General features: G+C 41.0%; 1 protein-coding gene across 4 annotated transcripts; it reads right to left on the minus strand.

Annotated features, from left to right (window-relative positions):
• Window positions 1-23,633: 23,633 nt before the first annotated feature.
• TPBG (trophoblast glycoprotein) lies at window positions 23,634-59,335 on the minus strand. Of its 4 annotated transcripts, XR_005604211.1 has the most exons (4): window positions 59,273-59,335; window positions 58,714-59,073; window positions 52,759-52,819; window positions 23,634-24,183 (listed from the first exon to the last, which is right to left on the minus strand). XR_005604211.1 is itself a non-coding variant. In XM_039569274.1 (2 exons), exon 2 carries the CDS (start codon window positions 57,851-57,853, stop codon window positions 56,732-56,734), a length of 1,122 nt encoding a protein of 373 aa, XP_039425208.1. In that variant the 5' UTR covers window positions 57,854-58,008; window positions 58,714-58,730; the 3' UTR covers window positions 53,667-56,731. The 4 variants fall into 4 exon arrangements, 2 of the variants coding, with proteins under 2 accessions (XP_039425208.1, XP_039425207.1); XR_005604212.1 differs by lacking the exons at window positions 23,634-24,183; window positions 58,714-59,073; window positions 59,273-59,335 and adding an exon at window positions 58,416-58,707 and having other exon boundaries at window positions 49,445-52,819; XM_039569274.1 differs by lacking the exons at window positions 23,634-24,183; window positions 52,759-52,819; window positions 59,273-59,335 and adding an exon at window positions 53,667-58,008 and having other exon boundaries at window positions 58,714-58,730.
• Window positions 59,336-60,948: the final 1,613 nt, after the last annotated feature.

A 60,948-nucleotide genomic window follows, 5' to 3' on the forward strand; every position in this document is an offset into this window, starting at 1 on the left:
TGATTGCAGCTGTATACTCACAGAATTTTGTTCCTTTTCCCTTGATAGCCATCTGAGGTGATTACACTGATACCTGTTGGGGGATCCTAATTCCACAATAATATCAGTGGCAAATTTGCCACCCCACTGCTTAGTTCTTAACCATAGTCTTAAACTTCTCAGTGCACTGGAAAATGTTATGAGGCAACTGCTGGGTTACTGTAAGTTTGGCACACAGCATTCGCCAAAAAGCAGGGCTATAAAAGAGGCTTTAAAGGACCTTACAAGAACAGGTATCCCCAGTGAAATGGCATTGCTCATACTCATTATGAACTTTGGAGTCTTTCCAGAAACCTAAAGATAACCATGTTGATTTGGACTGTAGAATACCCTCCAGTTCCCAGCGCACATGGATATCTGTAGCACAAGTGACAACATGGCATCTGATGGATGGGTATGGAGACTGAGTACACTGCTGATGTCTAAAGTGCTTGCTGTTTGCAACAATCTTTTCATTTTCAGGCTACATTTCTTTGGGATCCAATTGTACTTGTTCTTTCACCTAGACAGCCCTCCTGCCTCCTTGATGTTTACAACCAGGTATTTATATACACCTGATGCCTGTTCTCTCAGCCTTCATTCTTCTTGTGTAAGCAAGGCAAGCAGTTTTAGGGTCTCCTCCTATGAAGACTTTCCACAATTCTTTACCCTGCAGTAGCTGCTATGTACCTTTTACAGGTTGAGATTCTCTTTCTGGGGCAGAAATTACCAGCACTGCTTGCTATATTCCCTGTCAGTCATCGCTTGTTCTTTTCAGGTGCATTAATATTTCATGTTGTGCTTGATGCATCAATATATCTGTTCTATATTGCAGATGTATTGTGAGACTGACTGTACCAAACTGGGAGCTTTCAGCCATTCTTTGCTCAACTGTTAAGTCCTCTTGCCTTTTGTGTACTTTGGTTTAAGGTTGAAGCAATGTTGATTACTCCACATAATTCCATGACCCCTGGGGGCTCACTGGGGAATCAAAATGAGCAAGAAGTGAGATAAGACCAGAGGATGTCACATGTCCTGATAAAGTAAGCCATGATGGAGATCATCTATTACAGTAGGTTATCCTCTTCAAGCAGGGCTAGAAGGGTACATGCACTCAGAGCCTCAGGTGTCCTGCTTCATCCAGGTACCTCAGCTGAAACATCTAAATAGGCCATTCTAAACTACGAGGCTGTAAGCTCTAGGAACTGAACTAAGGATGTCTACCCTGTCACCCAGTCACAGTGGAGCAGGAAGGTGTGCTGGAGAGAGGGGAGAACAGCTGGGTGCAGTGTCAGCTTCAATTACCCCAGCCAGAATCAGCACTGAATTTCTGATAGAGCCTTTAATGTGCCTGCTGTCATCATCATTGATAAGTGAAGAAGTTAGTCCTTCAGCTCAAGTGATAGACGTGTCCTTTATGGGACTGAGACCTCAGTAACCAATCCTGGCCAAAAACCCTGCCAGAGGGAACGTTAGCCTTGGCTGCAGAAAACAAGCAGTTGCCTTTGAAAATTCAGTATAACCCTCTCTTGGTGTTATAGAGACAGCAGTGTGTGAGTGAGTGATGTGTGTGAGTTATTGATTTATCCTTCAACTTCTGTCCTCGTTTTATTCACATAACTTTATATCACAGGTTTTATGACTGATAGAAAAATATGATTCTATTTCCAGGTGCAGGAAAAGTTTCTTGTGCCAATTTCCCTAAAGGAGATGAGTGATTAGTGACATGATCCCTTTGTCCTCCCCATCATCTCTGATCACCTGTATCATCCAGAATCTGCTTTTGCCCCCCAATCAGAGAATCAGAGCAGTCTCAACAGAAGTACAGATGCTGAGTAGCAAATAAACATTACTGTTGTTCATGGGTGAAGAAGAGTATTTGTATGAAGACCAGCCACACTCCAAATATCTGTTCAGACAGACATTGGCTTTTATGAATGGTTGTAAGTAAGAATGCTGGTCAAACTGAAAAACAGCTGCCTCAAATATGAACAAATACCACATTAGGTCAGTTCTGTTACTCACATGAGTTTCTATCACACTTGATCTGAAACATTGAGAATATATTCCCTAGCTGTTATTTCCAATCTCCTGTTTGCTGATGGACTCCTCTTCTGCATGATGGCTTGCTATGGATTATCACTGAAATATAATGACACATTTCTGAAGCATATTGCATTCTCATAAGAAAACAAAATAGAAAAATATTGTTTGTACCTATATCCTACTTCTTCTGTCAGTCACTAAAATTGATAGACTCTCTTCTGTTTCTTTCTTTTCATTCATAATTTTGTTTTCTCAAATAATTGATTTATCATGTATCTAATGATTCTTTTCTGGTTTTCAGCTTGAAAAATATCAATGCCCTGGCTCATTGCTGTAGTATTTGTCATCAGAATAACACCATAAATCATTTTGAGCTTAAGATCAGACAGGGAAGGTGGAGAAAGGTCTGGATGATTTAATGAGGTGCAGAAGACATCTGAAAAATTTTCTGCTTTTGAGAAAGATTTTAAGTAGCCAATAGTAATAAGGCTTTACTGGAATTAGGGTTTCTCTAGAAGTTGGATACTGCAAAATGTGGTGTTGTTAGAACAACAGTTCACATGGGGTTTTGTGTGGAGAACTTTGGAGGTATCTTTTGATGGATTTGAGTACTGTATTGCCAAGACAATCTTATATTAGTGTTAACATTGGTGTTCATGTAAAAATTCAATGGCTACAAGTGTCGTTAAGTGAAATATTCAACCAAAGACCTCCTGGAAAGATGCCTTTGGTGATGTGGAATTAAAAATATGGCTTAGCACAGGGAGAGGGGAGGAGAGCCACAGGGAAATGCCACAAGAGACAGCTTGGACATGGGTTGGACCAGGTAGAGACAAATGGGTTAATAGAGTTTCTGTCTGGCCAGGGGTCCAAGGCTTCTGCTCTGACAACCAGGAGCTGGAGATGTGGACATGGAGTGAAGCAGAGAGATCAAAGGTACAGTTTGTCTGTAATTATATGCCTGTCCAGGGTATATTTGCAATCCTCCTGCTCTGGCTGTTGTCATACAATCCCAGTTCTGCCCCATGGAGGTACCATTACAAGATATGAACATACAAAAGTTGATTAAGGAAAGTGAGCAATGATTGTCACTTTCCAGGGAAGTTTGGACACTTTGGTATGTAGTATGAAGTTCATGGCCATGAAAAATAATGCACACATTAATTGCAAAACAGGTTTTGATATATCTATACCTAGATATACATATCATATATATCTATATCAAGATGATCTTTCAAATATAACTTTTTTTTATGTCCAAGAAGCACAATAAATAAAACAACACAAAAGCCATATTGTTTTTTGCACGATAAATAATGTCAGCAATTTCAGATTCTCCCATTTTAAAAAGAGTGATATATGGAAAAAACACTTTGGCCCAAATTAACCTTTATTATAAAATAATATTTACCAATTCTATTTTTGTAAGCAGTACTTGCTTGGTCTATAAGATCAGGTGATCATCTGGTCTCCTTCATATCTGTACTGCTGTAAAATGTCCTTCGTGATAAAGGTACCACTGCAAACAAAATCTTATCCAGTCTTGGAATGTGCTACTTAGCTGGTCTCCAACATACTAGAACATGTCATTTACTAGGTTTGGACTGTTATCCATATTCTCGGATACAGTTAGAGAATTTCTTCAAATACATTTTAAAATCTATTTTACTGACACTATCATAAGAAAAAAACCACTAACATTGTCTTTTTAAACTAAGAACTTAAATATTACGTACTTTAAAAAACATGAAGTGCCATTTAACTTCAAAGTTACAGTTAAAGATGCTCAGGTTTCCAAGTTAGGTAATGCTGCCAAATTTTGCTAGATCAACACAGCCTTTTCAAATCTGGACTTAAAAAAAAAACAACCTGAGGGAAGAATGCTGTTGATGAAATGAAATCTAGAAATGTATGCTGACACACAGCGAGGAATTGGTGATAACTGCTGTGTGCAGTCTTCATGCCTGCAATATGCCCACAATTCACTTAATATGAGAGAAAATGGCCAGCTGGTCCTGTTGAACTGAAGGCAGCAAGCTGTGCTCCCTTGCCATTAAACTCAGGAAAAACACTCTTGAAAATGTAACTTTTCAAAATAACTTGAATTATTCTTCACTTTTCCACAGATATTTCCATAAATGATTGGGTTTTCTAACTCTGACTGAGACATTTGAAATAAGTTGTTTCAAGCTGTTGTCAATAAACCACAGAATTTATTTTGCAAAGAAGAAAATGTGACTGATCTTCTAATGTACTGTAAGGTGAAAATAATACAGAAGTTTAATAATTATAATATCAAGCTTTTTTTAGAGGATAAGCTATACATTCTTGCTTCATATCTGTTGACTAGAGCTCCATTATTTTACTAACCAAATTCTCATACTTGGCTACAATAATGTCATTTACCACTACCTTCAAATAGGGATGATACATAAAGACAAAGCTATAATTAGGATTGCTATATCTAAATATATGGAGCAGTTAGGTAGAAAAAGTGGTGTAAAATTATTTTTTGATCTTTCAAGACTCCAAATTGTTTCACCTTTCTACTTAATTTAATTTACCAAACATAAAATCACAGTCTCATTTGGGAAAATATTATAGAAACAACACCAACAAGTCTCATCAATCCTCACAGTTTAGATTTACTTCATAAAATGCTTATGCTATAAAACAGAAAAGAAACACAGGTATTGTGGACAGCATGTGGATTAAAACAAGCTGCCCTTTCAGAGGCATTTGTCCTCTACACAACTATTATTTTCTTCCAGCAGTGAATCTGTACAAAGGTTTCCTGCACAGGGAATAAATTAATGAATCTATTTTAAAAGGACAAATATTATACTGCAAGCCATACCCATGCTATCATGGCCGAACAGATGCTACAGAAGTAGCATTTAGACATTGTTTTTGCAGAAACAAAAGGTTTATCACTGGAGTGGTATCACGTTAACAGGAGAGCTGACCTACTTACACACCATAACACTCTGAGGAGCCTCTGGGGAGACTGGAGACCCTGGTGGAGGGCATGTTTTACAAGCCAAGTCATGAAACTATGACCAAGAGCACAACATTTTTTTGTAGCAGCTGTTTATTGTTGACAGAAAAATATTGGGCAAATTTATTACCGTCTTACTACACATATTTAAGGTTTACTTGTCTAACTCTCTACTGATTGCTCTGGGCTTCCACTACATTCACTGGAGAGCAACCCACACATGCGATCTCTCTGACCTACTTTAAGTAACTACCTCCAGATGAGATGAATTTCTCCCTGGATGTGCCTGCTTCTCTCAGCTGCCTATAATGGGAACCAGTGTAAATAGCTGAGAGTTTGGAAACTATTTGAGACCTGGGTGAGATAGGTCCCATGTGTGGTCTAAGAAGAGTTCCTCCATGAATTACAAATACCTGAGCTAAGTTTTGTAAAAAAAGGAGTGTGTTCTCCTGAGCTTCTTACGGGTGTTGGTAATGAAATTACCACTGACTGAGTTGATATGGGTTATGTCCGCAGTGCACCAGACTCTTCCTGGTGAGTGAATAGATAAACTATCCAGCTTTTCCACTTAGATATTCTCATTGTTTACTTCATGGTGGAACCTTGAGATGGCTGAAGTGAAAAAGCTGGATATCATCCTGTCTACTCACCCTGGTGACAAAGTGATAGGAAATATGTACCCAGTGCAGGGAAAGTAAAATAGCTGAACCGATTTTACTGAAAAAGTTGAATGTCTGTTGTGCAAATACATCAAAAGGGTGACCTTATTGAGGTCTTTCAATATTTAAAGGGTCCTATGAGAAAGATGGGGACAGATTTTTTAGCAGGGCCTGTTGCCATATGACAAAGGATTATGGTTTTATATTAAAAGAGAGTAGATTCAAATTAGATATAAGGAAGAATTTTTTCACAATCTAGGTGGTAAAACACTGGAATAGATTACCCAGAGAGGTGGTGGATGGCCAATCTCTGGAAATATTCAAGGCCAGGTTGGATGGGAAACCTGAGAAACCTGATCTAGTTGAATATATCCCTGAAGGGGAGTTGGACCAGATGACCTGTAAAGGTCAGAGGGTTTGGACTAGATGACCTATAAAGATCCCTTCCAACCTAAACCATTTTATGATTCTATGATCTTCTCTGGGGGTTAAGACCCAACTGCTATTTAAAGTAGTTAGTGTTATTTCCTCTGAAGCTCTAGAATTTATGACCAGTAAATATCACTTTGTACTAGTGTAAGGAGGTTATGATAAACTGGTTGTATGTAATTGAAATTATACAGGAATAGAGACAAATCTACTATCAGGCAGGGTTGCTTCAGCTCAGGTGACTCTGCTGCTGCTAAGTAACACAGAGGTACCCAGTTAGCAGCACATTATCTCAGGGCAGTTGCACAGCAGTGTATCACACTTGCACAGTACTGATGGCACGTGCAAAACAAGCTGGTTTTAATCACTCTGCAGATGAAATAGGTAAAAATCAAAGAATAAAAGAGTTTGAACTAAATTTTGTATTTTAAAAAAACAAAAGATTAATGCTCCTAGACTTGTGTGTGGGTGAGCTCCAGTCAGCTTTAAGCCCTATCAAAACTTCCATCAACAAATTCCCTATAGGCTTCTAATTTAACTTGAGAGATGCCTGCTATGGCTTGCCATGAAACCATAAGGGAAAAAATGGTCCTGTGTGCCATTACCCATGTGTTTCCAAAGTATCTACTTCTTGGGTTGAGTTCCCTTCAACAGGTCAGCATGCTGATGAATTTCTAGATTTGATAGCATTTCTGATGGTTCTGATGAAATATTTTTCATAATTTTCCGTCTTAAAAAAAAAAAAAGTTTATTTAAACTCTTAACATCTTCAAAGCAAATTGTCTCATTGAAAGAAAGCATTAAATTCAGTTTAGCTAAGGACAGACAAGAGGATGTAAGGAGAGGGGGATTCCCAGCATGGTTCAGGGATGTTTTGTTTATCCGTGTCTCTGAATCTGCATTAAATCTTCGCCTGGAAAATGCCAAACAAAAAATGGGTACAACTCTGTACGTATGAAGATGATCTTGCTCCTGGCTTGGTGCTCTGGTTCCAAAGCTTGTCTTTCCAGCAGGCTCTGTCTGAGGTATATATGTGGTAAATCCAGTCAGTTTCTAACACATGCTTGAAATTCTACTACATTGACTTACCCTGCCCAATGCACTGACTTCCACTTCAGGGGGACAGGTGCCATATCCCACCCATCTACAGAGATATTGTTGTTCTGTTTTACACTGTTTGGAGGTTTGCTCTTCAGAGGTTCCATCTGTTTGACACACTTTGCTTATTATAAGACACCTGTTATTTCTGCAACACTATATAAATATTTATGATAGCTCTTGACAGGTCCTAGCTGCTCTGATGCCCAAATCTCTTCTTAAGGAGACACATGTCTATGTGACTTCGATTTCACACTTTTTCCTGAATTTTCATTCTGGATTAGATTCTATTCACCTGCTGAAACAATGAATCCCCAGAGACTATCCAGTAAGTTGTATGATTTTTATAGTTCAATGTACTATATAGCACACATAAATGGCATGTGCTTTTTTTACAGTAAGGCATCAAGCCCAGCTACCCAGTGAAGCAACCAGAGCTGTCAGCACAGCTTTTGAGTACACCTATCGCTTGCCAAATATTTGTTCTACAGCAGCACACAACTGCTCAGCCAAGACTGAGGCCTCCAGTGTGGTGTTTCACTGGTGCTCAAGCAAACCCTAGTCTTTGCCCATCCCCAGAGGCTGTGGAGAGGTGGGAAGAGAAGGGAGATCACGTGAGATGCACATACTTTGCTTTTTAGAGATGGTGTTGTCACATCAGCTCTGATTGGAAAGCAAAGGGGCTTTGTCGCCCGTGCCAAGGGAGCAGTGCCATGGTTCTTAGCTGAGATGCATCCTTACAGGTCAGAGCCAAGGAAGAGCAACATGTGTCAGGGCCAAGGCACTGGGAGGCCATCCAAGAAGGCATTGTAGAGACACTGAATACATGGCATTGCTCTTCGCAGTTTGGCAGACCAGGAGCAAGAAGGAAAAAAATTAAAAGGACCAGGTAGGATGCTTTTAGTTTTAAATCTCTCATAAGGCCATGGAATCCTGATGCTTTAATTCCCTTGGTGTTTGCACGACTTTGTAAGCAAGCAGTCATGAATTCAGCCAGAATAAAGGCGAACAAGATGTGGTACACAGATATGCACACTGAGAAAATCTGACGTCATGATTTTGCTGGAGAAACTTTGAGCTTTTCAGCATGTTTTTGTTTGTTTTGTTAGTTTTTTACTGCTTTCAGAAACCTACACTATTTCTGTAATTAAGCTTACAGGCTCATACCTTTGACAGACAGACGGAATTATTTCTGTTACATGTTCTGAGTTTTACTCTATTAGACAGCCATAATATATCCTAATATGCAAGATTAAAAACCCCAAAACAAATACATATATGTATATACATGTCTCTGTCCATGTGTGTATACATATTCCTCTTTTCTAAGTTAGTTTTAGTTAAAAGAATCTTAAAGCTGTTTATTTTGTAGTTGAAAAAGGATATTCTGGTGAGAATAGTAGAAAGCTAGAATAATGCTTCTCTGCAGAGCTTTTTATTCCACCCAGTGCACTGAAAGCAGCTAGCAGAGGTGAGATTTGCTGCTGAAAAACAAGCTCTGAGCAGCACAACTTGTGAACGTTGCCCATGGCTGATAATAGATTGTCAACGTTTGGACATGTTAGATACTGCAAAATATACTTCAAACCACACTGCAGAGAGCCATCTTGTCAGTTTATAATTTTGGAGACTTTTTTTTCTTTTTACTGGTAAACAGAACTTTCCCTTTACTCTTCTTACCCTAGTGCTGTTTTAATGCTGAGGCTTAGGTGTGCTCCGTGCAGCCTGTGCAGGACAATCATAATGTGAAATGGCATGTAAGGTTCTCTTGTCTTTCTTTTCCTTCTGTCCTTCATATGGCTGCAACACACAGGGCCCAGAGGTCTTCAGGCTCTTCCAGTTCTCGGGGCTCTGCTGAATTAATGTGCCTGGGGAAGCAGTCCCTGCTCCTTGTTTCAGCTCTCACAATGTGCACTCCATTATGCAGTGCCACCCCAGTGCAGCGGTACTCTGTTTGTCTGTGGTACTTAGCTCCAAAACTGTTTGACTGATTTTATTCTAGTGCATTGCAGGGGGATTCCTACTCGATTGCTGTCCAGTTGCTCCCAAGCCCTTGCTTAATCTAGCAAGGACAAGAGAGGGGCTAAAAGTGGACTTGGATTATGCCTGTGGAGACTCCTTGTTTGAGAGTCACTTGTCTCTTCATAATTTAAAGCACTAATCTTCCAGGGTTTCACTGGGTACCTCTTCCAGCCTCTCTTTTCCCTTTCCTGTCATTAAACTGATTTCCCTTTTGACTTCACCTGGTTCTGTACACCCCTTCAGATGATGCACGCAATAGGTGATACAAAATTTTCTTCCAAATTCAGTCTGTTAATTTTCTACTTATCTTGTGCTTTCTACAAGCTCCTAAACTTTGCTGCTTCTACTTTAGAGTGAAACCCAAAGTACTTCACAGTAAAATTTTTAGTCAGCAGATTTAGGGAACCTTGGAGAAGAGAGGGAAAAAAACATGTTGCTGTTCCTACCACCCACCTGGTTCTGGCTGAGCTCAATATTAAAATGCTGCTCAAAACAGAAGGAATAAGTTAACACAGGAAACTCATGGAGGCTTCACATTAGCCAGGAAGCCCCAGGCTAGCTTCTGGTATGGCTGGAAGCTAATCTTATGGGGTGAGATGTCTCCATGTTTACAGTCCTGCTAGAAAAAGTTTCTCTCAGAGGTTTTTTTGGGGACGGAGCCAGGAAATATTCCAAAATACAGAGCTTCCAAATTCTAGCACATCTCTCTTGTTAAACACAAAATTGTAACAAGTTCAAACTAAACAGGCAAACGCTTATGACCTTAGAGAAGGCAGAGGCATGAACAAGAACTTTGTGCTTCTCATTCTGCTCCATTTTGGGGTCTGCTGTTAGGGGGTTAATTTTGAGGACAGTGCACTGTCTCTAGCCTTTTTCTCTTCAGTGTGCATGAATCATCCAACCTCAGAACAGCCCGTATCTGTCTGCCAGTCTCACAGCACTGGGCAGCAAAATGCTGTCTCTCTCTTGCCTAATCTATCTCCAAAAGAGAATGAAAAGTAAAAAGCGATAAAATGTTTTGCAGGCAGACACTGAGCATGGAAACATTAGTGATCTTCAGCTCTCACCAAAATGAAATCTTCCTGTCCTGTAAAAGGACAGCAAACCTAATAACTTGGACCTATAGTCAAATCTACAGTGAATGGTGTTATACAGTGCTTCAGGCTACACTTATTTAGGGATTTCCGTGTGAATCTAGGTACCTAACCTCAGGCATCAAGGCAAAGCTCAGACCACAAGCAAGCATCAACTCATTTATTTTATTAAGGTAGCAGGCTTATGATAAAGGCTATGCTTGGTTCTACATTTATAAATAAAACCTCAGTAAAACAGTAACTCTGATGCTGCTGAACAGTTCAATACAGCAGGCTAAAAATATTCCCAAATCAATCTAGGGTAGAAAGGTTTATGAAGATACTGAACTTTCTATTTTTTTTTTTCCAAAGGTTTACATGCTGTTGTCATTCAGAAACCCAGATACTCATAAAGCCAAATATTTATTAAAATAATCAGATATGGGGGCAAGTGAAAAATAGAAAGAGACAGTTAAGGTATGATGGGCTGTACTGCAGCTGTATAGAATAAAATTTTTAAACAAAAAATAAAGCAATATTGTATCTTGAATTTGAGAGTATATCATATATGATGAAGTTTGAGTATTTACTGGTTTTATCAATGAATTAAACAGGAAAAGAAAATTGTGTGGCAATGAAAACATGCTGCTAATGAAAAAGTTAGCAGTGCCAGCATTGCAAACGAGGATTTGAATATCAAATGAAGAACTTGGCTGAACCTTTGAATTGGAATTGCAGAAATGGGAGAAAATTTAATAGGAACTTACAGCACTAACTACTATTACAAACCTGAGATTTGCCAGTAGTGAGGTAAGAAGCAAAAACATGCATGAGATGGTCAATCATAGTCAATAAGATGCTCTAATGGAGAAAGGAAAAACAAGACTGAAACCTACTGGATTAAATATTTCTGCTGCAGATTAGCAAGTATGAAGCCATTGTACAAACTGCTGTTACAGCCTCTCTGGAAAACTGATTGCAACCTTGCACACATGGTTTTAAAAATAATCCAAAACAAACAAAAAACCCAGACAAAACAACAAAAAAGTGGATTCCAGATGCCATATGTGCAGAGGAGAGTCACTCAGAGGGGTAGAGACTTTCTGTCATGCTGGGGGAGGCTGGAAAGAGCTTGAGGTGCTCCCTTTGGCAAAGAAAAATTTGTATGGGGCTGGAAAGGTTGTTTTCCTGCTGACTGGAGTTGTGGGTTAGTGCTGTACAGAGTGAAGAAAATGGTTCCCTGCCATGAAACCAAAGGGTACATCTCTCTGTGAATGAACATTAAATGCAAGTTTGAAGAAAGTTTCCATTCTTAAAAAGAGCTTAAAAAGTCTTAAAATTGGGCAACCATCCACAGAATTTTTAATATGGAACAAGATAGATTTATGAATTGGTTTATCTATCGTGATTGCTGGAGGTAGCAGGGGTCTGGGTCTGATGACTCAGAGGTGCAGTGTACTGAATGTTCCACCTATATGCTGGGCTCAAGGGGTCAATTTATTTCATTATTTGCTACAAAAATACAGATTTCAAGCTATGCAGTGGACCACCCAGGAGGAATAGGAAAAAAAATTATACACTCACCATTTTTTTTTCTCTCAGGTGACTTAGACCAAATGGTGTGGGATTACAAGGGAATAGACTGAGGCTTTACAGTGGGTAAGGTCCTGCAAGCATTCCTCAAAGTCACCTTCCACCTCAGAAGCAGGTTTGAATACCTTGATTTATTTTGAAGCTACCTCACTTCAAGTATCTCAAATTCCCTCCTCCTTATTTTTAAACTGTATTTTGGGTTCAGAAAGCACATTTTACTGATCTGCCTTTATTACTCTCCTGTTACTGATAGATTTCAAGAATTTGGAGCTCTTAATCATAATTTTTTACTAAAAATTTACTAACCACTAAAGCCAGTGCTTTCATCTGTACTTTTTTGCATCAGTAAAACTAGATAACTGAAAGTGCCTAAACTGAGTCTGTCTATGAATATGGAAAGGAGTAGGGGCAAGAAAATAAGAACAGGGAAATATGCGCTTTCCACAAGATTTCCCCGTTTTGATGGGCTGGCCCATGCCACTTAGCCCTCCTTTTCTCACAGCAAAGTGAAGATTTTTTGCTCATTATTAGTGGACAAATTCATAACATTATCTTCCACTTTCTAGGCCACCCAGTGCCACCTACCAGATACTGGAGTGACTACATATTCTCATTCTTTTAACTGCCTCCCAAAAAAATAGGATGCCAAGATGTGATGGGAAGAAATGAAGTGGGACTTCAGTGTGTGAGGGAAGAGTGGTGACAGCGAGGAGTATACCCCAATAAAACCTTGACTTCATGCTGAAATATTTCCCAGTGTATGTATAAAAGATGCTTCTTGATGCTGAGCCCTGTAGGAATCACAGGGACTGTCTCCAGTAGCTCAGCTGGCCAACGGAGATGCCTCTTTTGCCGTATCTACCCTGGAGTTGCAGCAAAGACCTATCTGAGTGAGGATTAGGTTAAATGCCCCCTCAACAGCAGGAATCCATCTAGGGCAACTATGTGCTTATGCAGACGGAGCCCACACTGAGCTCCTTGCTATGGCAGCTAAGCTGCCATCAATCACAGCACAGTTGGAGCAGTGACTGTGTTATAGGCATTGTCTTTGTTTGTAAAGCGTGATAAAGTTGGGCCCACAGCTGGTGCTGAGAGGCTGTTTGAGAGCTGTGATGCAGTGTGGAGCCTCTATCCCCCACTGAATTCCAAAATGATGAAAGGGCAATATCCTTGCATCATTTGGTATTGCTTGTTCCTGTAATGGCATATAACAATAAATCTAGCATCTGCATCTTCTGGTTGATAAAAGTTGTTTATCTCCAGCTGAGATAGTGGACTTGATTTGTATTAGACTGATTTTTCTTTTGTATGAAGGTCAGCCTCATTACCTCTTTATAAGGATTCTGGAGAATGGATCTTATAGGAATTGTACTGTAGCACAACGTTTTCTGTATTTCTCAACAAAGGTCAGTAGTAAATAGAGGTCAGTAGTAAACAGAACTGCATGCATATAGGACTAGATAAGATATTACAATATATCCTAACCCCTCCTCTATGGAGGTGGGTTTGCCTTCCTATGGACTTCTACTGGTTGACTGCAGTACTGAAATATTAAATGTGCCTGACACTGTTCTCTGGCCCTGAGGCCAAATGGCCCAGGGAAATATACTTTGAAGCTCTCCTATCTTGCTGTCAAGAATGCTCCCATTAAGCCTGTCTGTTGGGAATAGTCCCTGGCCCATGTGAACGCCAGGCCTGTACAGGGAGTGCTTACGGGCCCAGCAAGCTGATGGTTTCACAGGAAGGATGACTGAGGGCCCAGGTCTATGTTCTAGTATTGCTAATTGCTAATATTGACATAACCTGTGACTCCTGCACTGATGCAGAGTTAGTAAACTTCTGTGGTCACCATGCTACCCTACTATGAACTCTTCCCTAGTATCTGCCCTGAATACAGTAAAGTTAGCAAGAAGAACTTGTAGCAGTCTTTATAATGATGCAAGATTTCAATTTTTTTCTCTGTCCTCACTCTCCAAACTGAACTACCATAATCTTTTGTTTTTCCTCTGCAGATTTTCTCTTTCAGACCTCTTTCTGCTCTTACTGCTCATATTTCCTTGCATTTTCTCTGCCTTATGTTCAAGAATCCAGGCCAGGATGCAATGCTGGAGGAAACCTCTCACTGGCACTCTGCATGACAGAAGAAATGTCTTTGTCTTATTGCACACCCCATTTCTGTAATGCTTTCCAAAATGAATATTGTCTTCCTTCTGCAGAGCTAGATTGCTTCATCCATACCGGTTTTGTGACCCCTATAAACCCGGCTCTTTCACCAACACACAGCTGTCTAGCTGATTGTTATCCCCATTGATTTGTTCTGTAATAGCTTGCCAGGAATAAACCCTTCGCAATCCATTTGAGGCAAAGACAGGCTAAATTAATCTTGTTGATTCTGGACAGCTACATCACCAGTTCATTTCAAAATTTGTCCTGCTCTTCCACAACTTTTGTCACCTCTATAACTTCTCATTAACCATTTAGCCCTGTATAAATGAAAATATTGAGTAGAATGAGCAGAGGAGAGATTTGTAAGGCAACTAACTTGAAATACCTTCCCATTCTGTTTCTCTTGGGGTATTTTAACAATCATTTGTGGACTGCTTTCTTGATATTTTTAGCTAGGCCTGATGTCCTTAGGTAACTGTGGGAATGGTGTGTGAGACATTGCTGAGATCCTCCACTGAGCTCAGATATATTTTCAAGACAAAGTATGTCCTTCCTTTCTCACTAGGCATGCATCCAGTCTTGGTAGGTAAATAGTTTTCCTATAGAAGAATCAGAAAGAGTTGACCTGGGCATGCAGTACTGGTTCAAAAAGTTTATCCTGGGGAAACCCTAGAAAATGTGTTCTTAGGGGTTTCAGTTAATGCATGTTGAGCTGATCTGCCATAGCGTACAGCTTCTTATTGCAAAAAATAGCTAGGTTGTGTTTCTCTGTGTGTAGTAATGTTGTGGTTGGAGAAGAGACCCTCTGGAGATCAATCATTTCTGAATTACAGATCTTGTTTGCCCAATATAGGTAACATTTGTAAAGAGGGGTAATATCCTACATGAAACCAGCTGATGTAACTCCTATTTTATACAAATGATTACCATAACAGTAAAATGAAAGGAAGAAAATGAATTGTTTTGTTGCTATTATGGTAATGACTGCATTAGAAATGCATGCAAAAGCATCTGAGTGACTTAAGCCATTGCTCATATAAACTGTTGGCTCTCAGGTTTTTACAATGGCTGTTTTGTTTTCTCCACTGTTCTTGAACAGCTGTAGCCTCCATTTGTTGAAAGGACAGAACCTCAAGCCTGTGAACAGCACTGCATGCAGCCCTCTCAGAACAGAAAAGACAGGGTGCTTGTGACTGTTGGGTGCTCATTCCAGGTAGAAACCTGTTACCTGAGCAATGACTCACAGTGGAATATACTTCCAGGTTTGCCATTTGTCCTCCAGCTGTCTGACTCCATTTGGGAAGCCCACAGAGGACAAACCAAGAAAGAGGTTAATTTGTAGCTTGGTGATAGTTGGTTTGCATGTCAGTTAAGACATGTAGGATGAGCTGTTTTTTTGATGGTCTGGATACATAACTCAGAATGAAAATCAGAGCCAGCCGAGGATCTGTGACAGTGTAGGAGGTGAGTGGATATGGAAGCATTAGTCCATCATGTAGCAAAAGTTTGTGCTGCATTATCATAACTAAACAATTTCCATTTTCTTGTTGCTTGTGGGATCTGCCTAGAACACTAATTTTTAAGTGCATGAGTACTCCTGGGATCTGTTTACCGCACAACTTAGACCAAGAGGGAATATTTTTATTCAACTGCTCCTCAGTGTGTAAATCCCCTTGACTGAAATATCTATCGACTTGGCAGAAGTGTAAGGGCCAGATTCTGAGAGGCACTGGTGGCTGGGTTGACCTTCTTCGAACAAGATTTTAATCCATTCTGCTTTGACAAGACTAAATGACAGTAAATGTTTCTTTGCCTATTTCAATTCTTTTGCCAGTATGCAGAGTTCACTATGCAGCATATGCTATTTTTATTCATTAAATTGGTACAAACTTAACATAACTACTTAAAACTAGAGTTTGTAAAATTAATTTCCATGCCATCACATAGAAGGTGATACAGTATGCCTTTTCCTAATTAAACCAGAAATATAGATTTAAGAGCTGCTACAAAGCAGGTTTAAAAAATTAAAAGAAGGCAAATTAGAAGCAAAACTTGCATTTTAACTCATCTGTTGTTTAAGTCCCACACCTGCAACATCTGAGATGCAATTATGAGATGTTAAGATGTAAGATAATCACCTTTTATTGTTCAACCCCTATGCCATAACAAAAATTACACTTTACAATCTCTTTATAATTAATTTTTTTCCTATGTCTCTTTTCTTTTTCAAGGGGAAGATCTGTCTCTCTTGTTGGAGATTTTGGGTTGTTTAGAGTTCTTTGTGTGACTACACATGAAAATATAAAACATTTTTCAGTTTGGAACTGTGTGCAAGTAAGAGTCTTCTGACATGGGCAATCTTCCGTTCCTGTCTAGGCAAGGTCTCTTCATCATGATGAGAATTCTGTGTACGTTGTCTCTTTTACAGATGCATATCAAGAATTTGCATGTGCAGATGCTCACACCAGTGGTCTCAATCTTGTGCCTGTCTCGTAACCCAAACATGAGCAATTTACATATTTGGAAGAATAATGTTTGTAGTCACTGAATTTTTAGCCAGAAGAGGCTGCTTATAGAGGTCTTTGTTAATCAAATATAATTTCTAGTACCTTATTCCTTATTCTTGGAAATGAAACTGGTTTTCTCAATAAGTTGGGAAAGCAGATGATGAACATTTAAATCCCACCACGTGCATTCCCTTGAAAGCTCATGTACATCTACTCACTGTTCTGTGCATAGTGGTATGACATTCATCATGCTGGTTTTTATGGTCCTGCACTGTTCTGGGATAGACTGAACATTGTTCTGTTCATGGAATTTCCCAGCCTTTCAGAAACGTGCTCATTAATGGTGTGACTTGAGCAGAACTCTTTCACTCCTCTCCTTCTTTCATGAGCCATGAACCTTACATGAGTGGGACTTTACAGCCTGAAAAATAAACCAGCCAGGAGGTCATGGTGAAGCATGCAGTGGCGAGGAGAAGGCTGGAAACTGTTTATAGCTCCTTCTAATAAAAGAATGAGAGGTACTAGTTAGAACCAGAAAATTGCAGGTTGAAATGGATTAGAAAGGAGTCACACACACAGTGCAGAAGGACATGGAAGTCCCTGCCAGTGTGTGTTGGAGGTGCTAAAATGTTGCATGGGTCTATAAAGCACAGAAGACATTTGTGTTAGAAAATTCCAACAAGGACTCCTAATTGCAAATATTTTACTTGAGAATTTCTGGGTCAGGAAAGTTCCTAAATCACAAGTTACTTGGTCAAGGAAGGTATTCTGGATTGCTACGGACTTATCTGTTGTAACACTCTTGGCATTCATTTATGTCTGCTATTGAAGACAGATAGTGGGAGAAATAGCTCCACAGAGGATGCTGAGACTGGTCCACATGCACAATGATTGATTAGGAGTATCTGAAGCTTATGTGATATATTGATTTTAAAGGTACAAATCAAGTTGTGGGAAAAACGAAAGAAAAAAGAAACAAAACCGAAGAGAGAAAAGAAAGGAACAGAAAAAAATCTTCCCAAGACCCAACCATGAAGAGCAGTGGTAAGGTTTTAGCTGATTGTCCCCTGTGGGGACTGTCTCTTATGCAGCCAGTATCAAGGCTGAGGATGACAAGGAGAAGGAGAAGACCTTTTGCCATGCTATTTCCCTAGAGCTACGGCTTTCATCATAACCTGCCCAAGATCCCTACTGGTTGTTCCTGTGAGTGATAAGTGCTGACTGGAGCGTGTTTGTCAGATGCAAATGTTGCACACTGGTTAAGTTGTAAAGCTTCTGCACATTTGCTGTTGCCTCTGCCAGGGCCTCAGCATTGCTAGGGCTAAGGCTCAAGGGCACTTTGGGCACTGGGCAGCAACAGGGGATGGAGCAAGAGTGGAGATGAGCACCTAGAGGAGACCTGCCAGGAGAGCTGCCAGCGGGCAAGGAGATGCCACTTAGAAATCACCTAGTGTTCAAGTTTTTCAGATACCAAATTATATCTCAAGGAGAGAGAGAAAAAAACCCACGTTGTTTTAAAGCATTTAAGAACATTAAATTAAAGAGGAGAACTGCACAGTCAAAACCAGTATGTAGCACAGGATTCATTTAAGCTACAGCACAATGGTTATTAAATACAGTTTTTAACATAATTAGACATTTTGAGGATTAGTTTGCCTGTCATAATGAAAGAAATTATATGTCCCCATTCTTCTTTTATAGAAAGACAACTGCTTGTGGAGCAGCTCAGAAAGGAAAAAAACCAAAACTAACCAAAAAACAACTAGCCAGCTTTGTCATCTTGACACTGTGTACACTGTGTGAGTTCCTAGATCTTATCAAGTGTTTATAGTTTCATGTTGAAAAGGCTGACAGGCTTTCTGTAACACAAGTGCTACCAGGTGCTTAAAAATACTTCAAAACACAATCTTATTTCAAGCCTGATGAATTTGTAGCTTTTTCAAATATCAGCAAGGATGGAATTTCACTTTCCCAGATCTCATGTTCACCTTTACTCTCACTGAGGGTTCCTCTGAAGCAGAGTACATTTACTTATGTACGCTGAAGTCAGTGAGATAATTCATATAAGTGTGTCTGGTATGAGCAGGTGCCTGCTTGTGTTTACCACCTGTGTTTGGCTGAGCCCAGAGTGGACGTGAATGGAGTTACACCCACCTGGTATCCAGTCACAAGTGGTGTTTTCCACGGCTCAGTACCAGGCCAAGCCCTGTTTAATATCTTTGCCAATGATCTGGATGAGTTGATTGAGGGCACCCTCAATCAGTTTGCCATTGAAACCAAGGTGGGCACGAGTATTGATCTGCTGTAGGGCAGGAAGTCTCTACACAGGGATCTGGACTGGCTGGAGAGATGGGGCCAATTACATGAGGTTGAACAAAGTCAGGTGCTGGGTCCTTCCCCTGAGTCACAACAACTCCCTGCAGCACTACTGGCTGGGGGAAGAGTGGCTAGAAAGCTGCCCAGTGCAAAAGGACCTGGAGGAGCTTGTGACAGCAGCTGAACATGACCCAGTAGTGTGCCCAGGTGGCCCAGAAGGCAAATGGCACCCTGGCCTGTATCAGCAATAGTGTGGCCAGCAGAACCAGGGCCGTGATTATTCCCCTGTACTCAGCACTGGTGAGGCTGCAGCTTGAGTCCTGTGTCCAGTTCTGGGCCCCTCACTACAAAAAAGATACTGAGGGGCTGGAGTGAGTCCAGAGAAGGGCAAAAAAGCTGCTAAGGGTCTGGAGCACAAGTCCTGCGAGGAGTGGCTGAGGTAGCTGGGGGTTGTTCAGCCTGGAGAAAAGGAGGCTCAGGGAAGACCTTAATGCTCTTAAGAAATGCCTGAAAGGAGGGTGAGGCCAGGTGAAGACTGGTCTCTTCTGCCAAGTAGCAAGTGATAGAACAAGAAGAAATTACTCAAATTATGCCAGGAAATGTTTAAATTAGACATTAAGAAAAATTTCTTCTCTGAAAGGGTGGTCAAGCTTTGGAAGAGACTGACCAGGGAAGTGGTGTCACCATGACCCATACAAGAGATGTGTAGATATGACACTTAAGGACAGGGTGTAGTGGTGGCCTTGTCAATTTCGGGTTAACAGTTGGACCTGATGATCTTGAAGGTCTTTTCCAGTCTAAATGATTCTGTGATTCTATGATTCTAAGAAGAACTAATGGCTGTAAGCTCAAGCTTGTTAAATACAAATGAAAAATGAAGAACATTCATTATTTGTAATCAATGAGAAACAAATTACCAGTGTTGGTAAAAGATTCTTAATTTTTAGATAAGTTCACATTATGCCTGGATGGAAGATATACTTTAGCAGAACACAAGCTATTTGGCTTCATATACTCAATCACTCTTTATTTGCTGTTTTTAATAGGAGTATTAAATCTTTTTGTTCACTGAGGTTCCAGAATGATACACTATCTACAGATCTTATTCCCATTTCTTTTTCTAAATAATACTAAATGTAATTTTATTGTTTGGAGGGTTTTTTGTTTGTTTTGCTTTTGTTTTGTTGGGTTTTTTTAACAGTAACTGTGGGAGAAAATACTGAGAAACTACAATATAATAAATAAACAAATAGAAAATATTAAATACATTTTTAAACATGGCTCTACTTCCCCTCAAGAGGCTTGAATCTAATATTGACTCCAATCTCAGCATTTCAAGTCCTTCAAGTACTTCAGCAAAATTCATGCTAATAGATCCAATATTGAGTTTTTCATTCTGCCTCTATTGCAGTGAAATGCTCAAGAATGTCACATTAAAACAGCAAACATAAAAGTAATTTCCATTATTTTTCCAACCAAACAAATTGCAAAAAAATTCTTTGGAACAAATGAAACTAGCACAAACGCCATGGCAGAGATACTCTTTCTCCATTGCCTCACTTCCTCCCAACAGTAACCCAGCACCTTCCATACCCCTTGCCACGATAAACCACCAGCTGTCCCCTCGTATTATTGTCCAACTTCCCCTGTATTATCTCCATTTTACCTCTTCCTTTGGGTTTGAATGGCCCATCATTCCATACCCATGATATGCCTATGTCTTGGTTGTGTCCCTCTCCATGGCTGGGCCAGGGGCAGTGTGTGGGTCACAGTAGCCCATGTGCTGACCCCTGAGCCAGTCAGTGCACATGAGGAAATTGTTCTGACCAGGTTAGGCTCCCTCTGCAACCTTTCTCTCAGCACAGGACATTATTTAGATCTCTCTCATCTGCCTGGCCACAGACTGTCACGAAATTTGCAGGAAATGATTTGTCATTGATATTTTGCCTTTCTGTCAGATGGTCTTGTAGTCGTCACATGATAGATGGATGGACAGAGAACAAGGTCATGTGAGCTGCATTCCCTTGGGAAGCCAGACTGAAAGGTATGTATTACAGAACGCACTGGATTGAAGATTTTTCTGGCCTGCAAATATGTTTAAACAATACATTTTTGATCAAAGATATACAAGTTAGTGAGAAACAGAACAAAGTGAACTGCAGATGAGGATGATACACTGAGTATTTGTATTTCTGGGAAAAAAATTCTATTTCTTTCCACGGACATGTACTTTCTTGATATTTTCTTTAAGTAATAGATTACCATTAGAATTTTCTAGAAATATTCAGATGGATTTCAGAACTTCATTCTTCTACCATTTATAAACCGGAAAATATTAACAAGTTCTCCTTTAAAAGGCTGAAAATCTAAGCTAAGTGTAGAGGTACATGAAATCTATTTTTTCTTTACATGCATTTTTCCTGTATATCCATGTCTATGTTATTGCCATCAGTAGGTCCCAAGGTAACACCATGGAACAATTTATAAGACTAAGTGTTAAATATGCACTGCTGCTAGCTTCTACTTAAAAAAAAAAAAAAAAAAAGTGGAGGCAACAGGAATCTATGATTCTCTTTATAAACTCATTTAAATCAACCCTAAATTAATTCCTACTATTGCACAGAGTTAATAATTGCTTCTATATTATTTAAAGTATTAAGAATGCAAACAATGCCAAAGAAGTCAATGACAGAAAGGTCTGAGGTTACATGAAGAACAACTTTACATGGTGGACATCCTTTCTGGTAGGCCAGCGTTTGCAGATTTCCATGTAAAATGATTGCTAAAGGTCTTAAAGTAAACATAATGAACATCACTATGAAGTCTACTTCTAAAACACTCTTAATTAAGCCCTCTATTCCCTGAGGCTCTTGGAGGAAGGTATTATAAAGTAGATCCTAGAAAATCCATATTTAAACATAACTTGGGTTTGAACTGATAAGAAATAATTATCACTGTGTATAAATATCCCAGCTTTCCAGTTTCCTACACAGGACTAATGGGCATACAAAACTACATGGGGTCAACGAATTTATTTTTGCTATTTTATATTCACTTCCACATTTTTACGTGGTTGTATTTTTTAAAGAACTATTAACATGGAAATAAAAATTTATTCCCCTTTTTAATTTGATTTTTTTCACAGGCAATATTTTAAACTAGAATTGGTTTCTCTCTGCTCATTAACCACTTCTTTTCTCTGCCAGACTCAATGTCAGGTAGGACAACAAAAGTATTGCATAATAGTGATGATAGGTAATATGCCTGAGCAAGCTGGCATGTTAGATGATGTTTTCCTGAGAAAATGACATCCTCTGAGGACAAAATCAGATTTTTTTTTTAATTGGATAGATGCCTTCTATCTTGCACACACTGAGGGGTTGTGGCTTTTTCAGTGCTTATCTGATACTCTTTATTTAAAGCATTTAAAGGAAAAAAAAGTGTAGTGGTTTGGTCAAAAATACTCATTACTGTTTACCTTCTGTGAGATAAGAATTAGGAGAAATGCAAAGCAGGCACCAAACTTGAAAGAATATAAAGAAGTTTATTAACAGACCTAAAAGGAGGAAAAAAAAAAATCATACCACACCTTCAGAACACTTCTCCTCCCCCCCCTTTCTCCCTTCTCCCACTGACAATGTGGAAAGACAATCCTTGAGATGTTCAGTCTGTTTACCACTTCCATAATAACCTTGTTCAGTCCATTTAGGAAGAGGAGTCTCTCTTGCCCATGCTATGAAACATTATCACAACGAGACAGCCGCCCACTTCCAAATATTGTTCAGTCCATTTGGAGGAGTCTCTCTGCTCGCATGTGAGTCCCTTCCCCCAACTTGCAGCTTTTCCCACAACTGCTTTCAAGGGTCCACTCTTGAATTACTGGGGTACAATTTTAAGGTTGAGCCGTTCTGAAACAAAAGTTCTCTTCACCCATCTCTGGGAGCATTTCATCTCTAAGAACAGAGGCCCTTCTCCTTCCCTGGGAGCAAAGGGTCCTTCTCATCTTCATCTCTAGGACTATCTCTGGGAGCATCTCTAGGAACTGAGGTTTTCTCCTTTTCCATTTGGAGCAAAAGTCCTCATACCTTCCATCTCTCCCTGTTCAAACTTCTCACGAAATTACAGCTGCTTCAGCATCTTCTTATCTCAGCGCAGGTGCTTTTGCTCACGAGTACAAGTTGAACGCTCCACCCCCCATGCCTTCATGAAATTACAACGGGTACTCTGATATATCATAGCTTTACAACAGAATTTCAGCTTTAAGCATCTCCTCTTCTCCCTCAGGTTTTCAGCTCTTCACAGCACTAAAAGGGTTAATCTCACCTCGGCCTTGCAGCTGGAATTTCGCTTATCACTGTTGGTCACATGATCTCTCCGGACAGCGGTGCAGCTTCAGCTGAATCTTGGCCGCTGGGAGGGGGAGCCGGCCGTCTGCCCACAGCAGGGCTGTGGGGGGGTTCCATGGGTGGAACAGGGCCCATCGGCTCCAGGATGGCCGTGGCCTGGCCTAGCCTGGCCCGAGCAGGGCCTGGCCGGGCCCACTGGCCCCCACACGGGCCCCGCAGCCACCTGTCCCAGCACCCGAAATGAGACAGAGCTGTGTGGGGGAGTTTGTCTATTCTTAAGTGTGGATCACAGAGGCGGTCACAACTTTAAGTGGCTCAAAGAATTGTCCATATTCAAACTGGCCTGCTGATAGGTTCTGTCAGATCACAGAGGAAGCTGTAAGCACCCCTTAGCAAGAACATCACTTCCGGGACTATGCTTGCTAACCCATGACAAAAAGTTACCTTGATTGCAACTGAGTTTGGGGCTAAAATAAGGAGTAAAAAGCAGGTACAGCTGAACTCTGAGATACTTTACTCCTAAGTGAATAGAAACTCATTAGTTCTCTCTCATTTCTAAATAGACACAAAACACAAATGTTGGAACAATCACCTGCCAACAACCTTCTACAAAGTCAGACAGAATCTAAAGGGTGTAAATGGACATGCTCATGGCTCTTCTGAGAAGAATAATGGGAGTTTAAAGGATCTTGATACAACTGTAGAAGAATTAGTGAAAGGAGAATGATGGATTTGTTCATTTGGGAGACAGGAGACCTGTGAAAATAGCCTGCATGAACACAAACAGCTCCAATAGCAGCTTAAAGCCATTCCTTACGAGTGAGGCAGAGGAAGTTCTTGGGCCTGGAAGTTCTTGGCTCACGTCCCAAGAGCATCTTCAAATGACTGGAATGGTTTTCCCTGTTCATCAGCCTGTTTGGGAAGAAGCATTTTCAATAGTGAGACACATCTGGAGAGCTGGGTCGGGTTCTGGGCTCCTCAGCACAATTCAGGGATGTACTGGAGATAAGACAAAGAAGGGCCATGAAGATGGGGAAGGGCCTGGAGCATCTGACATGCAAAGAGAGGATAAGAGAGCTGAGCCTGTTCAGCCTGGAGAAGAAAAGGCTCAAGGGGATCTTGACACTGTGCATAAATACCTTATAGGAGGCATTAAGAATGATGGGTTTTTTCAGCAGTGTCCAGGACAGGACAGACAATGAGCATAAACTCAAATATGGGCAATTCTATTTAAGTGTAAGAAAAAGGGGGTTTTTTACTGTGAGGATGGTCAGACACTGAAATGATTTTTTTAGATGGATTATGGAGCCTCTCTCCTTGGACGTACCCAAAACCTGACAGCACACGGCCCTGTGCAAACCTGTTCTAGGTGACCCTGCTTGAGCAGGGGGGCTGGATGACCCTCTGATTCCTACTCCGGAGGCTTCTGTACAGACTGGCAACAAGGATCATTGTTTTGCCTCTTGGCACATTTTCAATATTCCATAATAAATAATGTGAAATATAGGTTAAGAAATTTCCTGTCTGTTTTTTAACATAATTTCCCTCTAATTTTTTCACCACAGGTTTTTATGTGGAACGTTCTAGTCAACACCAATTACACATGTTTCAGGGAGAGAAGATGCATTAGGCTTAATGGAACACTTTTAATGTAAAAGGTGCCAATGAGTAGGAGCTGACAGATCACCCTTGGGAAAATACGGAAATTGGGCTTAGAGCTGCAGTTTAAGCTTGGAATTTGCTAGTTAAATTCCCAGCAGGTCAGTTATTCAGAGTATGCATTCAGTTAACCAGAGACAAGATATCCTAAAAATGACACCTTATTACAGAATAGGAAACATGGGATAAGCTACTAGCTTTTCTTTCCCTTCCTCTTCTTAGCTTATCTATCCCATTTTTAACTCCTATATCTATCAAGGAAAGAAGAAAAAGAAACAGCATTAGACATATGCTTTTCATTATCATGGCTGTGATGTTACAAGCACATGCACAGACTGGATCATCTCATTAAATTCTGATGACAGGCTGTGCTCAGATGTCTCCTGCTTCTTCACAACGCACAAATGACTTTTTCCAGCCACTAAGTGGAAATGTATACAGACTGGTACAAAACCAATACCAAATAATTTTAAAAGGATTAGCAAGCCTGCATAGTTCAGCATGTCCTGCTCTGTCGGAGAGGCACATAAAACTCCCTTTCATGGAAAAAGGTTACTTTCTAGTGGCAGCCCTGGGAGCATTCTCTGTCATTCCCTTCCACAGCAAACTTGATATTTGTTCACAGAGAAACTCATGTCATTCCCTTTCCAGATAGTAAAACATAAAATTGTGGGATTTTTTTCTCTAGTTCCATATTATGTCAGTTATATCACCACCCTCTATCTGCTGCTTAAACACTTGTTTTTGATGAACTGTGCTTATGAAAAATAAAACTAAAGAAAGAGTTTAATGAATAATGAAATGAACTAAATTGCAAATATTTTATTTAAACTTTTGGGGAAAATTCTCCTTCTATAAGATGTGAAAGTAATGAAAAATGAATAATGTATGGAAAAAATATCATTACATGCATTGAATGAGGTATTTGAGAAATATTATTCAATAATCCTTTGGGAAACTAAATGTCCTACGTCTTGCTTCTAACTTGACATACACCGGTTTCCCACATACCAATCAAATCTTTAGACAGCATTTGCGATTGTTATTGCAGAATACCCCAAAGAACAAAAAGATAGGTTGGTAACAGCTATTACAGGAAATTATTTTATTAAAAAATGGCCCATTCTTCTTGAAGGAGATTATTTCTTTTCTTTGCACTTTGCATACTGACAGCGCATTATACTGAATGGTCAATCCTACCTCTGTTCCCAGGATACTTGTGAAATGACCTTGGTCTCAAAACCTGGAAAATACTGATTCTTTTTAGTTCAGTATACGGGCTATTGGCAGACTGAGGACATATCTTCTGGAGCTGGAAAGAGCAGGAATACTCCTTTAAGTGCACTTGCAGGTTCTGTATCTTGAAGTCTTATCTCCCCATATGTCAGTTTTTTACTTGTAAAACATGCTCAGCAGCCCTTCCTTTCTGCAGTCCTTTTGTCTATTCAAACTGCAACAATTCAAGGCCAAGGATTGTACCTTTTTGATACATTTGTGTATGACCTAGTGCAATGGAGCCCTAGCAACCAGGAATACCACAAGCAGAGTGGGCAAACAGGGAACGACGTGCCAGTTTGGGCAGCAGCTTGTGTGGAAGAGCATGCAGTAAGGGTGCTGAAGCCCTGCCAGTTTGACCAGGGGGCAACAGCATTCACCCAGCAGAAAGTCACGGCTTGTCTAAGTTCCACACCCACCATGACTGACACAGCTGCACAGACAGAGCTCTGGGGTGAACTTGCTGCTACTCAAACGTCAGCTGCTGGGTGTGCCCTGCTCTTAGGCACCCTTATGGCACTTAGGGACATTGTTTAGTGCTGGACTTGGCAGTTCTGGGTTAACAGTCGGACTTGATGACCCTAAGGTCTTTTCCAAACTAAATGTTTCACAGATGCTATGAAACTAGTTAATCCCCCAATATTCTCTTTGCTTTCTCATGCTTCTTTTCAAACTCAGCATCCTGACTTAGAGCCTGAACGTGCCTTTCTGACATCAGAGTGCTCTCCAGGGCATCAGCACACAGGATCTACAATTAAAGCAAAAGAACCCAAAGAGGTGAGGTGTAAGAACTTACTTTGTGCCTTAGGATAGAAACATACCTCACTATTTCTGATGTCTGTTTCTACATTTCCTTCTCTCTCTTTTATTTTTTCTTTTTTAAAAAACTTTTCTTGCTTTAAAAAAGACAGATATTTTCTTGCTATACCCTTGGAGACCCTGAAACAGGCAAAGAAGCTTGTGGTCACTGCTGTCAGCTACAATCCCATGTTCATTTCAAACCTACTTTTGAAGCAAGAGTCCCATTTTTTGGGGAAAACCCAAAATCTTCAAGGATGATATTGTACACCATCAAGTAATAAAAATAGTGACAAACTTCTTAATAGTTCGAGTTTTTTTAAAATTGATGCTGGAACTACTATGACACTGTCTTTCTATAGCAGTGTGGTGTAATGTGTACTGCTTCACAGGCAGGTCACTGTAGCTAAATTTCTCTAGTGTTTTTCTTTGGCACTGACAGCATCCCTCATTATTTTCTTTATTAGCACGTTTAAATACCCTTATAGCACCATTAAGTTTGAAATGGCTTTATTCTTTGTTCAGCAATATTTGCGTTTAACTTATTTTCTCAGCCCACCCTACAAGATTCCTTACAATAGATGTTATGGTGCAGTTGAAGGAACGTGAACCAAATTGTAGGTAATAGCCCGTGCTTATTTGTTTTGTGTGAGCTGTGGTTTCTATAGCTACTGTACATCTGCTCTGTGCCATTTGCTGATCACTTTCTGTAGTTGTCTCAGTCTAGATATTTAAAGCACGCTGTACTGATTCTGCTCAGCACAGCAATATGACAATGGCTTGACATGTAAACCAAGCTACAAATTTGGAAACACGTTCGAAAACAGCTGTTAAGTCTACATATTCATTCTCTATCTACTACTGGCCAAATCTCTATATACAAATGGCCACCTAACCAAAAATTGAATCAGACAGTGGTCCAGTCTCAGCAAAAGACTTGAAAGCACAACTGACATTGGGCGCAATTAGGCATGGATTTAAACTGGTGAATAAATTGAGCTCCAGAGTGAGAACCCAGAGGCAGAGACAGCAAATCTCTCTGTATTCTGCACTTTCACCAAAAATAGAAAACATTCCTGGGTGATAGATACCATTCAATCGAGGCTGATGAAATTACCTGAGAGCTGCACCAAAGATAAATTTAACTTACTGTTTTTCTACTGAAGTTTTTCCTTCTGACATAGAAGCAGAGTAGCAGCATCTTGGCCTTTCAAACTTTTCCTTTATTGAAGGATTTCCTCTTCTGTCCTGAAATCTGTGTTTCTGTCATTAAAAATAATGCCATTTGGCTAAAATGCCATGTGGTTAAAAAGTGACAGTAAGGGATAGTATTTTGCAAATTTTATATCATTTGAGTATGCTTTTTTTCCTTGACGCCCTCTGTAAGATATACCAGCTGTTTTTTGTGAACTTACTTGTTAGTGTGGGTTTGCTTCCTAAGTGTGCAAGAGAGGAGAAGAACTGCATTGGTCCATTCTGCCTCCATAGCCTACTGTCCAAAAGAAGTTGGGCTTACATGATCTGTTTTTCAGGTCTTGCTTTACAATTGCTCATTTGTCAGCTAATTTCAGCTATATTTGACCAAAAGGGTAGAGATCTCAAAGGTATTACATGCCTATAAACTAATTCTCCCTGGCTCCATTTCCCCCAATGAAATACCCAGATTAGTTCCCCCGATGATAAAAAGGCTGCAATGCTCAGCTGCACTGTTAGACAGCAGAGAGTCCACCTGGGAGACAGCCTCTGGAAACAGGACCTCTGAAGTGCTGCAACACATGGATATGCCACTTTCTAGAACCAGATAGAACTAACTGCTGCTTCTACTTTCCTGGTAAAAACTTAGGATTTATATTAATTCTCAGCATTTTATTCACTGATTTAAGGTATTTTTGGGTTTTATGGCAAAACAATGACACTCAAGCCAGTTATAGTGCACACAAATTTCTTTATATTTAATTAATAAGCTCACTTATTTAAAATATAAGAAGGTATCCAGCACATTAATTGCCTTCAACAACAGTCATGTAGTAACAGGCTGGGTTTTATTAGATCATAATACTGGACATTCTGTCATAATCTGCCATTATGGACTTTCTACAAAAAATTAATGAGAACAAATGTTCCCTCTCTCTCTTTTCAGTTCTTCTTGAATATTAGATACTACCCATACTTTTTTTCAGCTCCAGCAAAGCTCCCAGATTCTGTACTTTGTAAGGAAGAAACAAATGCTTATAGTATAAGAGAAGTTGTAGCTGTAAGATAAATGCAAATTAGATCTATTGGAAAAAGAGAAACCAGATTCTTTACTCTGGGAAGAGTGTGAAAATCAGCAAGAGGAAAAACTTACTAAGATCTTACTTCCAGGGTAGAAGGGATTTTCTAGGACTAAGTATGAATCTTTTGATAATTAAATGGATGAGTTTAAGTTATGTATAACCTGAGCAAGAAAAGCCCAGCCTCTTTGAGCCTCGGCTAGAGGCATTCAGGCTTGCTCTACTTGCACAGTGCATCACTGAGGGCCACAGTTTGCTCTACACACACCGCTGCAGCAAAGTACATAAATAGTTTTCCGCAGTTTGCTCAAAAGAGAAGTTTAATTTTCCATTTAGAAGAAGTTTCCATGGCTCTGTTCCAGCAGCTCATGACATTGATGTGGCAATAGAATGGCTGTTGTGCTGCTGGCAGGAACTTCCTGCCCTCCAGGGAGCAGGGAGCCGGTGGCTGCAAGGGAAGATAAAGCCATGCTGTGGCCAGGGGGGGCTGGGAGATGGCTCCACAGGGCACAGCGGGGCAGCACCACCTGGGCAGGAGATGAGAGCTTGGGCACTGGGTCAGGAATGACGCTGCTGCTGCCAAGCTGTTTGCTCCCCTCAGGAGCATGGGCAGCTTGAAGGAGTCATTGGCCAAGCCTGGGCAGTAAAGGGGCTTCACTCTAAACACAGTCTGACCCAATTATTGTCCTGTTTGCTGCTGCAGGACAAGAAATGTTAAATGAGACATGTACACTTGTCAACCAGGGCGTGGTTCAATATGGCAGACCAGAGAAAGGGGTGGGTAATGCCAATAAAAGAGCATTTGCTACATGAGGCAGCAACATTGACCTGGACATGTGGATCAGATTTAATATTCAGTCTTTCACTTTTCTCCTCCTTTAGCATCAGTGCTTCTAATCATAATATATTACCAGTTAGCCCAGTATGACAAGGTGCTAAGTTAGGGAAAAAACAGTGTTGGTGAGTTGGGTTTTTTTATATCCTTGGATGCACAGAAAATCAGGGACATCATAGGTATTATATGAATAAAATGCATCCTGATGCTATAGCAGCATGATCTGATTTTATGGCATTCTCTAAACCAGAAAAGAAGTGGAGAGTTTTTATATAAGCAAATATGATTCAAGGATCTGAAGGAAGTTTTTTCTTTCTTGTACATAACTAAAGGATTCAAAATAATTGCTGAGAGGTGTCTGCTTACTGAATTCCTAACCTCATTGAAAGATTCAGTCAGTCTGATTTTTTTTTTTTACTTCTAGTTTTTACAGTATTTAACAGAGTATATAATTACAGTTTTATAGACAAATGATACAGACTGTATCTGTTATATGATGTATCAAAGAAAAAGGTATATAACATTTACATAAACTTCTTCTTACAGTGCTGAGCTCACCCTTACACTTTCCCTGCAGCCAGAGTGGCAATGATCCAAAGGATGAACAGACTTAAATGCATTTACTTCAAGCAAGGGGCTATGACCGGGTTTAACTATGTCCTGGAGACCAGTTTGACTGGCAAGCGTGTCAGAGTTTGCAGGGTTGGTGCCTTAATCCTCCAGGCCTTTCAATGATATCTGACACTGTATTCACTCTGTCAGGGCTAAAAAATGGCCCAGTGGATGATTATCTTTAAATACTATAGCCATTGAAAGTGAATTATTGATGGACATGACTTCATTTCTTTGAAGGTAGCTGTTACTTCTACTACATTAAAAAGTAAACAAAATAGCAGATGGATACCATCTTTTTTTGTCAAATAAAAAAAAGGTAATTAAATATTGCATATATTTAAATGTGAATGCTAGTCTGAATTAGAATGCTATCATTGTTTTATTCTTGTATTTCATTTTGCAATTAAATCAATCTATTTTTTGTTTGTAAAAAAAAGGAAAAAAAGACCATACACTTTTTCATTTTTCGAATCATTTGATGAACTAAACTTAAGAAGATGCTGCATAGCTTAATGTTAAAATATTGTCTTTCTGGTGCAAAGTGGAAATTTTTTTTAAGAGGGTGATTTTTTTCCCCTTATGTGTTTTGAAGAGTGTAACCTGGGACTTAAGCCGCCACAAACACAGAGGAGCACTAGGGAAGGGAAAAAAATCTCTTTCTTACTGGCTAAGAAAGAAGAAATTGGTTTGAAGTGGTCAAAATCTCTACCTAATTGAGGAACACAGAGAAGGATCCAAAACTCCTGGTCCTAGAAGCAGAACTAAATAACTGCCTCCTTGCTTGACTGCAGGAGGAAAGTGAAGTGCTTCACAGTTATTTTCGAAAACAGCTTACCTACTGAGCACCAAACCTTCCCGATAAGAAAACAGGGAAGGAGAGCACCTCCACTTTTTGGAGCTCACATGCCTGTCTCAGAAAAAAGCCTGTGGAGAAAAATGTAGCTTCAAACCACAGACCTTCCTTCCTAGCAGGTGGCTGCAGGCACGGTACTCAGCCCCAGCCCTGGTTAGCTCCCACCTCTTCTGCAGAGGCAGAGGCTGGAGCATGGGTGAGGCTCTGAGCTCTGTATGGAAGTGGTGAACACCCAGCATGATGGGGTTTGCACACAATTAGTGGGAAAGCCTAGGGAGAGTACCCAGATCTCTATCAGCCATGGCACCAGGCCAGCTCATGTCTATGCTTTCATGGTCCCAGGGATTTTGTATCCCTTTCCAAGTCTCTCTGAACCTCTTGAGCACTTGTGCTCTCTACTGTACACTGGGATTCAGAGCCAGTATGTCCTGGGACATGGTATGGATGTCTTCTGCTCTGGGACAGTGCATTTCATGATTTTTGTACCAGAAGTACTGCTCCTTAGCACAGCATAGAGAATTGAGAATTATGCTTCTGTATTTTGGATACCGACTCAGGAGGAATTGTCCTACCAGGAACAGCAGGAGCACCATTAGATGGAGAAACTTCCCCTTCCTCCCCTGCCAGAAGCAGACCAAACCTGTGTTGATTTTATGCATTGAAGGAGTCAAGGCTTGCCTTTCAGGCTTCCCTGCCTCACTGAGACCATCAATAATTTTTAGTGTATGTCACATGTGTGTCATTTGTGAAGCACTGAAACGAACTCTGGCATTCAGATTCAGAAGCTGATGTAGCTGGGGTTTCTGCACCCAAAACCTGCCCTCCTCAGTCACTCTGAGTGACCACCTCTCTGCTTCAAAGTGGGCTGAAGATGGAGAGGCATGTGAAGAATGCTGAGCTGTCAAATCACTTAGCTCCTCAGTTCATTTCTGGGTGCCTGCAGCGACACTACATATAAACTAGGATTTCGGGGTTTGCATCTTCTTTTAATTTTGAGCTAATTTCTGAATCAAAAAAGTTAGTTCTCACTTAAAGAAAACCCATGAATAGACCATTTCATTCCACAGTCTACTCCAGGCCAGAGCATTTGGGTGTAAATCACACCAAGTTTGGCTCCATTCATGTATGATAGTCTTGTAACATCATCCCAGCCAGCACTGGGAATGCTGGTCAACGCCCTTTCCACATCTGGGAAGTGTAACACATACCATTGGCACCATGTTTACACTTACCTTTCCCATGCACTGCAGCAGTTGCTGCTGATGTGGAAATCATCATAGTATGGTACCAAAGGACACCCAGACAGGACAGAAGCATGGAAAATTTAATTCCAGAGATGTATATCTATAGATACAGAGATATAGAGATTCTCTGTGTGTGTGTATATATATAGCCATGGGCACAAGCAGCTTGTTTTTATGAGGGGGCTGGCTGTACGTCAAGCACTATTTTCCATTTATGTGATGAAGAGATCCATGTTTGCAGAAAGGCTGTATTAAAAAAGCCGGGCACTGTGGTGCTGTTCCAAAACAGGGGAATGAGACATGGTCAGCAGCTGCTTCCTCCTCAGCTCTTCTCCTGCTACTGCATTATATCCAGAGAGCAATTGCTGGTCGCTCCATCTGTCCGCTTCCCTGATTAATAAACAGATGGTCCGGACTTGAACCTACTGCTTGTGCTTGGACCAGTGATCACAAAACTTGGTGTTGCCATATTTCAGGTGTTTTCCATTGAAAAGCAGCTGTTAGGACTCAGTCCTAGTGGGCCACCCAGGGAAGACTAGGTGAAATGGGTGTGCAGAGTGGGCACGGTCACTGTTCTAGCTGCAGCCAGTCCCTAACAGTCAGGACACCAGCCACCCCGTAACCTGGTCTGGCCTGAGAACAAGCACTGCTCTCCTGGACAAAAATCTTTAGCAGTGAACATGTAGCCACAGAGAGAAATAGTTCAGATGCTCAGAGAAGTCCTCAGAAGCTGTGCAACCCTGCTGATATGATGGGAAATAATAGAATAGCCAGAGGATAACAAAGACAACACAAGTGGTTGAGGGAATATTAGGTCTCACCTCCCATCTCTGTCTGCATAGAAAGGCATGGAAAATAATTTCAAAGAGAGTGACAGAAACAGAGTAGAAATTGCCTTTTCATTTTTTGACTGGCAATGGGATACTTCTAGGCAGCTGTGCTGGATTTTCAGAATAATCTACCTGAATTTGTTTATTATTAAAATAATTATTCAGGCAACTAACAGCTCTTCACCATTCCTTCCTGTGATACATTTCTTCTAGTATCATAGCCAATTATTTTCTAGAGAGAATAATCAAGGCTTTGCTGCCTTTGGTCACCTCTTTCCCACCACTTAGTTGCTGTAAGAAATTGGTTATACACATCTCCAACAATGTGTGCAGCTCCTCATAAGGATACTGTAACTTGGCATGTTTGTTCTGATCTTCTGCTCTGCTTTTTTAGATGTCAGAAACAACACCTTATACCTCTGCACAATCACAAGTCAAGTAAAAATCACTGCTTCCTTGCCTTCTGGAGACTGATCTGGTTTCTATTATCCCACATTTCTTCATTTCTTTTGTGTATCAGTACAAGCCCCAGTTCTTCTATTCCTATCTTTGAAACACAAGTAAAGTGTTGAAATGTTTATCAGGACCACAGTAATGACTTTAGATATTTCTCAATATCTGCAGAAAGAGGCACTACATTCAGGATTTGACGTTTTTCCTTAACATGGCAGCCAGGCCCCTGTCTCTCTAGGTAGCAATTTCTTGATAGCGATTTCTCAGTTACAGCTGGAGAGTGCTCAAAGGAGAGAAAAAGTAAGTGAAGAACCAAAGTCAAGGCTGGAAGCTGTTGCTTCCCTTTGGATAACATCCTACCCATCAACAGATTTGGGCAAAGCAGTTGTTCCTGGATTTTGCTGACTTCCTGCAGGTGCTCTGGCAAGGCCCCACAGGAGCTTGCCTTGCTGGGCTGATGGCTCACACCCCAGCCATCTGCAGCAGCACTGGAGGAACCTGCTGGGAAGCACTGCCCTGCTTGGCATGGCCTGTTAGCTGTGCCTTGCTTCAGTGCAATGCCTCCCGGCATTGTGGAGCAGGCTTCTTGTTCCAAATGTCACTCTTTGGCTAAAAAAATCAGACAGGGTGGTGTTTGCTACCCTTCGTCCATCTCTGAGCATGCATATAGAGGATACAGCCTATCTGAGTGCAGGAAAGCACTTGGAGTTGAGTAAATTGTCCTAAGGCTACTGAATCAGAGCAGCTATATCTATCTCTGTTCAAACAATGAAATTCTGGGCATCACTTTCCTGGTGTCCTAGGAAATAGTCTTCCAGTCACTTCCTCAGCTGTTGCTTATAATTTATGAGAGTATATGGTCTTTTGATTAATAATTCAGGAATTACATTTATTACAGAGCATTAGGCTCCCAGAGGAGTTCAGAAGCTCTCTCTCAAATTCCCAGAGCAATCCAAAGAACTCTCTCAGGTCTACTCTCCTTTAACATCTCCACCCTAAAACTTAATACATTAATGATTTAAAGATTGTAGGAAAATTATTGCATATGCACTAATATCTTCAAATTTAGAAGGATCGATTTTTTAAATCCATATTATTGAATTCCCAGCAATGGCTTTTTTTTTTTTTTTTTACTAAGATTTTTTCAGACTTTTGTTAGTTATATTGTAAGTTTTACCCTATGGTTGCTTTATGTTTGCTATGATATTTTATTTAGTTAGTCTTCAAAATGATAGGCTGTTCATAAAACCAAAGGAACAGGATAACTAGATTGTCCTCAGACTGAGGAGAGAGTGAACAATTTTCAGGCAGCAATAAATTTCTCATTATGAATCTGAGTTTGTGATTCCTCTCACACCAGTATCAAACAAAACTAGCTTTGCTACTCTTACGGGTTTTTTGGGGGAATATAGTACTTTACCTTATGTAAAATGGATTCATATCAAAATATGGTCAAAATAACCGGTGGAAGGGAACTCATCACCCAGCAGAAGAGTAGTGCAGGAAGCAAGGCCCAGGGCTACCCTGAGATGCTCTCAATTTCCTCTACTGCCATGACACTTTTTATTGAAAATGACTGAGTTCAGAGACACGTAAGGTCTCCAAAGTCCATTTCTTCAGTTAGAAGCATGGGTAGGATAAAACCATGTTTGTTTGCGTCTCTGCTAGATTTATTTAGTCTGAGATAGAACAGAAGCACTACCTAATAGATGGCTTTCCTGTACCATGTCCTGCTCTGTCACCACAGCAAATCTTTCCTTGAACATTTCTGTCACTGGGGGGAAATGAGCAATGTCATCAGGAAGGGAGGTTTATACTTTATTTTGAAGACTACTGCATTGGCCTAATGTAAGTAGTGATAGTAAAACTTACATGACTTCATGAAAGATAAAATTAGGTTTTGTTTTGTTTTTTTTTTTCTGAGAAACACAAAGTATGGGCTTTATGCTGCAGCAGCAGACTCACCTCACTCCTGGGATGAGTAGAGGAGAGTTAGAGGACATAAAGGGAAAATCCATGCTACAGGGCTAATTGGCTCCATGTGGTTTCAAAAGAGTGAGCCTAATATTGCACAGGAAATCTCCCGCCGTTGCACCAGCACCGCTCCGGCTCCACTGCGTCACTGGCAGCAGGGCTCCCCTGGACTGGGATCAAGGCTTCCCACTGTTGTGCTGTCTGACTTGTGGAGAAAATTAAAGGTGGGTTTCTGGGTATAAAAGGACATAGAAGTAAAGAGTGGATGGGGAACTGTGGGGAACTCCAGCCTACGTTACAGGGAGAACAGAGTTAAATCTTTGTTGAGTTTTCTCAACAAAACTAACTTGAATTTTCCTAACTTCTTTTCTAACTTCAATTCCCTGCAGCACCTAGTACCATAGTTTATGTTCATGCATATAAGAAATGCCCTCTATGCTATTTTTTAAGCTGAAGCAGTTCACTGTGCAGTGTACCAGCCAATGTTGCTGCCTTGTTAGAAATGTGTAGGGGCACAGCGACAGGTCACACTAAATAAAGCTCTGTGGGTTTCTGTACTTGGGAGTACTACTATATGCTCTTACTGTCCATCACCATCTGCATCAGGAAACACATGAACTCACTATTTTTGTCCACATTCAAACTGGTCATAAATTTTTATAGCTTAGTTTACTGAACTTTCCCATACAAATGCGGCAAGCAGAATAATGAAGCACAGCAGCTCATGTTTCAAATGCAACTCACTTCAGCTAGCAATTTATCATGGGATCTTTTGCAAGCCTCTTTTTGCAGGCCTCTTTTTGGTGGCCTGTTTTTGGTCTGCTCAGAAGGCACACACCCTTACTAAAGACTCCCATGTGTTCTGGCTCAGAGGGATGCGAACTGGTGGGCATTGCCCTGAATCGAGGGAATGTGCTCATTAAAAATGATTTCAGGTATGAAACGGAGACAAGTGGCACTTAGAACATCTCCTTGTTGTGACCCTTCTTCTCCCTGAGGAGGTAGGATGTGCAAACATGGCTCAGAGTAATGATAACTTGTTAGAAAGAATGAGCACAGGCTGGAGGCAGGGAAAGGATTTTCTGGATTTTGCTCTATTCAGTGTATGTTTCTACATACTTGACTTGCATAAGTGAAATTGCCTGATGATACTCAAAAATTTGCATTTCTGAGTACACAAGAGGAATAGCCTTCAGCTAATCAAATCAATAAAATGCAGCATCTCTGTGGGTGGATTAAAATGCAATTAAAATGGGATTTCGCTTTTAAAACTGTTCCTTTTAAATATATGTCTTCAGATGGTAAAATTCAGCACAAATTTGGACAGGTTATAAAATCCTTTCCTCAGGAGGTTGGATTATGATGTGGAACTAAATGTAAATAATTCAATTTTCTATTAGGCTGCTTTTTACTTTTATACTATGTTACTAGTTTTGATTAACTTTTCCTAACAAAATTAAATAAAGTGTGTATCCTGTCACATGTCACAGACCATATCATACCAAGTGAGGAAAACCATGCAGTGTATATGTTATTTAACTGTTTAAGTACAGAGTTTACTGGCAAATAAATGAAGTCATGTTTTCATTACTACTAAGGTATATCAGATATCCTAACTGCTTGTTAGAATATGTCATTAGGCTCTACACTTGAAACACAAGGCTTTGTCTGTCTCATAGTTGCACTTCTCAGTTTGAAACTCATCTATTCCTGTTTTAAATGGGAATGACTGTTTCTACGTATGTTATTGCTTTGAAATATTTTATTTTGTAGAAATGACCAAGGAAGTTGCTAACAAAAAGCCCTAAAGCATGATAATTACTGCTAACTTTCTCTGCTTGCCCCTTTCCTCACAGGGTATTTCTTCCAGCAAAACACTCTGCAACAAAATGGAAAAGATGAAACTTCCCCTCTGGAAGCCTTTAAAAGGGAGGCTATAAATGTTTTACATTGCATCTCAGGGTATTATGCTGCTTCCCCAGGAGGCCAAGTATTCAATAGGCAGCCATCAAAGTGCTGTAGGTTAGTTACCTGCTTCCTCATTTACCTGCATGATCATGACATCCCTTGCACTAACCACCAGTAATGAGTGGCAAGGAGAGTAATCTCTTTGGCTATATGAACACCTCTCTTGGAGACTATTATATTAGCAAATGAAGCGATCTTTCTGTCACTGGTATTTTTCTACATCTTGTCGCTGCTGATCAGCATGAAGAGTCTTTACAGAGAACTCACATTTCCATCTTAAGGGGTCTTTTTCCATGGTTATTGTATTTTAAAAAGAAACAATTTTATAAACTTGTGAGCCTCCTCTTCTCCTTGAAGGTCCATCATTCAGCCTCCTTCTTTACAGCCACAAAAATCCTAGTAGATTTTCATCAAAATGCCCAAGCACATTAGGCATTGGTCAGGCATTAGAAAAAATTATTTTTAAAAACCTTCTTAATTTTTTTTGGTTTTTTTAACACTTTACCTCTTGTTACACTGAGAGTGACTCCACAGCTCTTCCTTGAGCAAAAAGAGAATTTTGAGTGAGCCTACAAATTTTATGAGTGATGCCTACCATGCAACTGGAAGCATGTGAAACAGAGGAGTCAAGTCCCATGTCTGCCTAAAAATTCTGTCTGGAAAACCCAGTACTGCTGTGTCTCCATGTGATTCCAATAGGCAGCTCTCCTCCTCATGTGAGACCTAATTGTGCAGCACAACCTCCACATCCAGCTCCCTCTCACTTTTGCCACATTAGGCTCTGTGCTGATATTTTTATTGTCAAGAAACCTACAAACAATTACATTGTAGAGGGTTAGCACAGATTTTGGCCATGATATTTGCAAACCACGGCAGTCCAAAAGGAACTGAATGGCTTTAAATGCATCATGGACACAGCTGCAATCATGGTAAGGAGAACATTCACTGCTTGGAAAGTGACAGGTAAAAAGTAATTTGATATTACTGTTCAAATTTTAATAGTATTTGCTAAACTTCAGAATTAACATTTACAGCTATTAAAGAGGACAGTTCCCATCTCTTAGAATTACCACCAGGAACTCCTCTGTCTGAATCTGAAGGTGACCTCTGTAACTGTAGAGGTGAGATATTAATGAAAGCTAATTCATTAACGAATTAATGGAAGCTAATTATGCCAGAGCTTTATTAAAAGCAGTTGTGGAACTACATAGTGTGGTTGTATTACTGCATTAAACATTGAGCTGTGACTTGTATAAACAAGCTTAGGTCACTAGACTATAGGCACCTCTTGTTGATGAAAAGTGAAATGCGATAAATTTCTCCATCCCAGTATAATTTTTTTAATAAGGTTGGGTTTAATGAACTAATCTTGTCTAAAACAAAACATATAGAAGATTAATAACAGTTTCATATTATATGAAATATAATTTCACTTTCCTTTAATAATTACTTTACAAGTACTACCAGTGAAAAACTCTATGAGAATACAATTTAATGAACTGTATTTTACAGCATGAAATACTGTTTCATGTGGCTTTGTAAAAGCATCTTTTCGTTGGATAATAAACAATGTAGAACCGGTGTGATCATTTTAATAAAGGACAACTTTAGTGTTACTAAATAACTATACTGAAAATCGTGCTGATTGCCAGGCTCAACTGGAGTTGAAGCTGGCCAGAACTGTAGGGGAAAATAAAAGAGATTTTTAAATATATTAATGGCAATAGGCAGTACAAAAATAACATCAGCTCATTACAGGGTAGGGATGGTCATCTCACAAACAGGGACACAGACAAGGCACAGGTGTTTAACACATTCTTTGCCTCTGTCCTCAGCATGGATGGACCAAGAGGCTCTCAGTGTCCTGAGCTGGAGAATCGTTACTGCGAGAATGATCAACTTACTGTTGACCCTGAAATTGTGTGGGATCTGCTGCTCCAGCTGGATCCCTGCAAGTCTACAGGGCCTGATAGGATTTACCTGAGAATCCTCAAAGAGCTGGCTGATGTCATCGCAAAACCACTCTCAATGATTTTTGAGCAGTCTTGGAAATCTGGAGAGGTCCCAGCTACTGATAAATGCTGTTCCAGTTTTCAAGAAGGGCAAGAAGTAGGACCCCACACTCTACAGGCCTGTCAGTCTCACTTCAGTGCCTGGTAAAGTTACGGAGAAGATTATTCTGGGAGGTATTGAAAAACACCTGAAAGACAATGCAGTCACTGGTCACAGCCAGCACGGCTTCATGAGGGGAAAGTCCTGCTTATCAAACCTGATTTCCTTTGATGACAAGGTAACCCACCTAGCTGACCAAGGGAAGCCAGTTGATGTCATCTTTTTGGATTTCAGCACAGCTGTTGATACTGTCTCTCACAGGATCCTTCTGGACAAAATGTCCAGCACACAGCTGGATAAACACAGCATGGGATGAGTGAGCAACTGGCCCATGAGTTGGACACAAAGGGTTATAGTGAATGGAGTGACATCACACTGGTGACCTGTCACTACTGGGGTTCCACAGGGCTCCATCCTCAGCCCTGTGCTCTTCAGCATCTTCATAAATGACTTGGAGGAAGGACTGGAAGAGATATTAAGCAAGTTCACAGATGAAATAAAACTGGGAGGAGCTGCTGTCTCCCTCCAGGGTAGGGAGGCCCTGCAGAGAGACCTCCACAAATCAGAGGGCTGGGCAATCACCAACCACATGAAGTTCAATGAGCGAAAGTTCCAGATTCTGCACCTGGGAGGGAGCAACCCTGGATGTACAGACAGAGCAGGGAATGAGATGCTGGAAAGCAGCACCACGTAAAGGAACCTGGGGGTCCAGGTCAATGGCAAGTTGGATACGAATCTGCAGTGCCCTGGCAGCCAGGAGGGCCAAGTGTGTCCTGGGGGCATCAGGCACAGCATCGCCAGCTGGGCAAGGGAGGGGATTGTCCCGCTCTGCTCTGCACTGGGGTGGCCTCACCTCGAGTGCTGGGGGCAGTTTTGGGTGCCACAATGTTAGAAAGTCATTAAACTGTTAGAGAGTGTCCAAAGGGGGGCAACAAAGATGGTGAAGGGCCTTGAGGGGAAGCCATGTGATGAGTGGCTGAGGGCACTTGGTCCGTTCAGCCTGGAGATTGAGGGGAGACCTCACTGCAGTTACAACTTCCTCATGAGGGGAAGAGGAGAGGCAAACACTGATCTCTTCTCTGTGGTGACCAGTGACAGGAGCAAGGGAATGGACTGAAGTTGTGTCAGGGGAGGTTTAAGCTGGATATTAGAGAAAGATTCTTCACCCAGAGGGTGGTTGGGTATTGAACAGGCTTCCCAGGGAAGGGGTCACAGCAGCAGCCTGACAGAGTTCAAGAAGCATTTGGACAATGCTTTCAGGTACATGATGTGACTCTTGGAGATGGTCCTGTGCAGGGCCAGGATTTGGACTTGATGATCCTGCTGGGTCCCTTCCAACTCAGCATATTCAGTGATTCGTGATACCTAGGTGGTCACTGGTTCAGCAGCATCTGTACCACTACTCATAAGGTCAAATTTTTCCACCGGGTAGTATGACCAGAAGAAAGTGAACTGATGACTTCTCTCCATCATCTGTTTCACCACTTAAGAAAGGCTTTTGTATGGTATTTGGGAACTGAAATTACTATTTGTTCTAGACTTCTGCTCTGGAAATGCCATGAGAGGATGCTCTGACAGTGCAGAGCAATTAAATACAAATATGGGCTACAGGAGTATATTGGGACAGTCCTCAGTGAGACTTCCTGTTACCAAAATCCACATACTGTTAAGTGTATGATCTAGCAGCTCACTGGAGCTATTGGACTGAGCCAAATGCATCCCTCTCTGCATGAGGAAGGAGAGCAGTTCTTACCTGAAGATACTTTCCAGAAGGGACAAGTCTTGTCTTTCCAAGCCACAGAGGGCACATGAAGCCACTCTGTGATTACATACCATCATAATGCAATCACTATCTCACTTCATGGTTTTAAGCAGCAGATCTGTACATGGACCAGGCAAAGTCACTTGGCTTCAGACATTTAGGAAGCTGATGCCTTCATGACCTTAAAAACCTGTGAGCATTCTCCAACTTTCCTCTTTTTGCCCCTGCTCTACAAGATCCTGTGCCATAGACCTCCTGCTTAAGTGTTCAGCCACTTCCTTCAAAAGACAGCAAAAAGATGTGTCTGTAGGAGAAAATCTGGGGGAAGACTCAAGTCACAGGAAGGAATTGTCCAAGAGAACAGCTTGGCAAGCAGAGGCTTGTAGTTGCTTGAAATAGCTTGCCTATTTCCTGAGCCAACAGGTAAAATAACTGCAAACTGCATTAGACATTCCCTAAGTCACAATGTCCTAGAATTATTTCAGTCTTTCCTAAAGGGAGTGTGTGTGTATGTATAATTACATATATCTGGCATATAAATTTGAAATATATATGGAAAGCAAATTTGTGTCATAATTTGATGAGCAAATCATATTCACTCTGGTGATGGAATTTTTAAGGATATTTACCTGCAGTACAAGATGAGCCTTAGGACTTACTGGGGCCTTTGGATGATATAAAAATCTAAAAACCTGATATAAATCACACCATAAGAGGAGTGTACTAGTCTCATTTTACTAATAAAGTACTAACAGTTGGGTTTAGCAGCTCATTGTATTAAACATCTTTTCTAGTGATGAGTTAGAAAAATTATGAGACAAATCACGAGCTGCTCTCACAGAACAGATGTAAGTCAATCACCTGTCTCTCCAAGCCTTTCTCCCCACTCATGAATTAAAAAGTATCATTGATGCAACATGATCAGAAGCAGAATGTAGCTGAGTTATTTCAAGGAACCAGAGGCACAGTTTCCAAAGAAAGCACATCTGCTTGTTTTTCTTCGGAGGGGAGTTAAAATTTACAAGACACAAATGCTTGGGAAAACTATTCTCTACCTCCTGCTGCAGTGTGTTAAGGCTCTTTTACTTGTAAAAACAATGCATTACTTTGTGAATGAGTTGCTCAGAAGTTCAGGACATGCTTATTTTGCTGGCCAGGAATATAAATAGTTACCTCAGAGAAATCACCTGCTTGAAGTATTGGATATACACTTCTGAGCTCTCAGCTACTTTCAGACACTACATATGCAGCTCCCACTGAAGCTGATTAATTACAACTCTATACACGGACTCAGACCTTGGGAAGTTCAGCTCTTTTGAGAAGGGTAATGTAAGGTGGCCAGCTGGAAAAAAAGGGAAGAACGGAGCAGCTGCGCACCTGCCTTCCTCAAATGCCTGCTTACAAGTGCTGCTGTGTACTCAAAAGAGCTCAGTTCCAGCAGAGGATAAATATTTGTTACAGCTAACAGACATCTTTGCATAAGATTAGCACATTTGGAAGCATGTGAAAGAAAATAAATGAAAGAGAAGCAGTGCAGTGTTTACGTTACTTTGATACAAACACTTCAAAGCAAACTAGCCACAGTCCTTATGACCGACTGGGCCAGAGCATCCCTCAGAGGTTTCTGCAAAGTCTCTTGCACAGACCTTTCTATCAATTTATTTATTAAAAGAAAGCTCATGATAGGGTTCACTGCAGTCCTCCTCCACAGGGAATTTGCTATGAGCACAGGTGCTGCGCTGAGGGATGGGGCACACCTGGCTGTCCCCAGAAAAGACAGCATGGCCGGGCTGAGCTTTGACAAGGAGCCCTGGGCAGGCACTGATGATATTCACAGCAGCATGGATTACAGCAGAAAACCTGCTTCTGGTAAAATCTAAATCATCTGTGATGATTTCATCCTCTTTCACTGCAGGCCTATCACAACCTAATTCTTGTTCACTAAATAGGATGTCCTTTTTGCATTATTTTTGTATAAGAGATCCTTCCAGTGTTAGTTTTTTAATATTTTTTCAAAGAATTATTATGGCAAAGAATAAGGTATCTTTCTGCTGTTGTTGTGGTAGCCTTGAAAGAGGCAGTCTCTCTGGCAGAATAATTTCTCTTGCAAAGAGTTCTGTGTTGCCACAGCTAGAATTCTCATACACAAAATGGTGCATTTAAAGCCAACGCGGGAATCTCTGCACTAAATTGGAGGCTTTCCCCCAGTTTAGCATGCAGTTTAGCTGTTTTAAGAAGAATTCTTAGGCCCATCTCAACTTTCCTCATATAAAAATCTCTTTCCTGGGAAAGCCTTCTCGTAATGCTAAGTACTTCTTACCTAGAAGGTAATATTTAGTCCACGGTAAGTATTGAAGGAGGAGGCTCAGTCATCTGGGGGATTTCTTACACTATTCCAAAAGAACTGGTGGTGTTAAAGCAGTAAGTGTTATTGGAGAGCTAAGAAAGAAAGTGCGGTGTATTAGTCTACACAGCATTACCATTATTTAATTGTAATATCATTTGGATGCTCCTGACAGAGAACAGTGACCCAGTGTGCCAGGCAATGTGGAAATACAGAACAGAGCTACTCCCTACTCCAAAAAGTTCACAAAAAAAGATGCGCCCAGGTGGCCGAAGGCCAGTGGCATTCATGGCCAGTATCAGCAATAGTGTGGCCAGCAGGACCGGGGCAGTGATTGTCCCTCTGTACGTGGCTCTGGTGACGCGACACGTCGAGTGCTGTGTCCAATTCTGGGCCCCTTTGTTACAAGAACGCCATTGAAGTGCTGGAGTGAGTCCAGAGAAGGGCAACAGAGCTGGTGAAGGGTTTGGAGTGCATATCCTATGAGGTGTGGCTGAGGGAGTCAGGTGTGTTCAGCCTGGGGAAAAGAAGGCTCATGGGTGATCTTACCATTCCATCTGAAAAGGTAACCATCTGAAAGGAGGGTGCATACAGGTGGGGGTTGGCCTCTTCTCCCAGGCAACCACCAACAGGATAAGAGGAAATGGCCTCAAGCTGCACTAAGCCAGCATCAGATTGGACATGAGGAAGAATTTCTTCACTGCAAGGGTTGTCAAGCATTGGAATGGACTGCCCAGGGAAGTGGTAGTCACCATCCCTGAAGTATTCAAGATATAACTGGACATGGCACTCACTGCTATGGTTCAGTTGGCATGGTGGTGTTTGGTCAAAAGCTGGACTCGATAGCCTTGGAGGTCTTTTCCAACCTTAATGATTCTATGATTTTCTGATGGTATGTTTCTAAAAACATTGTTCCTAGTGTAGGCAGAACACTTATCTATTCCTCCTTTACAATACTTTATTGTTGATTCATAAAGTCATGATTTGACCTCCACAAACTCCTCACTTTTGCACTATTCACAAATTCTGCTTTGTATTATCCACCAGTAAAAATAAAGTTTCAAATGAAAATAGGGTAAGTACCCTGCCTTTTCCCTCCCTTTTTCAAAGGCAACCCTCTATGTTACTACTTTGGGCTAACAGGAAACTGGCAGCTGATGGGTGAAAGATCTCCCTGAGTACCTAGCACAAATTACACCCTAGAACACTTTTCCTGTCATTGCTAGAGCTCTGCCTCCCCAGACAAATCTAAATTATCTCTGCCAAGAACAATTTATCCCCAGAGCTTGAGGAAATACCTCTGAAGCTCCTTTTCTCCTCGTTGGAGTGTCCCAGGTCACACTGCAGATCACACATTTTTGTGATTTTGGAATAAGGATGGAGGTCTAGTCCTCCCCTGTAATCAGCCTGGTTTATGTCTCTTTGCCAGCACAAAACAGCCACCAAGCCAGGATAACTGGCTACAAAAGGATTACTGGCAGTGTAAACAGACCAGATGCAGGAAGGTCACAGAGCCATTGCATGATATTCCACATGACCTCCTTCACTGCAATGGCTCTTCAGACCTGTGAGGTGTTGGTGTAATGTGGTGGCCTCTCTCCCTCAGAGCCCAGCAAATGGGCAATCCAGGACAAAAGCAACACTGGATCTCCCACCACCTTTCACAGAAGTGCCCTCACTCCCCTATTACATTTGAAGATGGAGACCCTTTCACATTAGAGAAGCAGGATGTGACACCTGCACAATGTACTTTCCATACTGACACTCTCTCACAATGCATGAACACCCACTCTCCCGTTGACAAATTGTATCATCTCTTGGTAATTATCCTGTCGGTGTTTTGACAAGAAAATTCAAGAATATCCCAGTCCCTTGCTCTTTTTCTCTGAAGGCATACCGTCAGAGACAGAGATATGAAGATTTTAAGAAGGAAAAAAGTGTCAAAATATTGGCAGCATCCTCATGCTGAAGGAGCAATAAAAACAAAGTGAAGGGAGTATTTTGTGCTAAACTATTCACCCAGGATAGGCTTCTGTCTGACTGTTTAACAAGTTACAGTATTCTAAGGCTACTCAGAAGACTTAATAGATGCTAAAAATTGCCATGCTAACCTGAACTATCATTCCTGTTATCAAAAGTGTTTATTGCAAAGCTTACTGCAATAATTAGTTCTAAACTAGTAGACTCTATTTCTTTTATCTGAGAAAGAGAACAAAATATAAATAGCTTTCCATTAGCATTATTTGTAAAAGCCTGCACATCAGATAAAACTGAAATATTAGTTTCCAGTGAGAACAGCATGACCTGCATATAGGAAACCTGTGTTTTCATACATATCAAATATGCAAGAATTTTAAAATGTACTATATAAATGTGCATGTATATATATATGTACATATAAATAGTGAAAATGCATAAAAGGTATTTCATTATTTGTGCCATTATGAGGTGAAGATATGAAGAGCCAAAGGGTATGGACATGTTTCCCCTCATCTTTTAAAGCTAGGGAGAGCAATTCACAAGGTGACCAAGTTGCATGTGCATCTCCAGATGACCTTGTAGTCTTCATGCACTTCACTGCAAAGCTCAGACCATGCTAAATTTTGGCTGATGTAGACAAGACATTAAAACCAACCCTGAGATGCAAATATTGTTTATCAGGAAGGTAAGAGGATGACATTCATGTCTTTTTAGCTGGATGGTGGAACACTGCTCAGTCAGAACAACACAGGCTACAGGAGAGGAGAAAAGAGAGGAGAAAAAAGAGAAAGAAGAGAGGAGAGAGGAAGGGAGGATCACAAGGTATTATGATACCCACATTTGAGAGCTTTGCAGGATCCTTAGGGAGGGATTTTATTTACTGTGGTGTACTTTAAAAACTTATTTAATTGGTAGGATCTTTACTCACTTTTTCACTGTTTCTAGGCAATAATTTTCCTGTGGGTTCCATCATGGTATCAAATTTATGCACAGCTGACCTTCTATTTCCTGATGCAAAAGAGAATTTTAAGAGTATTTATCTTATTCCTTTGGAAAGATGAACATCTAGGACTAAATTAAAGAGGGGAAGAAGGTACCTAACATTTTCTTCTAAAGCAGACAAACAGCTTATTGCATGGGAGACAAAACTTTCTCCAAGCAGCAGGCTTTCCAAAGAAACTTACTTGTCTGGGAATTAGGGAATATCATAAAGCAAATCCACCTTTAAGTGCAAGATGCTTTACTTTGCTTATGCCTTCTCTCGAAACAAATGGCAAGACAGTGCATACAGTACCCCTCAGCCAGTGTACACACTTCCCTCGGGAGGGAAGGAGAGAACAACAAGCGCTTCATGCATTACTGGAAGGCACAGAGTGCTGTGTAAAAACTATGGGAAGAAAATGTATAGCACATTCTGGCATTGGTACTTTCTGGTGACCTAGATTAAATGTTAATGGATGAATTAGCTCTGGCTCCAACAACACAAAACCCTGAATAAACCTAAATAACCTTAAACTTCTGAAAGAAACCATACTATCTACTTCTTCATCACTATTGCTGCCACATCCTTCTACAGTAAGTGCAAAAAAAATGGTCATTACAGGAGATTTTTGGCTCTATCACCTTCCTTTCTTAAACAGTTTATTCTTTCAAAGGTTTTCCCTTTTCTACTTCTCCCTTTCACATGGCAGAATAATGGAAAATAAAATAGGGAGGATCCTCAGTAGCACTGATGTACTATCCATTGATCTCCTTGTACTGAATATCCCCTCTGCAAATTTATGTGTTTTCACTGTCAAATGTAAAACAATAAATAAATACATGAGGAAAATATATTTGTGACCAAAATTTCTTGAATTCTCGTCAATAATAATATCACTATTATTATTCTCAGAGACGAGATTTTTGTCTATTAATTTGACTTACATTAACCAGCTCTTGTTTACTTCAATTTTCCTTCTAAACCACAGGGCAGACATACAGGTTTCCATGAATTAGCACATAACTTGTATACAAAAACCCCTAGAATTGGTGCTTCACACCTGTATCCGAAACCTTTTGGATAGACTATATTCTGTATCAATGGCTAAATGCTAAGCATAATTTTTATAGCTCTCTGCAGTGACTTATACTCAGTTTTGAGTCTTTTCCTGCCAGCTAAAATGATTCTAGCTGGTGAAAGCACTAGTACGATCTACTCTAAGCTGGTGCACCACTGCATCATCCGTGTGTTTGAAATAGGTCACTTCAATTCACGTTACTCAGTGTCATTTATCAAATCCTATCTGCTATCTCTGTGATTTTGATCAGAAAAATTGCCAGAACTACAAAATCTAGAGAGCTTTATTAAGAACAACAGTAACCCCTACTGGATTGTGATTGTCTCCCTGGAAACCTAGGAGATAAAAAACACCTTGCACTGCTTCATGGAAAAGGCATAGTCCACATAACTGTGATGAAGAACGAGTTATTTCTCTGCTTGCAATAAATTTCCCTGTCATCATTTCCTGGATTAAATTGGAAATCCTGCTGAATTTACACTCAAGCTTGCTGAAAGACATCTGTTCCTTGCAAACTCAAATTCAGAGCATTTTTTTTTTGTATTTACAGATAAGTTACGAAACCAGGCGTATGCCAGTTAGTTTCTTCTGTGTTAAATATTACAAGTACTAGAATATATTTCTTTCTATGCTTGAAAATAAAGGACTTCACATATGATTAATAATATAAACAAATGGCCACAATCTGCTGAATGCATGTCCTAAACTCATCCAAGTCCTGTTCAGCACACTGGAGTGTGTGTGGAGCTGTAGGGAGGAGAAATCGGAGCAGAGGTACCACACGCTATTGTAATAGAAACCTCCTGGGCTCGTTAAACAGCATCTATAGCAGAATCACAAATTCAGCATTCTGGCTCTTTCTGCACATGCAGCGTTGCTGACAAATGAAGAGTATGTTAGCAGAGCTATTTTCAGTGACATTTTACTATCCTGTCAGAAAAGTTCAAGCACTGTTTCTGCAAGTTTTTTCAAGACGATCATCTCAAAATAAGATCTCCTCGTTCATTACTGGGAATCAGAATCAGAGAGTTCCTCTGGGCTACCACAGAACCATTTTAGTGTGTTGAAAAGCTAAACATAAAGAGACAAACAGCAAAAGGGAAAACCTGAATGAAAGACTGGCAACAAACATAATAATTAATCTGCTTGGTGATAAATGTTGAGTATTTGATTTTATTCAAGACTTGTTTCTGAGGAATTCTACATTTTCACCACTGTGAAGCAATCAAGCTTGATCACAATACAAAGGTAATGGATAAAAGTGATCTGGATTAGGGATGATTAAATAAGCTGGAGTAAAGGAAGGATATTCTGGATAGATGGTGTTACAGAGACCTCATTTTGAGAAATTACAGAGAGAGCAAAGACTGAGGAATTTCAGAAGTTCTTACAAGTATTTATATTTTCTCTCAAGTGTATACCAGACATACACCTTTTCACATTGAAAATTGTTTTTTCCACATTTTGTTAAATTTACCTTAAAACAAGTGTAATTTTCCAAAAAGTGTTTAAGAACTTTTGAAAAAGAAGCTACTTTAAGCTACTTTGAGAGCAGAACCCCAGATCGTGGCCACTTTGGAAAATCTTGACTACTCAGCACCAGTTTTTGTTAACTTGCTGCTAATGGTCACACTAGGTGTGCAGCAACATGAACCATGTCTTCTATGCTTCTCAGAGGAATACCCACTCCCATTAGGCACTTAGGTACCCTTTCCAATGTGTGGAAATAATAGGCCCCTAAGCTAGCCCACAGAACATACAGGAGAGACGGTGTGCCTTGGGTTCTACTCCTCTTCTGTCTCCTACTGTTGTACATCATAGAGATATATTTATTCATGTATGTGTGTGTTTGCAAAATCCTTATATGTACATATAAAACAAAAATTCTTGTTTGCTGATGTTTAAGCGTTCTTAATCCCCTCCAGGCTAAAGCACCCACCTCTGAAATGATGGAACTAGAAAATCAGTGGGGTAAAACCCCTGATTTAAACAGATTTAAACATATAACTATCTGTAGGATTCGGTTACTGCTTGTTCATGAGCTATTAAGGAGAATGAATGAAGACACCCACCTGAAGAAGAAAACTGTCACTGAAATAGCTTCTTCTTTTTATTTTCCATCTTCAGAAGAAGCTTAAATTACTCAAATGCCTCAAAGTGGTGTCAGTTCATGACTGCTTACAACATTCTTGCAATAAATGTTATTTTTTCTTATTTTGCTATTTTACTACCATTACTTGATGAAATATATACTGAATTCTGTTGAAATGTCTGTTTGACTTTTGATAATGTCAATTTGACAAATGAGTTTTTTATTGTATACATGCCCATGACATTACACAAGGCTACCCTGGGCTATGGAACAGAAGAGAATTTCTACTAGAACAAATGGAATACCTGAAGTGGACTGTGGACAGAGACTAAGACAGTTCAGTTCTGTGATAAAACTTAGGACAGATCAATCTACCATGTGTAAAGCCAAACATCCTTCTGTGTTAGCTCTCCTAAGAATGAGAAAAAAAATAATAATAGCAAACAATTTAGATACAAAACTAAATTATCAGCTATGCTCCTGGGACAACCCCAAAAAATTGTTCCTACCTAATAAAATTTTGGACATCTGTATTAGCTATCTATGAGAAGATAAACTGTCATACTTCCCTTTGATTTCCATGAGGTTACATACATATAATTTCATTAAGAGAAGTGGCAGGAATAAAAGTTTGTCAACTGAACGCTTTTTTGCACCCCTCTGGTTTTCACCCTTCATTCTCTGTTTCAGCAGCATATTTCCTGAATAGTTCCATCAGTAATAACAGTGCCTCTATATTTCACTATGTAAATATGTATTTCAAGACTTTAAAACACAGTCTGAACTGGTAATTAAAAAGCTGAAAATACATTACTGTTAAATTTAGAATTGGCACCTAACTTGAAAATTAACACCACATATAACCAAAAAAGCTACCAAATTTTGTCCAAAATAACAATTAAAACACAATCCCTTATATTCACTGGCCAAATTTCTTTCTAAATAAATCAATCAGGCTAACTATATGGACTTTGATTTTTCACTATTCTGTCCTGCAAATTCATAGCCCAACCATCAATTTGGGCTAAAAAGAATACAATTATACTTTAGTAAAGAACTCTATATCTGTAAGGATTTATAGTAATAAAATCAGCATAGTGAACATATAACATTTATAAGCAATCTGGTAAATTTTTTTGGGGTTTTCCTCAAAAATATTTTTAATTAGGAAACCAAACTTCAATCAGAAAAAGTTACAGCTGTTTCTTGCACATCTAACACTTCTGTAACAGTGAAACATTCTAGAACACAAGATTTCTACCATTTTCATCACTGTATGCACTGAAATATTGCTAATTTATTCAGATGCTTTCATGCATAATTACTGGAAACACAAATCTGTTATTCTGCTAGTCTATCATCAGATAGGAAAAGCTATCTAGTGAATACTTTGAAAAATATAAGTAACTGCAAATATTAAACTATTAACTGTACCAAAAATACGCTGTCTAAAGTACCGGTTTAATTTCCTTAATAGTTGGTTTTTTCTATTTAGGCTAACATTGGGAATGCAAAGCCTGATTTCAAGCTTTGCCTACGCAACAGATGACTTCTGGCATAGCAAGGTTTTCCATGGATGTGACAACACATAAATTGTAACACAGTTGAGAAAGTTAAAGTCCTTTTTAAGGACATACTTATACTGCAAACCCATATTCTTCCTTCTAAAGGCTTGGTGGGGGTTTTTTCAGTGTGGGAGAGAAGTGCTGTTAGGTTTACTGTGTTGGTACAAAGCATCACTTTTCTGCTACTTCTGTATTGACTTAGGAAGCTAACAGAGTACACTTACTTCTGTATCACCAAAGGACCCTCGGCTCCCGTGTGGTTTGTCTCTTTTCTGAGTGAAGTATCTGATAAATGCTGCACTCTCCAAATGTTCTGCTTTCTATCTTCCCTGGTTTTGTATTGGGCTTTTATTCTTTGATTTCAAGCCAAGGTCTTTGCCCTTTGTAAGCCACGTATTTGCAAAAAAAAAGGATTATTAAGTTATGGGCCTGATCTGGTCATTATTAAATCAGCAGGCACTGAATTAAATTCAATCTTCTATTATATTCCACAAGAAACTCACAGTGGAAACACCTGCATTGCAAATATTGTAAGATGGGATGCCACTTAACAAAATGTTAACAAAATGTTTCTATTTATATCAACAGGAAGAAATTAGAGCTGTACCTATAAAAATGACCAGAACGTAATCAACAGATTCAATCAGGAATTGTTCCTACCCATAGCACTGTGACTTCCAGTGCTGACCCATCACAAAGACATACCTCTGTTTCCTTTACAAGCTTCTGCCTTCCACTTTCTCTCATAGAATATAAATGTCATTTGGAAGCTTGAAACAAAAACATTTTTCTTACCAAATGCTATTTTCCTTCATCATATGCTGAGAATGAATGGTTCTTCTCGAACATTCAGCTGCTAAAGAGAAAGAAAAAGTGCACATCAAATTTTCATTCCATCCACTTTGACAAAGGCTCTTTTCCACATTAAGGCTTAAAGTGAGGTAGAGATGCTAAACCTCAAAATATTGGTGCAGTCAGACTGATTTCTCTACCTGTGCAGATTCATGACACTCTTTTTAATGGATTTCTTGAGAAAATGAGGCAAAAAAGAAATTATGCAGATGCAGAGAGACTGGAGTATACCACAGGGAAAATGCTAGAAGAATAATGAGAGTTGGGATTCTAGCGCAGTCATATTTTGAATAATTTGCCATGCCTGTTTTCAGTGACGTCTCAGTCAACAACAGAATACGGGTCTGAACAGACTGCTCCACTTGCTACCATGTCACTGGGGACTGTCACCAGTGCTTAAAAGGTAAATTATCCCAAATGAAAAGATTTAAAGCAGTTGTTGCAAAACTTGCAAACCACTTTTTGGATGTCAAAATTATTGGTAATATTATGGCTTGGTGAAATAAAAATTATCTAATGAAATAAAAATGATCTAATATAAAGCTACCTTGGTTAAAGGAGGATTTGGGGAATTTTTTTACATGGCAAGAGCACTTAACCAAAGTGTTTTAAGAAAATATATTAAAACTATGTCAATTCCTTGTGCTATTTTTCCAAGAAAATTTTAAGATTGTTACAACTAACTAGCTTTAGGAAAGCAACTAAACCTTGGAGAAATGATCCTTTCTGCTTCTGAGCTCTGCAGCCTTTCATGAAGATTTGCCCACTACTTTAGACTGGATGTTTTACAGTAACAACTATGTCATGCAGAACTTTGGGGATTTATGTATACAAAACACATTTTAGAGGCATTTAGTACTGCACGTGTTTTATTGAAGAATGAATGAATAAGCTTCTCTGGAAATAGTAGTCAAATGGAATCTCAGGTGTCAAAGCAGAGTAGGATTATAAAATGTGCTTCAGAAGAACCTTGAAACTAATGATATTTTAAATGTTTAGTTTTTAACCATGTTCCAAAGTAGTGTGGGAGATACTTTTATGTGTCTTCTGAGTACCACTGTTAATTATTTTGAGAAAGAAAAGCAGAACAAATTTCAAGCACTGTTTATGGAAGGGAATTTAAGATCAAATAATGCATTGTACAAAACACCAAAGCATTCACTGTTTGGTCAAACACTGCAGGGGAACATCATCCAACACAACACTGACACATGCTAAATTTACATCCTAATAAATACACACGTAAGGAAATGACAAAAATTATTTTAAAGTAGCTGTCACCAGGTCTCTAATAAATTTCTATTACATTGACTAAGATACAAAAATAATAGTAATAATAATCTTTAGAATAATACGTGTAGTAACAGCAACAACAGTTACACTTGCCCACTATAGAAATACTCGCTCCATTGGTGAGAGACTGCAATTAAAAGTCGTTGCCTGTCCTTACACAGCTCTACAAATGCACGGCAGTTACATTAACACATCACGGATAATTGCTTTTACTGTAGTTACTTTAAAGTATCTGTTAACAAAACTCAGGAAATTGCCCAAGAAATGGCTTGGTTTGCACACATTTTATCTGTTATATTACAGAAGCATCTAAAGCAAGGATGATGCTCTACTCCTCTTGGCACTGTACAGGTAAGTGTAAGTTGATAATCTCCAGAATAACCGATACAACAAAGCACACTGCGTAGCTGCTGTAAGTTCTAGCTTCTTACATAAACTATCTGATGTATACCAAGTATGAACGGTTTGCATAGTGGCAACAGTAATAGTTCTTCACACGGGGGTTTTCACACTATCCTTAAAATATGGGCAGCTAATATTCAGACGGGCAGTCTGCTTTATAAGAATCCGCAAACTTAATTCATATGCCGTTAACCAGATATTGCTCAAACATTTAAATTACAGCAGGAGAAATATGCTATCACTTAATTCACATTAATTGCAAAATATACTGATTTACAAAACATTAATTGTAATTAATAGCCATTCTTTTTTTACTTTTAAGGGTAAATGCACATAAGTACATTAAAAAAATCACTGCTATTAAACAAATCCAATTTAAAGAAATAGAAAATTAGCCTAAAGCAAGTTGTGCTACTTGCTTTGTCTGAAGTCGCAAGGAGATGAAAAATGCTTTTGAATAATACTGATGCCCAAAATAGATTATATTTCTTCTGATACTTTAAAGACTATTTTATATTTATGAGCTCTTTACCAAATGTATACATCTATGAGAGAACTGCCACTTTTGAAATCAAAAGGAATTAGCCAGCAATTCATAAAATTTGAGAGATGCTCAAGAGCTTCAAGTAATAGTGACCATGGAAAAAGCTCCACAAATAAACTGATATATATCAAGTCACATCACACTTTTACAGCTGGTGTATTTTTTTTTTGTTAAGAAACCATAAATAGATTAGAAAAAGTGCACTAATTATTGGCAACCACTGGAAGGTTCTTGCTAACCTTTCTATATGTGGTCAGAGCTGCATCTTAAAGTAGGCATTCTGACGGGGTTTCTTGCATGCTTTACCTATTTACAAGAAAATGCATTCCCAAGCAAGCAGTAAGCAACATACCATACTGAAGTGCACCTGTTAAATGCATTGAGATAAATGTAAAGTTCCATCAAGTTACTGGATGTAGATCGCTACAGAACTTCACAAGTACTGAGACCTTAAAAAGGAAACAGCAATCTAACAAATGCTGTAGTGATGTACAAGCCTAGAGCTTGCCGGCCACACAATTGAGCTGCATTTAATTTAGTTCAGGACACACAAGTATGGTTTTTTATAATAAGCAATTCTGTTCAGGTAAAATTTTCTTTAGCTTACCAACTCCACAATTTAATTTGATTTTTTTTTTTATTTGGTAGAGAAGACCTTATGAAAATTCTATTAGCTTGTACCTTCCCAGGAAAGTGGACCCTAGCATCTGTCTTGACATTATGCAGGTGCTCGCAGAGAGCAGTCTGAGGGGTTTGTGCCAAGTGAAACTGCTCTCGTCATTTAATTCTCAGTGTAATTAAGCTCAGTGTAATTCTCTTAGCATATATCAGAAAATTGTCAAACATTTATGCCTCTAAGCTACACATTTGTATAAAATTTTATTCATATTACTACTGCAGGGCTATTACTTCAGAGACTGTAGCGCTATTCACATTCTTAGATGTCCATACTTTTCTCATTGAACAGCAAACACAACAGTTCTTGTAAGACTGTTTATTTAATTTAACAGTTCAGACTGAGTTTAGATGGAGTTTAGATGCAGTTTGTATAAAAAATTCTGTCAAGTCACGTAAACTACAATCAAAAATAACTACAAAACAGTAAGAGACTTACTGAGATCATAAATTTCCTAACGTGTAAAACTATACAGTATTTGTGCATGCTTGCTATTTGATTTCCTTCTGAAGAGCTGTTAAAAGGATGTTGTTTGGTTTTTAAAATCTCAAGGTAGTCTATGAAATGTAATCATTGCATCTCAATTCAGATATACAAGATCAAAACTGGCACAGGGGAACATAACATTATTTTCCCAAAAAGTTGAGGCAGCTTTTGTTGAATGGCGTCTGCATTAGTAAACATTTTATAAACTCTGGTGGCTTTGGATCATCAGAATCCTTTTTTTCTTTTGACGTCTTGAAAAAAAATTTCCCACAAGTGCAGACAGGTAAGGAAGAAAATAAGTAGCAGCTTGTTTCCTACATACAGCTGAACGCCATGCTCAGCTGTCCAGTGTCTCAAAACAAAAATTAACTTGACGTCACAGGGAGGCATATCCCCCTCAAATTACAAGCACGTCTGAGACTTTTCAGGGGAGATGGAAGCAAGCACGAGGGTAAAGCATAAGTCTACTTTTCATGCATAGGTACTTTGCACTGCCCTGCACCTGGGGCATTTTGTCAGACATCCGAGTTGGAGCTGAGGTTTGTTAGCCTGGGGTCTGCGTTGATCTCGTATCTGTAGTGGTAGCCCTCCATGTGATCCCTACAGGCATCTCTGATGTTGTGCATCCACTTTTTGATTCCTTTTCGGTTCAAGTACAAAACTAGAAGGAATATGGCCCCAATGAGAGCCAAGACTATCCCCAGGAAGACATACGAAGTCTGTAGCTGGGAAGGCAGATCTATGGGCACAGAGCAGTTCAGGTCTGAGCTGTTGATCTTCAGCAGTGCTTTGCCCAACATCTTGTCAGGGGAGGCACACGTCAGGGCTTCTTTGCCCTCCACCTGGTCGCTCTCTTTGAGCCAGGCCACCAGGTCCTCGATGGCGCAGTCACAGACCCAGGTGTTGTGGCCCAGAACGATGTGCTGGAGCGCGGGCAGGCTGCGGAACTGGGCCAGGGTGCTGTTCCACAGCACACTCAGGGAGTTGTCGCTGAGGTTGAGGCTCTGCAGCTGGCCCAGCCCCTGGAAAGAGACATTTCGCAGGCCCACCAGGGAGTTGTTGCTGAGGTCCAGCTGCTGCAGGGCCGGCAGGGCAGTGAACATGCCAGAGGGCAGCAGCAGCAGCCCGTTGTCGGCCAGCTCCAGGCGGCTGAGGTTGCGCAGGGTCCCGGACTGCAGCAGAGCGGCCAGGCTGAGCAGGACGCCGTGGTCGCGCAGGGCCCCGCGGAGGGCCAGCTCCTCCAGCGGGCTGCCGCCGTCCCCGAAGGCCTGCGGGCTGAAGGAGGCCAGCGCGTTGCCGCTGAGGTCCAGCTGCCGCAGGGCGGGCAGGGCGAGGGCGCCGGCCTCCACGGTCCGCAGGTGGTTGCCACTGAGGTTGAGGGAAGCGAGGTCGGGCAGGCGCTGGGCGGGGAAGGCGCCGGCCGGCAGGTGGGTCAGGGGGTTGCCGGTGATGAAGAGGCTGCGCACGTAGGGCGGCAGGTCGGGGGGCACCGCCGTCAGGTTCCTGTTCACGCACTTCACCGTCTTGGCCGGCTCCGAGCACTCGCAGAGGGCCGGGCAGCCGCCGGGCTGCGCCGAGCCGCAGCCCAGCAGGACGGGCAGCAGCAGCCCCAGGCAGAGCGCGCCGCGCCCCGGCATCTCGCCCGGCCCGGCCCCGCACGCAACTTTTCCCTCCGGGCACCTCCGGCTCCGGGCGGCGCGGCGAGGCGGGGGGCCGGCTCCGGGCAGCCCCTTCTTCGGGGGCAGGAGTTTGCCCTCGGGGGCTGGCTCCGCTCCGCTTCCCGCGGCGAGACCTGCGGCAGGGGAGGAAAGGGACACGGCAGCGGCGGGGCGGCGCGGCTCCTCTTGCCCGCGCCCACCCACCCTCCCCCGGCCCGCGTCTCGTCCCCCGCCCCCGATAAGCGGCTCGCCCGGGTGGCCCCGGCCCCGCGGGAGAGCGGGAGAACACGCGGAGGAACAAGTTTTCACCCACTTCCAGCTCACGCCGCCACCTTCCCACCCGGCCGTCGACTTCACCGGCGTAGCACGGAGGGAAAGAGGAGGATCTAACCCGCCACCGCCCACCGTGTCCCGCGGCTCCCCACCCGCTGTCCCTGCCCCGGGGCTCTTCCCCTCCGCCACGGCCGCTACAAACTCCCGGCCCCAAAACCCACCGCGGAGCGCAGCGGAGGCGAGCCCGGTCCCGGACCCCGTCCCTCACCTCCCGCCCCGCGTGCAGAACAAACTCCTCCGGAGCTCGCCGCCGACTGCCCCCAGCCCTGCCGCCAACTCCGCGCCCACCCTCGCCGCGCCTGGCCCTGCCTCCACTGGCAGGAGAAACCAAGCGCCGCCCGGCCAGGGGGAGCCGCCGCCCGCGCCCCGCCCGGCTCCCGCCCGCCGCCCCCGCGCTCCAGCTCAGCCGCTGCTGCCGGGCTGCCTCGCCCGGGAGCCCGCGGGAGGCTCCGCTCGGCGTCCCGTTCCCCTCTTCCCCAGCCCAGGTGGTGCTGCCGGAGACTCACCTTGCCGCCGAGCGGGGCCGCGCCATGTGGAGCCGCGCCATGCGGGGCTTCAGTGCGGCTCGCTCGGCGCGGAGCCGCTCCCGCCCGCCTCTCGAAGGGAGAGCCCCGCGCTCCGCTCCCCGCCTCGCAGCGCCGTACTTGTGCCTGCCCCGCCGCGGCTGCTGGGCGCCGTTCGCCGCGGTTTCCACGATGGGCGCGCTCAGGCCGGGGGCAGGATGGGGAATTCCGGGGGGTTTGGAGCGCGGGGGGTGCCGTGCCGGCTGCTAGCGGCCACTGCCCCCGCCCGTCTACCCAGGGATCGCGGTTCCGGGGAGGAGGGAACAACAGCAGCCACGAAATACACCCGAGTGAGCTCCATAGCTGAAGCAAAAAAACCCCAAACCAAAATAACACCAAAACTACACTTAAACCCGCCAGGAACTTTAGAGATCCTAAAATAAATAATAATAATGAGCAAGAAAAGAAAAGGACCTGCAAATTGACAGTTCAAGACTGAGATTTAAACTTTATTATGATGAGGAAAAGGGTGTAAGTACCAGTCTGTATATAAAATATTTACCCGCTTCAGCCGCGATGGCTGTCCCAGAACCGTCCTGGCAGGGCTGAACAATCCGGGTGTAACAAATGCGGGTTTGCAACTGAGTAACTCCCTTACGTTACCCCACAGAGGGGTATTTGAGGAAGTCGTGAATAGTGTAAGCTGTCGTGTGGGCTGTATTTGGCCACTGGTCCCTAGAAAGTGATTGAGATCATTAAATAACACCTAATTAACACAAAATATCTACGAGCGTATACAAATAAGCAGTTTCAGCAATGTGAAACAGAACGTTTTGAGGCGATGACTCCTTTGGGCTTTCCTTATCCTTCTGTTGAATGCCTACACAAGCTTTCCTTCTCCCCGTATGTCAGAGTTACACTCCTGCTTTCTCGATAAACTATGTTCCTTTTTTTGGTAAAGTCAGCAGGAATTTCGGAGCTGCCAAAAGTCATAGGGGAAATGAACAGACGAATCCAGTATGAAGTCTTGATAAAATCAGCCCCAGAATCTGGAGAATAGTGAACTAAACCGCCAGTTTCTGAAGGATTGTTCTCTCTCTAGCCTGATGTGCTACGGTGCAGGAAAGTCTGGGGTTGAGATGAGAGGCAAGGGCTGTCCAGCTGATAAAGCAGCATGCTCTTTACACGAAGATTACAGAGAAAAGAAAATATGGAGTGCCTGAAGCAATAGTGATACAAATAAGATCTTGGACTCACAAGCAGTTCCAGAAGTTTAGGAAGTTATTGCTTTGATGTTGAGTTAGAAAAACAGTGGCACTACACTGCAGGACATTTTAGTTAGTTGAATGGTTGTTGACATGCCTCTTAGTATAATGCTTAGAAAAGTAGATAGGTAAAGAAGTCCTGCATTTTGTAAGAGAAACACTTGTTTTCCTAGTCTATGAAAATTCTTTGAAAAAGTCAAAGAAACACCCCCTGCCCAAATTGTCCTACAAGACAACAGTAAAATTCAGTGACCAATAAATAGTTTCCAAAAGGAGATGGCTTTTAAAAACAGGTAACTAAATACATTAACAAAAATAAAAGAAAAAAATACTAAATCAGCATAACCATAACCACCTCTTATAAAATGTTTGGATACAATGTAATTTTGAATTAAACAGTCCAATTAAGAGCAATTACACTGATCTGCTCATTGTGCTGACCACAGTTTTCCTAGTAGTTCCCAGCTTTTCATGACTGTCTAGATGGGACTGTGCCTCTTGTCCTCCAGAGCAGGTTAGCTCTTTGGGCAGGGTACGTGGTTTTATTCCATCTCTGTGGAGTGCTCACTGACAGGTACTTGATTGTGCTGCAGTAATGCAAATAACAGATAACAAGTATTTTCCTATTCTTTCCTGTTATTCCAGTAGTAAATTGTACCTGCTAAGCGTGCTTAAGCTTGCAAGAGGAAGAAAATTGTAATCTGATTTCTTCTTGTTTAAATAAAACAACTTTTCTTAGAGGCATACTCTGAAAAAAAAAGTATTTTCTGTTGAATTCACCTATACTGAGTGGATTTCCTGGATGTTTGTAATCTATACTAGGAAAATGAAAAAAAAATGAACCTTGATGTGTTTCCAGGTCAGTTTTGTCTATTACGGTTGACTGATTTATGAATTTGCATTGCACAGCTCATAGAATCTCATAGGTTTTTGCATAAAGGTTATGCAAAACTTCTGCCTGAGTTAAAGTATA

The sequence above is a fragment of the Corvus cornix genome, chromosome 3 (assembly GCF_000738735.6).
Source record: "Corvus cornix cornix isolate S_Up_H32 chromosome 3, ASM73873v5, whole genome shotgun sequence".
In the NCBI taxonomy this organism is placed as follows: domain Eukaryota; kingdom Metazoa; phylum Chordata; class Aves; order Passeriformes; family Corvidae; genus Corvus; species Corvus cornix.

Coding starts and splice junctions, on each gene's coding strand:
- TPBG (XM_039569274.1), bottom strand. CDS start 57,853: ATGCCGGGGCGCGGCGCGCTCTGCCTGGGGCTGCTGCTGCCCGTCCTG.